The sequence below is a fragment of the Aedes aegypti genome, chromosome 1, assembly GCF_002204515.2.
Source record: "Aedes aegypti strain LVP_AGWG chromosome 1, AaegL5.0 Primary Assembly, whole genome shotgun sequence".
Lineage (NCBI taxonomy): Eukaryota > Metazoa > Arthropoda > Insecta > Diptera > Culicidae > Aedes > Aedes aegypti.
Window position 1 is genome coordinate 189,055,323 of NC_035107.1, and position 72,089 is coordinate 189,127,411.

Here is a 72,089-nt window from a genome sequence, read left to right on the forward strand (position 1 = left end):
ACTCCACGAAAAACATCCCCGGACCATCACATTTCATCACATCACACCTCCATGCGTCATCGTTTCTTGGATGTAGCGCTCCTGAAGCTCGAGCTGTTTAACCGAAAGCGGCGGGCTCGTGTGTGGTGCAGAGCGCCACATCCAAGGAACGGTGAAGCATGGAGGAGGAAATGTGATGGTCTGGGGGTGTTTTTCATGGAGTGGAGTAGGAAGCCTCGTGAAAATCGACGGAATAATGACGGCAGATTCCTACATCAACATCTTGCGGGAAAATCTGGAGATTTCGCTAATCCAGACGGGCCTTGAAGAGAAATTCATATTTCTCTAGAACAACGACCCGAAGCATACTGCCAAGAAGACCAAGTCTTTCTTACGATCTTGTTGGATTAAACCGCTGGAATGGCCTCCACAAAGCCCAGACCTCAACCCCATCGAGAATTTGTGGGCGATTCTCGATGCCAGGGTTGACAAAACTGGTGTTACCAACAAAAATAATTATTTTGAAGCCTTGGCGCGCGCCTGGGAAGAACTAGAACCACAACACCTACAAAACCTGGTGAAAAACATGCCGAAGCGCCTCCAGCAAGTCCTTAAGGCCAAAGGAGGACACATTAACTATTAAATTGCTCTTTATTTTTCTTAAATCATCTTTTCTGGGGCCAAGAAGGAAGTGGGCACTTTATTTTGTCACTATTTTATTTTTATATAAATTGATTTTCTTTTTCTTTGAGTAAAATTCTTTTTTTTATCAAAATTTCGTAAGTGCAACTTTTTAAGAATATCAAAAATAAAATATCAAAAAAGATTTAAGTGTGTTAACTTTAATGTGAACCAAATCAATGAGAGAAATTCGAAAACTGGTGAGGTGGGCACTTTATTTTGCCTCTCAGTGTATGCTAAATCGAAGATGAAGTCTAACAATTTTCCATCTTAAATGACATAGGATGATAGCGCAGCTGATAATCCAGATGGTATGTGCAATCTTTTTGCTACTTTTTTCCAAGAGACTTTTACTAACTTTTCGGATAAAGATCGTGACTTTGAATATTTTTCTAGTTTTCCTGATTTTAGAAGCGATATCGGTGTAAGTCAAATACTTTTACAGGACATTTTAATAGGACTGAAGAATTTAGATTCCACCAAAGCATCAGGGCCAGATGGAATCCCACCTATTTTACTGAAAAACTTAGCTAATGAATTTACAGCACCATTATTTTGGCTATTCAACAAGTCACTTGAAATGAGCAGATTTCCAAAAGAATGGAAAAGATCGTATCTCATACCCATTTACAAGTCTGGCAGAAAATCTGATGTTCGAAATTATCGTGGAATTGCTATTATTTCATCCATTCCAAAACTATTTGAATCAATTATAAATAAAAATGTGTTCAGCCAAATAAAACATAGAATAACGAATACAAAACACGGTTTCTATAAAGGTCGTTCTACTACAACAAACCTTTTGGAATTTGTAAATTACACTTTGAATGCAATGGATAGAGGTAACCACGTCGAAGCACTTTACACTGATTTTAGTAAGGCATTTGACAGACTAGACATTCCTATGTTGATTTTCAAGCTCAATAAAATGGGAATTGCGATGAGACTCCTCAACTGGATTGAATCTTATTTAACAGATCGCCAATAAATAGTTAGATTTGAGGGAAAAATGTCTAAACCTGTTCACGTTACATCAGGAGTTCCCCAAGGTTCGCATTTAGGTCCATTGTTATTTATATTATTTGTTAACGATATTTCATATGTGCTTAAACATCTTAAAATTCTGATTTATGCCGACGATATGAAACTTTATATGGAAATCAATAGCAACAAAGATAGCGACATTTATCTGAATGAAATAAGTATATTTGATAAATGGTGTAGCAAAAGCTTACTTCAATTAAACGTCAAAAAATGTAATTTAATCACATATAGCAGAAAACTGAATACACCACAGATTACTGTCTCTTTAGGAAATCAAATTGTTCAAAAGTGCGATAAGATTAGAGATTAAGGAGTCATATTAGATTCTAAACTTACCTTTACTGATCATTATAATACGATTATCCATAAAGCAATCAATATGTTGAGCTTTATTAAGCGTTTTAGCTACAATTTTCGGGATCCATATACGATAAAACCTTGTACATTGCTTATGTAAGATTAGTTCTAGAATATTGTAGTATTGTGTGGTCTCCGCATATAAAAATACATAGTGATAGAATCGAATCAGTACAGTAGCAATTTCTTTTATATGCCTTACGCAAATTAGGCTGGACAACGTTTCCACTGCCATCATATGAGGCTCGATGCATGCTTATCGATATTCAAACCTTAAATGAGCGTCGCGAAATAGCCATGATTTCATTTATCAATGATATTGTATCGCAGCGTATTGATTCCACCAATCTTTTATCATGTTTGAATTTCTACACGCCCGCTAGACAGTTAAGAAATCGGAATTTGTTTGCATCAAATAATCATCGAACTAACTATGCAAAATTCGGCCCAATGAATCGAATGATGTCTCTTTATAATCAGCATTGCACAGAAATTGATCTGACCATGTCGCGAACAAAGCTAAGACAATATTTTAATTCCTTAAGATATAATACAACATAGAATTAAGCAAATGTGTAGTCTACTATTGATTGACGAAATAAATAAATAAATAAATTATAACAGACATACTTTATACCAGCCAAAAACTTATGTTTACAGAAAAATACACACTTAATTTTTCAAAAAAAAAATGGCCCAAAATAGTGTTTATTGTAAGATACCAAAAAATAGCAATTTTCGCAAAACTGAGAGAAAATGTAAAATTTTGGTGACCTTTTTCGCACGATCAGGCAAATTTCGCTTAACTTGAAGATATTATGTGGATTTTAGGCTATATGCAAATTTTTTCATAAGTTTATACATGGGTCGAACTTTTGCCTCACTATGAGCCAAAAATTGCTTCCAAGCATTTATGCAAAAACTAATACACCTAAAAGCATCCTTATGAAAGGCCAAGAAAGGCCCTTACATAAAATATTGAAAAGGATTTTATATTTATTAGGTTCCATGCAACGAAAGTTTGACCAAAAATAACAAAATTTACGTCAAAAACAACAAATAGTCATAACTTTTTTAAATCCTTATCGATTTTTATGATATTTGGAGTAAAAGTCCCTTACTTGAATAGCATTTAAACCACCATGACATTTATTAGTTTTGTTTTGAAATGAGCTAGAAATCTTAAAAAGAAACTTTTGCTCCACTCGAACTTTTGCCCCACTTTACTCTAATGTAACGTCTTTCAATTACAAAAAATACAATAATTCAGATATATTAGAAATATAAACACATCTCTGAACAGAGCTGATGTGGAGACGGACCTGGTGTAGCGGTTAGATCACACGCCGAGGACCAGGGACCGAATCCCATCCCCGAAATAGTCACTTATGGCTTAAAAAGTTATAGTGGCGGAAGGGAAGAAGAGCCATTGATCCCGGGATGAACTAACCTAGGGTTAAAAATCTCGTTTACAAAAGCAAAAATAATGTAAATACAATAGTGTAATTTTAATATTACCTCAGTTAGACGCCAAACTATTTTGCGTAATAAAAATTAATAAGAATAAGCGCTTAAAGAAGAATTATAAGCGTGTCTAAAAAAATCTTCAGTATGAACAAGGTTACTAGCTCGTCCAGAAACAAATAGTTACATGGTCTAAATATCTTATCAATCTAAAAATTCCAGAAAATTTTTGTCAATATATCATTGAATTATTCAATATAACACGCCGCTATTGTACTATGCATAAAATGAATTCAATATTCACAGCTTTGCTGTCACATTTGAATGCAACTGCTTTACTGTCGTCTGCTAACCAGCAGCTTATATCTGTTCCCGACGTCTCAGAGACAAATTTATCGAATAGCTCATAAATTTGAATATAAAATATTTGAAAGATCGCGAAGAACGCATGCAAAATAAACTTTGCTTGCTGCATCATCGTTTAATTTTGAGAAATATTTTTTGTGAAACTTTACCATAATTCTCATACTCAAACATTTCCCAGTAACAACGATTTGTTCTAGATAATGGATCACAAAATATGGCACCTTGCTTAAAAATTTGAAGAGACTTAGGTTTTCTAATTAAAAATGGAAACAGATCAAACCAATTTTGCTAATTCTAAAATGGGAAAGAGCAAAAAGGAAACAGTATGGCAGTAATGGGTCGTTTTAAAACTACATATTGCTATTGCCTGTCAAACAATGATCATCCAGTAATTTCTTTTCCATTTTTTTTTGGGGGGAAGACGGGGGGCAAGCGTTGTTCAATATTGCGCTTGAAGGTGTCATGCGGAGAGCCGAACTTAACAGTCGAGGCACGATTTTCACGAGATCCAGACAATTTGTTTGCTTCACGGACGACATGGATATTATTGGGTGAAAATTTGAAACGGTGGCAGATTTGTTCACCCGCCTGAAACGCGAAGCAACCAGAGTCGGGCTAATGGTGAATGCGTCAAAAACAAAGTACATGCTGGTTGGCGGAACAGAGCGCGACAGGGCCCGCCTAGGAAGCATTGTTACGATAGACGGGGATACCTTCGAGGTGGTGGACGAGTTCTTCTACCTCGGATCCTTGTTGACGGCTGACAACAATGTTAGTCGGGAAATGCGAAGGCGCATCATCAGCGGAAGTCGTGCCTACTATGGGCTCCAGAAGAAACTGCGGTCAAGAAAGATTCACCCCTGCACCAAATGCACGATGTACAAAACGCTCATAAGACCGGTAATCCTCTATGGGCATGAGGCGTGGACTATGCTCGAGGAGGACTTGCAAGCTCTTGGGGTTTTCAAACGCCGAGTGCTAAGGACGCTCTTCGGCGGCGTGCAAGAGAACGGTGTGTGGCGACGAAGGATGAACCACGAGCTCGCTCAACTCTACGGCGAATCCAGTATCGTGAAGATAGCTAAAGCTGGAAGGATACGCTGGGCAGGGCATGTTGCAAGAATGCCGGACAACAACCCTGTAAAGATGGTGTTCGCTACGAACCTGGTCGGAACAAGAAGGCGTGGGGCGCAGCGAGCTAGGTGGATTGACCAGGTGCACCAGGACCTGGAGAGCGTGGGTCACAGTCGAGGATGGAGAGAAGCGGCCATGAACCGAGTGAATTGGCGAATTATTGTTGGCGAGGCTTTATCAAGATGATTGATGTAAAGCCAAATAAGTAAGTAAGTAAGTAAGTAAGTAAGTAGGGGGGGGGGAGCCCATGATTCAGAGGGCCATGCCTCCTCTGGCTCCCACCTATTTACGCTAATGTCGATCACCTGCAGGGAGGACCCGTTCCTATCGTTTAGGGCCACGATGGCGGCCACGACTATCTCATTCTCCTGTGGACTGCTTCGTCTTCTTCTTCTTGGCGGTGGCAGCAGTGATGGCTTTGGCTTCAGAGAGATCTTCTCTCGGTCGGTCGACGGTCAGTTTGATTTGAGTGAAGCAAGACAAACGGGGGGTCCTTCGCTATTGATGTATGTGCCTGAGAAGCACGCCCGGTCAGAGCAAGCCGATCTGTTCCCTTCTGAGATGCGATCCAAGCGGAGAGTGAAAAGCGAATGACGTCAACTTTTCTCTAGCACCCTTATTTATAGATTTGCTTGAAATCAACGTTCTCTTTTAAAATAGTTATTAAACTATTTGGACAGGTATTTGGGACGCAGTAATTAAACGACATAAACTTTTGATGCCTTGTTTTTCAATTGAGGCGCTGATCAAGGAATTTCGTTAAGCCAGCAAAAAGTTATAAACGTTTAAAATATTTCATGCCAACCTTACGCTCTTGCTTTTAGAAATTCCAATCTCACTCCTGTATAGACAAGAAAGACATAGTCCTACGTCGAAAATGTTTATATTGCAATAGTTTGTAGCAAAACAGCCATAAGAAGCCACTAGGGTACCGTATGCTAAGGGTGCACCCATCCTAGACACTTTCAACTTATCCGCATGACAACGCGCATTCCTTGAACAAAAAACACATCTCTTCGGAAGTGATATCGGTGCAAGCCAAAAGTTTGTAACCAAAGTTCCACACGCCAAATGGGATATCTTTCAAATGACGTCCCTCAAGTCATTTTAAAATGTTGAGATTTAATGATTACCTATAACAAATCACTGTCGCGTGATAAAGATTTTACGATTTATCATATTTCAGTTCATTTGAGAAAAACGTACCCTTTGACTGCCAACCGGATGCAACAGCTGCTTTTCGCGAATGTGTCAATTTTTCAAACCTACCATGCGCATCGTTTGCAAAGGCAATCAAGTAGGAGACTTCAACGACATTAAGCATTTACTAGTAGGGAAATTTAATATCGAAGTGCCTCATATGCGCGGTGTCGATGCAGGAAGCCACCATCATTTGTAACTCCATTATTTCGCGATAAATTAACATAATGCTTCAATAAATATTAACTTTCCGTTACTGGAGCATTTCGACACTCACCCTCTGTCCCTTTTCCCGACCAACTGCGGCACGGTATATGACAGTTTGCGTCACATCATATTTTTAATCTCCGGCTTTACCCGTACCACCACCCCCTCGCTTTTTTGCCATAGAATAGATGAATTGGAACGGTCCTGATTTACTCCGAAGCGGGTGACCTAATTTCCATATCAATTGGTTCCCAATAAAATATTCATTAATTTCCCATCATCGTCACGACTGATGCGTACTGCGTGCGTGTTCTGACTTTTACTGACAAAGGCGGAAGCTAATCTAGGCGAATGCTTAATTTGCATTTCTGTATGCAGCAGGTGGTATCAACTGTCAAAAACGCAAAGAGCCACTTCATCAGTGGCAGCCTGGTGGAAGTAATTCGATCCATGCAAATCGTCGTAAGGGAAACTATCCAGAAACTTTGAATATCGCATTGGGTGGTTATCAGTTGAGATATATACAAGATAATAAGAAAAGATTCATATAGCACAGGCATTGCAGAATTCGCTCTCATTTGAGTATGAAGAATAATCAAAGCAAGCAAAGAAAAACATCCCATCTGTTGCGGTCCACTATCGTCATTATATCGCAAGGTATAACAAATCTGATAAATGGAAGCAGCGAGCGAGAGCCCCAAAGAGAGAGCGATGATAAAATCCATTTTTCTCGATAAACAATCAACAAACTTCCAATAGCAATAGTGTCCCCCAGACTTGGAGCATGTTTAGAGGGGTTTTATCATGCACTACTATCCCCCCAATCTGATCAAAGTTGCAGCAGTATACAATAAACAGTCTCTCATAATGTGCAGCATGTTATGATAGTTACAGAGAGCGATACGTGAGAGATTCTCTCAATTTTCTCAGGATTCAATCCCTTATATAGCATTTTTGAATCTATAGACAAGCATAGAGTCAGAGTACTTTTAAATATTGTAATTTATTCATCTATTTGACATTCTTTAAAACTTTGACAGTAAAACCTTTTTATAAGTAATTCTTTATTAGTATCATTCCAAACATTATATTCGTTTCTTATATCTAGGTGTTCTGTGTTATAAAACACTATCATACTAATTTGGTAAAACTAAATTAAGCGTTTAATTTTGTTAACAACATATTACATTTAATTTGACGTAGCAGTTAAGAGTTTTTACTGGTGAGTTGATTTCACTTGCGTTTGAGAGAAAATACACGCTTTCAATTCACTTAACCTAACTTAACCAAGATATATAACGCATTTATCGTGACAATGGAAGATTGCAAAGATTTTGTTCTTAAATCATTAATAATTTTATTCGACATTTGTTCCAATGTTTCAACATTGGATGTTCTATGTGATAGTAAAACCTTGTTTTTCCAATTTTTTAGGTGAGTTTAAATTACTTACGTTGAAGGTGCCCGAATTCATCAATTTAGATTATTCAAATCAATCAGCCTTATAATGATCCCTGTAAAGCCTATACATTTTGTACATTCCGTGAAGATTTTTGGAGAAATGAACTCTATGAAGTGGTGCATCTAGTAGTAGTTCTGAGCACCCTAGAACTTTTTTTAAATAATGGTCTAGCTATCTACAAGTGTATTCTAGATATATTTTAAATTGCGATCTTTATTCGGGATATTCATCCAGTTCAGTGAAAAATTCCCGAAAATCCTGGGCTTTCAAAAAGTTCCAGGGATATATATCTTTAAATCTACGAGCATAACATGGCATTCGTCGACTCCAAGCATATTGTCATTTGTTTCATCTATTTCCAGCACAGCCTTTTGTATTGATACACTTGCAGATCACCACAGAAGCCCTCGCGAGGGCCTGTTCCTGGCGGTATAGGCTAACGAATACTGACTTGCCCACTGTGTGCCTCAATTTTGGCAAAGGGACTGGAATATGTGGACTCCGAAGTTCGACAAGAGTGTGAAGGAGCGGTGCGATGCCAAAGCTAATCTTACTGCATAAGTCAGCTAGGATGGGTGCGTCGACCGCTATGGTAGAGTGGTTGGAATCATATCTCTGTGACAGGAAGATTGCGTTAAGATTGAATCGTATACTTTTACTCGGTTTAAAAACACCTCAGACGTACCGCAAGGGAGTAACCCTGGACCGCTACTCTTCGTATTCTACTTAAAAAGATGTCAAGACTTTACTGGTGGTTGGTGTCGGGTGTAAGTTGATATATGCCGATGACCTGAAAATATATGGCGTCGTTGGAAACCTAGCAGACTGCGAACGGCTGCAGTCGTCCGTTGGTGTGGATTCTACCCCATAACCCAGAATGTCATCACCTCGAATATTATTAACCCTAATGTACTAGCCAAGTCACCATAAGCACTAATAATAAGCCCTTAATCAGCATCATAGATGCGTACATGCATTATAATAGCACTACAAATGCTTACAACCTTATAACAGCACTTCCGCTGCATAGAAACCCTATTACTGCATCATTAATGCTTCTAAGCCTGATGCATACAGGCATTAAATAAACACTATATTGGCTTTATATTCGCATACAGGACATGTTTAAATGCCATCCAGTGTTTTAACAGATATACCACGTGCTTCATGCTTGCATATAGTAGTAGGAGGGAGTCAAACATAATCTTCAATTGCAGGTTTTATGACGGAGAAAAGTGATGGTTTAAATTGGTCACTTTTCTTTCCAATGCTATTCATCTTATGTGGCCGAAAGAGCAAAAGAGCAGGACTTCAACAACTCAACAATACGGGTGTCGCAGGTTCGAGACGCAAAATGAGGAATTTCATCATCATAACACGAGGATCAAAATGTGGCAATTGCAAGTCCTCAAAAGGATGAAAACCACCAAACTGAATAAGTCTGATATGGAGAAGTACTATCTGAATCATTTTATTACATTTTTGCATACTATTCGAGGTTTCCGTTTTTATTCTTTCATTTGTTTACCTCGTGTACCAGTTGCTTGGCCGCATACGAGAAAGCCTTCTGGCTGCGCACGCGAAAGCACAAAATATTCTCCCTAAAAACCTGGCGAAAACAACTGAGGTTTCTCACGTGGTCTTATATCAGCATTAGTGGTGCAGAGAAGCACGGTCATATCTTTGCACTATAATGGCACGCTATTTCGTCTTTTCTGGCATTATAATAACATTACATGCGTATATAAAACTGACATGCATCAAATTATTACCCCATATGCGCATATAATGCTGTTACCGTGCCGCATTATAGTGCTTACTGGTTACTTGGGTATTATCCCGAATTCAATTACCCCCAATGCCATTTCACAGAATTTACAATTATCTTGACATGATGATATTGATGACATTTCCTCATGATATTGGAATTCGGGGTAATGCATCGATCGAGAAGTTGGAATTCGGAGTAGTGGCGTTCGGGTTAATGGCATTCGGGTAATGGTTTAGAATCCTTTGTATAGACTACACAATTGGCGATACAACAATTCAGCGTGTAAGTCACCTAACAGATTTGGGTGTATTACTCGACTCTAGACTCACCTTCAATGATCATTGTTCGGAAATCATTGATCGAGCAAATCGACAGCTGGAGTTTGTTATGCAGACAATCAAAAAATTTATTAATGTCCATTGCTTGAAAGCACCTACACCTCGCTTGTTCGTTCAATTTGGAATCCTCTTCGTTTGTGCGCTATGCTCTAGGGATTGTTCCAAGATTCCACCATATGCTGACGATTGTTGCTCGTTTGTTATGGAAATAGAGTTTCCAGTTTTCCCGAGAGTTGACTTCTCAAGAGACGGGAAATAAAGTTGAAAAAGAAACCCGAAGTTCGTAGACACAAAAATCAATTTGGACAAATTGATATGTAATATTGTGAAAACAATGAAATCGTGTTGGGCTTCGATCGCACGATACGCCAGACAGAGCGCGTTAACCAAACACGCCACAAAACGAGTAACGATTTTGCAGCGCCGTCGGCCAACCTGGAACCAAAGGACGTCATGAGCCGAAGGTGGATGTGCATCACAACTCTACATCTCCTTCGGCTCTCTAACAGAGCCACATAAGAGTATTTTAATCAAAGACCTGGCCAAAATTCAAAAACAAAAATTTAGATTAACATTGTGCTTTTTGTCATTTTTGCATCCTCTGATACCCATGCCATCATGTGTCGGCTATTTTGAAAACATCCGTAGTGTTGACAAATAACCTAAGCTGTCAAAAGTTGCTATAATTGTCAAAGCGCATCTCGTTGCAAGTAGTTCGATAAACAAGTGACACTCTTGGCTGTGTTCTTGTTGCGTTATACAGATTTATACAAGCGAAATCGATATGGGTGACTACGATAAAGGTATGTAGATTGTTCCAAGCATATGTTTACACGGATGTACTTGAAAAAATATTCCATACGCGAGATATATATGAAAGCCTAATTTTTTTTTTTTTTCTGAGAACTGTGTTAACAAAAAAGGCAATTTTGTTTATGTTCCAAACCACGCAAAGCAAAACTGTTTTCATCATTTGAAAGGTTAGATGATTCTGAACAATGCCCATAAAGAAAATCTCCCGCATCCTCCCGCTATCGCGATTGCGGACTTGTTCTTTTTTATCAATTTAATGATTGTCATCAGGCTTGCTGCCACTCACATCCGCTCATTCGCGTCGATTCACCATTCGTTTGCAAGTAGCTTTTTTCGGAGGCTGTGTTTCGAAATGTGACGTATGGTGAACTTGTAGCTCTTCAGTTTTTCTACAACTTTGTTTAACATTGCATTGCTCTAGCTATTGTGTTCACGGCGTGAGAGCGTTACATTCACTAACCACTCGCCGCGAGTATAACGAATTGGCGAATGTAACGCTCTCACGCCGTGAACGTGAGTGTTAGAGCAATGTAGTGTTAAACAGGGTTGTAGAGCAGTTCAAGAGCTACAAGTTCACCATGCGTCGTATTTCGAAGTACAGCTTCCGATACCTATAGGACAGCTCTCAGAAGAAGCTGCTGAGGCTCGTAATAAACACTTCCGTTATTACAGACTGAACTTTGCTAGAAAGTTCTCAAGGCAGCAGTGTAACCGAGACATCATTAACCGACTTTTGTTGAGCTCCGATCCATTGTTGAGTAGTTCACGCCCAATATCACGAAAAACGAGTAAGCTATTTTCAACGGAAGCACTTCAACTACTTGTACCAGACCAACCAAATATGGAACCTGCAGGATATAATGATCAATCTAACGCGATATCAGATGAAGATGACAGCGGTCTGGACTCGTAACTCTTCCTTGTCAAGGATTCATTTTCTGAATTTATGGGATAATTTAAAATTCTTGGTTTTCATAATCTTTAATACTCATTTGAAAAGGGAATTACAAGTACTTCTTCACCTGATCTGCGATTCCTACGACAAAAATGAATGAATGCTCGAATCTTTTTAGATGTCAACCCGAATAATTTGGATGACAGGTATATAGAAACCAATGGCAAAAGCACTTTTATGCATTTTCAATACATAAGCTAACAAAAAATTAAAGAAAAAAAGTGTCTATCAGAAAGCCCTTATGTCACTGTTAGATGTAGACAAAACGTTGTTGACGAGTTTAAGTATGGAAAATAGGTAAATAAATAGTTATTTATACTTTCGGATGTGTTTACTGAATTTTAAGCCATAAAAATAGTTTTGGCCACGATTCTGCACTACGTACTCCTATGTGGAGTAGTGATCCTTTATAGATAGATAAGCGGAAGTAAAATTGAATGATTTGGCAACAGACCAGCAGTGCTGATTTTGCTCGGCGTCGAGAATAATATTGTAACACGGACATGACTTCCTCATTGCTATAAAGTGTATTTTGTTTCGTTATAGATCTTTGAGCTACATATCAAAACTAATAAACAGTCGAAAAAAATCAAAAACTCAAAATCACATTGACAAAAATTCAAAAAAGTAAAACATTTCATATTTTTGCTTCATGCAAAATTACTTTTACCGAAATAGTTTCAAGCGGATTACATTACTCCCCAAGAAAAGTTCAAAACAAACATAACGCATGTTAGTTTGGCTCACACTTTGACAGCTCTCGCTGCTCGATTGGCTCACAGTTTGACAGAAATGTCAGCTTCCGCGAATCTCTCTTATAAAGGATTTCTAATGTGGAGCGGTTAAAATTAGCCGAGGTTTGGCATTCTAAATTAAGTGTGTAACTGGTGATCTAGTGAGATCATTGGTTAAAATTATATGAAATGTAAATTGTGCGATGGTTTTTGTTTGAAAATAGCTGATCGGGAAATATGGAAAACCCCGGGAAATACGAATACTAAAGGCGCTAAAATGTTGGTTTCTCTCTTTTTTTTTTGGTTAGGTGCTAAAATGTTGGTTTAAATCTTTACTCTGCATGAGAAAGCTTAGAGACAACTGGAGAACGGACATAATAGTAATATTGGCGATAGATGGAGGAGCTTCGAAGCAAATTATTGCAGGAATGTTATTTATGCGACTGATGACGATGGTAGAACGAGCAAGAGGCACTGTTCTCTCCGGATACTGTTCGTCCTGTTCCGTTTTTTCACTATTAGAAACGAATGTTACTAGTTAATGGCTCAACGTTGTGTCTGAGTCTAAGCAAAGAAAATCTACCTACAAACTCATGACCGAATTCGAACTTTGAAGATCGTGAAAAACTATCCAGACACGGTCTTTTAAAAATGGCACATCAAACAACAGGCACATCAAACCATTTCTAAGATAATTCGATGAAAATATTAGAGCAAAATGTTAATCTTTGGTGATAATCTGGGAGATATTCCTGGAACCGTAAAGAAAGCAGTCACGCGGTCATCAACTCTGAATGCTTGGCTGACAAAAATGGAATAAAATGAAGTCAATGAAGTCAAACAAACAAACAAAAAGTCAAACATTGTTGGTGGGTAACTAGATTATTTCTTCTCACTTTTTACCCCCTCTAAGTCAGAATAGGAATATATCATTTGAAATATTTCTTCACTGATATCACAGTTTACGCAACTTTAAGTGAATACCCCTGTTGTATTTCCCGCTTTTGCAGCCTTCGATGACTCCTGAGAGAGAGGAGACAGCTCACTGACAGTTGGCATGTTTTTTTGACTTCTCTCTATAATTCTTGAGTTGTGCACAACGTTCTGATGATCTTATTTTGGTCAAAACCATATTCGCTTCTTGTTGTCCATTATGGAAATGATATGAATATAAAATAAGCAATACCACTTTGCTAACACAAAACTATATTTATGTATTCAACTTTTTAAAATGTGAAATGATCGAAAAACACCTATAAATTCAAATTTGACGGGTTTCTACGCTCTGTCCTTTGAACGTGCGGGTTTTCCAGTGACAGTTGATGACAGATAACATTGACTTTTGGGAGCTCGCAATCTAAGCCAGCTGTCTCTTCCCTCTTAGGATGACACTAGCTATTTTGAAAATGCAGGACCCAACATAAGCACTGTTCATTTCATAAAGTGGACACCTTGTGCATGCTGTATCTTTCTTATTAATCAATGAAATTTCAATCGGTTTTTTGCACATCGTTCGACTAGTATTGTACAATGTTGTGATAATAAAAATTCTCCAAAATAATTAAATTTTACACGAATATGGAACAACGATTAGATCGGTCGATTTTTTGAGGTTATCAAAATCAATAATTGTAAGAAATTGGCTGGAAAATTCGATAATTTATATTTTCTATTTTCAAAAAAGGCTTGTTCTTCGAAAGCATCATCAATCAGAAGCCTGATGGAAAAAATCAAGTTATTTTTGGAGCAACAATTTTACAGATATAATAAAATCAATTTTCCCGTATATTTTTAAAGAATTTTTTTTTAAATTTGATGGGAATTGATATGAGTAGAATTTTTTGTGTAAAAGTACGTTTTGACGGAAGTCCTAATATAGTATTAATATGAAAAATAACTTACGCCTTCATAGAGTTACTTAGTAAGTCCCCACGTCACATTCAAAGCACAACAGAAACACAATTGTTTTATTCTTAGAAGACCTATCAAAGTACATTGACAATCATCAAAATTGGCAACACTGCTGTAATAAAATCGATTTTATTTTCCACATATTATTTTCATAATATGTTATTCTGAGATTAGCAATTGAAAAATTCGGAGAAAACTGTTTACAATTTGCTGAAGATCGATAAATATGCGTACATGATTTTAAAAGTATGAGACTTTTTAGTAAAACTACCATAAACAGTAAAATGTATACTTAAGACTGTAGTTTAATCTCACGATTTAGCTTTCGTTTATACTAATATAGTTTCTTTAGTAATCCAAACTAGTTTTGAACACGCTTTTTACTTTTCTCTTTTGCTGGGAGTGAAAGGATGGTGTATCAGCAAATTTGGCCATAAATGGGTTAATCACTAAAGTTACCTAATGTCATAGAATGGTGGAATATAATTGATATTTTTAAAGCTTTACCTTTAGTTGAATAGTAAAGGATACAAACATACAATTTGTTCATAAAAATAAGGATTTTTGTTTTGCGAAAAATAATGTTAAACTTTGACGGACAGCTTTTTTAAAGAGTTTTTGGAAAAACTATTTAGCTCTTCAACCAAAAGCATTTTCAAAGATTTTATATTTTCATAGCATTTTAGAATAATAGGTCAACGATACACAGAAAACCGATTACGATTTTATCAATAAATAAAAAAGATATAGCTTTATAAAATGAACAGTCCTTAGGCTACTTGATGAGATTCACAATTTTTAACTACTGTCGTGAGAAGACCCAGACAACCAGAAGTCGCATAACAGTTTACGGAAAAAGTCGCTTATTTATACAAACTGCATCACACCCGCACTGCATGGTGAATAAAATCCTTTGATAGGTGAGTTTCCTCGCATAAAACGCTATTTTATGATGTCATATGTACATTTGGTTCCGTCCTGTATAATCGTACAAAGTAAGTCGGATCATTCCGTAGCAGCTATCAAATAAACTTTGATATCATAAATTGAGTCGCATAACAGTACATATTAGTTCGCAATGAAAGCTACGCTCTCGTAATGCATGCAGTTTTGCATCATATAATATATGCACGTATATCGCCTCCACTCTTGTACGGATAAGGCCTTTTCGCGACATCTTATACGCGAAACTTAAAAGGTATAAGACATCTTATACGCATAACGCAAAAAGTTATTTAGTTATAGGTACATTCTGGTTGTCTGGGGAGCCACGTGAGGTTCGCGAAATTCAAGCCTACTACTATTACCATACCCTGCCCTGCCAAATACTTCTGTTTGTCCAACGATTTTTTTTTAAAGCTCCGCATCTCCATATCGAAGGGACCACGATAAAAATAAACAAGGTATTCCGAAAAATGACATTTGGTAGTGACGTCATTCCTATCGCAATCTCGAACGAGTACAAGAGATAGCAAAGCCTGCATTTTTATACTATCCTTCTAGTCCCATGCTAGGCGATAGGAATGACGACACATGTTTTTATTGAAAATCGTTGTTTACACGTGGGAATAGCAAACCTTGTTGTGTATACCGTGGAAGGGACCATCGAGATAGAGAGAGATCAAAACAAAGAACATATGTTTAATGAATACTAGATTGAAAACCTCTACGTTGTAAGGAAAATAAGGAAAATAATAAAGAATCAAAAGTCATTTCGTGTTCCTACATAATTCAGAATCACGAAAATGGAATGAAAATCACATCGTGATGTGGAGATATCGAGATAAAGAGGATACCCAGATATGGGGAGGGAAATTGTATGCAGAATGAAGGGGCTGAAGGAAATCATGGACATAAGGAGATAAAGAACATCTAGAAATGGAAAATCGACTGTATATCAATAGACGTTTATAAGGGCTTTATTAAAAGTTATCAAAATTTAAGCTCTCAATATGCTTTTAAAGATTGCGGCTCACAACAGCGTCTGTTCCCCATGTCAGGGGCGGCTGATCATAGTCAGAGTGCCAGAAAAAGACTCTAAGCTAAACTGCGCACTATAGAAGTGTGCATGGTCACGAAAATTTCTCCTTCTCTGTCCGTCTCACACTCAATTGACTGTTCTGCTCTTTGATTCACTGCTGGAATTGTTGACATTTTTTTATATGAAGTTTCGAGGTTATGTCAGGCGTGCAACGATCTATGGTCCTCTGGAAATCTAGGGGGTTGGTGTCTGCAAGCCAGCCGTAAAACATAAACGCACAGGAGCGAGAACGAGTTAATACGAATCAGAACAATCGTCGAAAACAACAGCGACGTAAAAGGACTTGCGATTGGAAACTCGGGACGTGGAACTGCAGATCTGTCAACTTCATTGGGAGCACACGATTGCTCTACGATGTACTGAAGTCTGAAGATCCGCGGGCTTAGCGATCCACGGGTAGCGCTACAGGAGGTGTCCTACAGCGGAGAAAATGACTACGTCAGCACTACAGATCAAGGAAACTAACCTGTTCCCTCATTGAGGGAAGTTAAGGATGCTATCAACCAGCTCAAGAACAACAAGGCGGATGGTAAGGTAGATATTGAAGCTAAACTCATCAAAATGAGCCCGGAGGCCGCCTGTCTGCACCGCTGATTATCAGAATCTGGGAAACGGAAAATCTACCGGAGGAGTGGAAACAAGGGGTCATATGCCCCATCTACAAAAAGGGCGACAAACTGGAATGTCTCGAATACGCTTTCCCGGACAAACTGATAAGATTGAACAAGGCAACGATGGAACGAGTGATGTACCAGGGATTGAGTACAAGGGACACTCTCGAGTCCCTTCGAATCTCGCAGAGGGTTACGGCAAGGTAATGGCCTTTCGTGTTTACTGCTCAACATAGCGTTAGAGGGTGTAATAAGAAGAGCGGGAATAGAAACGAGTGGCACGATCTTCTGAAACTCCGTTGAGCTACTTGGTTTCGCCGACGACATTTATATTGTTGCACGCAACTTTGAGACGATGGCGGATAGGTACATCCGACTAAAGGCTGAAGCTAAACGAATCGGACTGAACATCAATGAGTCGAAAACGAAATACATGATAGCGAGGGGCTCAAGAGAAGATACGGCACGCCCCCCACTTCGAGTTCATATTTCCGGTGATGAAATCGAGTTTGTCGAAGAATTCATGTACTCGGGCTCACTGGTGACCGCCGGTAACGACACCAGCAGAGAATTCCAGAGACGCATCGTTGCTGGAAATCGTGCCTACTTTGGACTCCACAGAACTCTTCGATCGAGCAAAGTTCGCCATCGCACGGAGTTAACCATCTACAACCTAAATGTACGTATAACGAAATCATCTGGAGGCTATGCATGTGCAAAATTTCACTTACAAGGTGTCCGCATATTACCCGTACAAACTTTGAAGGTATGCCTCTATACAACCAAGATAAATAAAATGAGCATTTCTACAAAGTTCAATATCTTAACCTATTTTGTTCATAACGAATAAGTTTGACACATTTCTGATGTCAACTTTTTGTAAAACTTCGCCATATGTGTTAGGTGGTATCAGCGACCGCCGTTTCTCGAGCTTAAAAACGGATGAGAAATGACCATCGATCTCAAAGGATTTGAACCGAATAATTTTCTACTTCCAGCCTATCTTGAAGGCAAGATCCTGTACATTATCTCATACGATAATTGGAATTTTCGAATCATCTCTTTTAGAATTTAAACTCTGATTCGCTGTTGACAAGTAATTTTTCAGCCTATCTTGATGCATGGTCCAAGTAAAAATGGTGCAAAAGTCAACACTGAAAGCACTGAAAAAGCAGTTTTTTCTTCTTAAATAGACAAATCGAAGAAAATAAAACACACAGCTCTTTTATTTTCTAAATAAAAAGGCTGTGTGTTTTTATTTTCATCAATTTGTTGTTTGGAAAGGAGAAAACTGCTTTTTCAGTTTTGACTTTTGTGCCATTTTCTCTTGCTCCTTAAGGAGAGAAAATCTTTAAAATGAGTAGCGGCCCTCAGGAATAACCTCTCCGTTAACTTTAAAGTTGATATGGCTATTGTGCGGATGATATGGCTATTGCCTGCATAACATTTGGAATGGTTGCAGATCTGTACAACTGCCTGGAACATGACGTGACAAAAGTTGGTTTGGTGCTAAATGCGTCTAAAACAAAGTACATGCTGATAGGCGGAACTGAGCGCGACAGAGTCTGCTTAGGAAGCAGTGTTACGATAGACGGGGATATTTTCGAGGTGGTTGATGAGTTCATCTACCTCGGATCCTTGTTAACGGCTGATAATAACGTTAGTCGTGAAATACGGAGACGCATCATCAGTGGAAGTCGTTATAAATACGCCAAGTAAATACATAAATGATCATCTAAACATGTATACTCTGAGCGTCCAATTCACACAAGAAAAGTCTCAATTACTTTACAGCCCATAAGGGTCTCCAGAGTCATAATGTCCAATAAAAAAGACAAACTTCTTTGCAAATTATTTGCTTCCTAGATAAACTTCGCCAGCCGTCTACCCAGCAACTGGGATACTCCCGACAAGGGAAAAGCCACAAACCACACTTGTTTGCTGATGTGGACCAATTTTCATCTCCGACCGGAGAAATAAAAAACCCTGACTCAGATGTAAATCGATCCCAGCGCTGCGTTGAGCCGCAAAGGGCGACACAACCACCACCCATGGTGGTTAGACCTGTTCATTTTTTCAAAGTACTCTTGTCACATCAAATTCTGAAACAAGTAATATGTAATAAATTTGGTGAACTTTTAGAAATGTATCAAATCGATTATGTAAAATCTTGTGCTTTTCCACCGAATTTTCCTCAGGGAAATTAAATGCCTACTTAAAATTAATGTATGAACGATAGGTTAATATTTTCGAATAATTTTCAATGTAGTTTTGAGCTTTCAGGCATTTTATTTGAAAGGTCCAAATAGTTAAATATCGATTTGATTCATTTTTCAAACTTTACCAAATCCCCTTATTTTTTGGATAGATTAATTTGACTTGATGAATAAGTTCAGAATCTGATATGGCACGAAGAATCTGTGAATATTGCTTAGGAACAGGTCTAATGGTTGTGTTGTGTCACATATGTTTCCGTCCGCTTAGGTGGCAATACATGCTTCGATTCCGATGCCCGACCGTAATCGGGTAACCGGGAGAGCGGAAATTTATTGATATGTCTTTGTTCCAAGCGCTGCACTTTCACTTTCCATCCTGTGCTCCTTGGACGCCCGTAAACACACATTAGATGCCAATAAATAATGCCAAATTTGATTATGTGCCAAAGGAGGAAAAAAGAGTACCCAATATCTCTCAGGAAGCCACATGAGGAATGTTCGATTATTTGCTGATGTCACTCAGAACCTCACAGAAAGAATGTGAAACCTGGACAATGTAGAATGGCATCCGAGGACGATTTGGTCGATCGAAAAAGATGTTCGTTTGGTCCTGGGCAGAAGAAGTGCTACATTATTATTTATTTTTATGGGCTGGCGAAAAGATTTATTGGTACAATTTCACTAATAGATTTTCCATTATTAGTTGGCGGCTAGTGGGTATCGTTCTCCTACTGACTAGGTGCTGGCAGGAAATGGCATTTAACTCGTGATCTCTCGTTTGGGTTAGAAGGGGAGTGTTGCCGACGAAAGTTGCTGATTGCAGTTGTTTTATTGTCCTGTCGGGGGACGATGTCTTTATCTTAATGGATTTCGAAGATGAACATGCGTTTACCGTTGATTGTGGGAATGATTTGTTAATGCTGTTCAGTAAGTGTTACTTATGTTCAGTTGATTTTTTAACTCGTTTTGTAGAAAAAGTGAACACATGATCACATGTTAAAATTGTGTTATGTTTAAACACTGCGTAATAATAATAAAATTTAATGTGTTGCTTAACCTTCCTGTTCCAACCATTCCAACCTTGTTCCAACAATTCACCTTAAAATTTGATGTAATTCTAATTACTCTTTACCACTATAAATTACTCCAAATCACTCTAGAAATTGAAATATTCAAAAATTTGACTCAAACTTTGACCACATGTTCAGAATACATAACACCATTGCAAGTTTAATTGGTTTAAATACGAAAAATGTCAGAATTTGATAAGATATCTTATTAAGATTTTTTTTAAGTATACCGACAATAACGTTGATATATTTTGAATTCAAAAGCCCTTATTTCAGTAGCATAAGCCGGGGGAAAAACGATAACTGTTTTACATTTTTTTTGTTTATTAGTTATCCTTTAGAATTCTAATTTTATTCAAATCAAATTTCGCCAAAATCGGTACCGTAAAACATAGTAACTTTGTTAGTTTTTTTTCGAAGAAAATCTGATTATTTCTGCATTTTGTTCTAAGTTTTTATTTTGAATTTTTAAAACAAGTAGTCTTTACAAGCTTAACAATTCTGAATGTTCTCAGTTACTGTGTGAAAAACTAACCTAATCAGTTAAGACGTAAACTGAAATTTAAATTGTTTTCGAGTCATACAGTCAAGAAAATAGCTCTTTTGAATTCATGTGGATTTGCACATACATTGCTCACATTTCCAAAATCATTAGTTTTAGTTGTGCAAACTACTCACTATGATAGTATTAAATACCTTTAATTTGCAGCACATATACGTCGTTTTAAACATATTCAAAGTATATGCAATGTATACATTCTTTTGATGCACTGCTGCAAAAATATGGCATCCGAAAAAGGTGTCGCAGGTAGTGATCTTGAAAAGCTGCATTTGTCCATCGATATTTCAATCGATAATTATGGCTAAAAATCAACACTATGATTGTTTTAACTTAAATTACTTCTAAGCAGAGGTAGAAATCGAATTTCATCAGACGAATGATACAACAATAAATGATATCAATAGAAATATAAGTAGTAGAACGCTAGAAGCGCTGTTCTCACAAAACTGATTTTAATTATTATTACCTTTAATTATGGTTTTTCTTTGTATGTTCAATACCCGTCGTTGTTTTGGTTTTTATAACTAATTTAACATTTTGATACCCGGTACTCACGCTGTCAGTTTGTGGCAAACTAGATGTTGGTAACAAGAACAGTAGCGACATTAGTATTCTTAGGTTAATGCTTCTACTTGAACTACCCACATTGCTGCCCACAGAGATGTAACGTAGAAAAAAGACCAATACGAGTAGCCTCAAAAAGATGGTAATTTTTGGTTCGTCTGCTTCTACCTTTTATTATAATTAATTGTTTTATCATACCACATATTTTTTAAGGTGTTTCAATTTGTCTATCAATCTATATAATAAACTTTTCTTCCTTATTTTCAAGTTCGACTGATTGCCGTGTCGGTTCCCGTTAAACTAACCTGAGCAGGATTGCCACATTTAAATCTGTATTTTCTCCTTATACACGGATAAAACTCTGATCCCCAAAACATAATTTACAAATCATGAAATTCATAAATAGGTTATTAGGTCATAATATCAGGATCACAAATCATGGTTTTTGGAGTCATAATCATGATTCCTCATAAGCGTAACATCCAGTGTGAAAACACTAAGCGGCGCACTTTGCTCCAGCTCATTCGTATCGATCACTCTCAATTCAAGATGACGAAGTGGCTCAGTGGTAAAGTACGTGGCTTACAATCGGAAGGTTGTTGACTCGAATCTCAGTGTATGCCATTTTTACCTTTTTTTTTATTTTGTCAATCATAAACGGATGCGCGACTCAGCATTTTTGGCATTTGAATCATGATTCCGAGCAATCAGCAACAAAAACCTAACGCGTGTGTTGCGTTACGGCAATCTGACGCATGATATCATGAGTCCAAATCATAGTGTATTTTCATAAGATGAAAACCCACTGGAATCATGATATCATGAGTCATAATCTTGTTTTTGGATTCTGATTTCTACCCGTGTATTATCTGTATCATGGAGCAAAATATCTGTTTTCTTAAATCTGCATCCATCCAGTCTTTTGTAATATTCTCGGACATCAGCAGATAAATTCCATGTTTGTCTGTTTACATTTCTGTGATGCTCAATTCTCTATCGATTCACACCGACAGACTTGTCAAAATGCTTTTGGAAACGTTTTTACAACGCTGCGAACATCTCTTGTCAGTATGACTATTGTCGGCAGCCTCATTCTGTTCGGCAGCTTTCCCATAAGAACTGCTGATGAATCTCTTCGGCAGCTCTAAATCAGTCCCATTTTGAGGCGTTTTCATTTGAATTGATGATATCTCTGGCGTTATTGTTTGTTCAGCCTCGGAAATCTCGTCAGTGGGAAGCGGACAGAACAAAGGATCATCTGAATGTTTTCATTGATGTATTTTGATAGAATAATACTGTAAATTTGGCATTTAAAATTTAGTTGCCAATAATAGTCGAATGGTGCGAAGCCGTTAGTCTCCCTATATGATTTTGACAGGAATCTGTATACAGCATCTTTATATCTGTTTTTTTTTTCGAAAAATCTGTAGTCTGTATATACAGATTCTTGGTCACAAGAAATTCGAGTTAATCTGTATTATAAGGTAAATCTGTATATGCGGCAACCCTGAACCCAAGTGTCGTGCATTATATTCGTCCATTCGTTCTTACACTCACACACACAATGTAGTATCGATTCAAGCACGGATCGAGGAACAGGAGCCATATCAATGCTACGGTAGCAGATTTGATTTTAACAATTAGACTGCGTTCGAATAGTGTGGCCGTTCTCTTTGGAATCCTAAAACAGATATTACAATTTTAAATAAGCTACTTTCACATTAAGGTGATTATAAAACAAAGACAAACTTTGAATTTTCAAGTGCACAAGACGAGAGAATCTGACAACAGTTCGCGATGAAAACCAATCAAATTGCTTGCTTGCTGGTGGTGACCAATGGGATAGATTTTCAACGTGGAGCGCTGTTTGGTTCTTAAGTCTTGTGCTCTTGAAAATTTTAGGTGTGGCTTCGTTCTATAATCACCTTAAGCAGCGTCCATAAATGACGAAGCATATTTTGGGCCCTTCGTGGTTCACTGATATTCCTTTCCTCTTCGCTTAATTCATGCTACAGCCTTTTAGTTGACGATCGTCCTTATGGACTGTTCATTTTATAAAGGGCACACCTTGTTTATGCTATATCTTTTTTATTTGTTGCTAAATTCAAAAACTTCAAAGTTAGGCTTTATTTTTCGCGTCAAAGAAATCCTCATTTTTATGAACATGAATTGTATGTTGGTATCCTTCACTAAAATTCGACTAAAGATAGAGCTTAAAAATATCAATAATACTCCAAAATTCTCTAAGGGCCGATTTCTTCACCTTCGCTTAAGCCGTAAACCACGTTTACCCATACGATTAAACCAGGTTTAAGGCCTAAGCGGTGGTGAAGAAACCGCTTATAAGTCACTTTAGTCACTTTAGTGATATATTCTTTGTGGCCAAATTTGCTGATACACCATTCTTTTACTCTCAACAAAAAGGTGAAGTAAAAAGCGTGTAAACATTGATTTAGATCACTAAAGAAACTTGTATAAAAGAGAGTAAAATATTGAGTTCTAACCGCATTCTTGGGTACAAATTTCGCTCGTTATGTTCGTTTTATTGAAAAATCCTGCACTTTTAAAAACATGTAGGGTCGATGTACCAATAGCCGCATAGCTAAGAACAAAAATTCGTATAAAATCGAAAAATAACGATAGCGTCATTATTTTTACATCATCTGAAAGCTTTTTATCTTGGTTTTGTGGGAAAAATATGAAAACTACGAAAACTCAAATGTTTGTATTTATTATCGCGTGTGCCAGGAATACATGTGCCTATAGTAGCACTGTTTCTAATTTATGTTCCTATAGTAGCACTAGCATCACGGCGTTGGCAAAATACCTATCAAAATCTTAATTTTACAAAATTTTTATATTTTTCCTACAAAGTGTGGATCAAAAGCTTCCGTTTGCTGTAAAAAAGTTCTTATTTCATCAATTATTTCGTATAATAAAAAATAGTTTCTCTCAGTAGTGCTACTACAGGAACAATAGGTTTACTATAGGCGCAAGGGAACTCAAATTTTAATCAAAACTAATTATTTCGATCATTTTTTGAACAAAATAAAGCTGTGTATGAATGGTATAAATATTAATAGCTCCTGACCTTCATGTTCAAAAATTTTTTGAAAAGATTTATAGAAAACGGCCGTAAAAAGCCACTAGTGCGACATCGACCCTATGCATTTTTTTCAATCTAGAGCAAGTTGTAAGCGTTTTCGATTACATTACAGCAGTGTTCCCAATATTGATAATTGTCATTGTGCTTTGAGAGGTCGTCTGAAAATAAAGCATTTATTTTTCTATTGTGCTTAAAATATTACGTGGAGACTAAATTAGCAACTATATGTAGGCGTAGGTTATTTTCATATTAACCCCTCTACCGGCAGCTTCATTTTTTACCGTCAACAAAATATTCAAATTGCGATAACTTTTTTGTTTCTCGATATTTTTGCACCATTTTTTCACAAGGTCTCAAAAAACTCTTCTAGTTTTAGAATCGGTGTCAAAATTGATCATTGGTCATCTGTATCCGGAGATATTCCAAAATTTCTTGGGGGACTGACGCGTTAACCAGAACCCACGTTAATTTCTCAGGCTACAGAATTTTAATCGTATTCGGATATTCACTCCTTGGAATGAAACATTAATGCGAGTATGTTGTGAAAAAACGAAGCAATTTGGTGCAGCCGTCTTTGAGTAATGAGCATTTATGTTTCGGGTGCCACGCTGGACAAATAAAGATCTTGAGAACTCTAAAAAACCTCATATCGTAAATTTCAGATTCCTCCAAGAATACTGAACCGATTTGTATGATTTTTTCAGAGTAGCTCCTTATTACCTGGCATTGTATAGTTTACACATTTTATTTTTTTTTATTAATTGATCAAAAACAAAATTGCCGTCAAAGACATTTTATATGGAGAATGTCGGTCCCTCAAGCAACATCGGAATATCTTCAAAACTAGATCACCAATTATTGATACTGACACGGATTCACAAACTAGAAGAGGTTTTGAGATCTTGTGAAAAAATGGTGCAAAAATATCGAGAAACAAAAAAGTTATTGCGATTAGAATACTTTTTTAGCGGTAAAAAATGAAGCTGCCGGTAGAGGGGTTAATACTATATTTTTACTTCCGTTAGGTCGTACTTTAAACCTTAAAATTTTACTCATATCAGTTTCATTTAAATTTGAAATATTTTTCTCAAAAAAATATCATCGAAATTTTGTTGTATGATACCTGGAAAATTGTTGCTAAAAAAACTTGGTATTTTAAGCAGGCTTCTAATTGATGATGCTTTTGAAGAATAAGCCTTTTTTGAAAATATAAAATATACATTGTCGAATTTTACAGCCAATTTCTAATAATCATTGATATTGATAACCTCCAAAACTCTACCGTTCTAAACGTTGTGCCTGATTAGTGTGAAATTTAATTATTTTAATGTCTTTTTTATTACTACAACATTGTGCAATATCAGTCGAACGACGTACAGAAAATCGATTGCGATTTCATTGATAAATTAAAAGGATATTGCATGCACAAGGTAATAAACAGTCCTTACACGGGGAAAAAAAATCTGTGGTGAGAATTACTATTATAGCTGACTACGCCCATTCTTGAAAGTATCACGTAATTTCATAACAATTTACAATGTTTATAGTACATCCCACCAATTTGACAGATATCGTTTTCACCAATCCGAGTTCGACTAGAAACATGGTAAAATCAAGCGCATTTCTGGTCTGCTGAAAATTGCTGGTGCGAGCGCTTAAGTTAACTCCCTAAAATGAAAGTTTGCATATCACCCGTCACTATGAAAGCTGTTCCCAGCTCGCGTGTGTTGCCGCAGCTCAGGTAGATGGTATGATTACCTCTAAACGTTCACACCATTGCTCCTGTCCAGCACACCTCCTGCAGTGCTACGATACCGAAACCATGGGTCTTCAGTACATCGGAGAGTATGCGAGTACTTCCAATGAAGATGAGAGATTTGCAGTTCCACGTACCACGTAGTTTCCAATCGCTAGTCCATTTTCGTCGCTGTGGTCTTTGCCGATTGTTCCGGTCCGTATTTGCTCATTGACGGTCCTGTGCTGATGTGTTTTTTACGGTTGGCTTGCAGGGCCTGACACCAACCTCCTAGATTTCCGGAGGACCATTCCCCTAAAATGTTCGGAGGACCATAGTGCGCAGTATAGCTTAGAGTCCTTCTGTGGCACTCGGACGATGTTCAGCCGCTCCTGACATGGGGAACAGACGCTGTTGTGAGCCGCTCCTAACATGGAGTACAGACGCTCAAGGTTTGCAGAAGCAACAGCAAACGCAAACCCCCGCTTCCCTGTCAACATACGACCAAAGTTCCCATCGGGGGTTGGATACCCGATCTTCCTCAAAATTACTCGTACTCCGGTACTAGCCGGAGATAGGGAGATAGGGATAGGAGTAGCTGGGCAAGAGGCTAAGGACCGCACAAAAGGGTACGCTATGCCCAGCCATTTACCGTGCTACCGTATCGCTACCGTAATCTCTAAGATTTTTTCTATATTTTTCCACAAATTTCACCGGAGATTTCTCTAGAGATTACACTAGATTTTTTTCCAATAGGTTCCTCCAGAGTTTGCTCCAGGGATTAAAAAAAGCTTTTTCAGCAAAGCAGTTCCAAGAAGAATCTATAAACAAATAGCGGTGGAAACCCTGTAGGACTTCCTTTATTTCAAGCATGAGCATGAAAATTGGTGATGTTCTGGGTTAATTTCCGTAGGAATTTATACAGGAATCCTCAGAGAAACCCCCGGAGGATTTTTGGAGGCCAAGAACGAATCTCTGGAGATATTTCAGGAAGGAATACCTGGAAAAAATCACTAGAATAATTCATGTAGCGGTTTTTTCAGGGAGAATTCCTGAAGGAAACTTTTTATAATAACTAAAGGAATTTATAAAGTCATTTCTTGTAGAATCGCTTGATAAATTTTCGTTGGAATCTCCGGAAGAACTCCCGGAGATAATCACAGGAATAATTCAAAAAAGAATCTCGAAAGGTCTACCTCAAAAATTTCTGTAACAATATCTGAAGTAATCCTTTAAGAAATTGTCGTAGTGTAACCTGGAGAAAGCATTGAAGACATCTCTGCAAAAATCTCAATAAAGATTTTTGTAGAAGAATCCTGAAGGAATTTCTGGAGCGCTATCGGAATTGGTTAAGAGAATCTGGTAGTGAACAGATGTTCTTTCTGGAGAAATCTCTGACAAAACCACCTGCCCTTCAGAAATTGCTGAAGGGATTGCAATAGAGATTATTTTAGAGGAATATCTGGTAAAATCCCTGGAGAAGTCTTAGAAAGAGTTCCTGGAGAAATCTCTAGAAGAGTCTCTGCAGCTATTTCTAGAGGAATTTTTGAAGGAATCTCTGGAAGATTTCCTGAAGAATCCTGGAGCCCTATTCGAACTGGTCCAAAATTGTTTAATTTTCTTACAGCTAATAACATACATATGCAAATATTACTGAAACTTATTTGAAACCTAGATCCAAACGCAAAAGAGATCCAAACTTTTTTGTTTATCGTAATGATCGACTTGATATGGCATGTGGGGGAGTTTCAATCATCATTCATAAGCGTTTTAAACATCAACTTTTTTCATCATTTGAAACCTAAGTTTCTGATAATTTAGGTGTTTCTGTAGAAAAACAGCTTGGTAAATATACTTTCATAGCTGCCTGTTTGCCTTTTTAATGCACTGGGCAGCAAGTTAATTTGCTTCAAAATGACTCGCAGTAAGTTTTTTTTTTGTCATTGTTGACTTTAATGCCAAACATCGCTCATGGAATAATTTGCAAAGTTATACCAAAGGCAGAATATTATTTGACGAGTGCTCTTCAGGATATTTCTCAATTCAATGCCCTGATAGCCCTATTTATTTTTCCTCTTCTAGAAATCCTCCTATGTACAATGGATTTGATATTAACCGACTTTAGTCACCTTTGTAGCCAACTGGTTACTCATGCTGATTTTGATTCTGATCATGTCTCTGTTACATTTCAAATATCCCAAGAAGCGAATATTAATACTATCACCTCCAAATTCAATTATTTGAAACACAAATTGATAGTAATCTTGATGTTAGCATTTTTTTGCAAACAAAACTTGATATTAACAATGCTCTCGAAATTTTAACTAATTCCATTTTTAAAGCAAAGGGCGTTGTAATACCTAAATGTGAAATTATTCGAATCCGTGGCAATTTCAACGCACTCGCGATCCTGCTATAAAAATGATTTGGCAGGAACAGTAGAAGGAAATAAAAAAAAAAAATCAATTAAGCAACAACATTTTCATAAATAACATATCCCAATTAGACCCTGGCTCTAACCCTTTTTATGAAACTATCTAAAATTAAAAAAAAACTCACTAGCCAGTTCTGACAATGAAAGAGGAAAACAAATTACTACTAACTAATTGCGAAAAAGCTCAAAAACTTGCTATGCAGTTTGAAAGCACTCACAATATTAATTTAGGACTTACTTGTACATTATAAAATAAAGTAACTATGGACTTCAAAAAAATTCTCAATCAAGTGAACGTTTTTGAAAATTCCTGGGATACTGATTTGGAAGAAGTGAGCACTATTATTGAAAAAATCAAAATTATGAAAGCCCCTAAACATGATGGAATTTCTTACATCCTCATCAAGAAACTACAGGAAGGTAGCTGATATATTTAACAAATGTTTTTAGTTGGCATATTTTTCCGACAAATGAAAAAAAATACCAAAGTTGTACCAATTTTAAAACCCGACAAAATCCTACAGAAGCTTCTAGCTATCGTCCAATCAGTTTGCTTTCTTTCATTAGTAAACTTTTTGAAAAGGTCAGTTCGAACAGAATGATAGTCCACTATAATTGTTCGGGCTAGTGATTTTCGAAACCAACCATAATTTTCACAGCAGCGATTCTCGTAGCGAAGCTTGAAACTATAATTTTATTATTATTATTTTTCCCCTTAATTTAGTTATATTCCTTGCTTACATGTTATGGTTTCTTTACCAAATCTAATTATTTTCGTCTTTTTCTTGGCATCGGTGACAGGCGCTGCCAACGAAGCACTCACCAACTGTTTCTTAATCACTATATCGAACTTATATACTTTTTACCCTCAACTATTTCCACGCACTTTTTATCTGCATCTTTAAACTAAATCAATTTGTTGTTTTCGTTTGTTTACAGAGCTTTGCCTTTTTATGTTTACTTTGCCCACCGGGATAATTCAACTACCAAATTTTCACCTACTTCATCTCCAATTCCACCAACCAATAGTCATTGTCTAATACACACCAGCAGGTGCAAGAACGTAGGGTTTTCAATGTTTGGTGGTGCGTACATACTCCCTCCCCGTAATTCTAGCTGGGATTCATCCCTGTCGCCAGAGTTACAATTATTGAACGCAAGCACCACCAACTTCTACACCAGACCTATCAGCTTTGTACTTGCCTTCTTCTTTACAGATTTTAAGTTCACATGTCTTAACCAGTTTCCACTGTGTTCGTTTTTTGCATTGAACACGTAATTACTTCACAATATTTTCACAATGATAATATTCATTCACTCCTTGATTACCTCGCTAACAGGCCCATAAATCGACCACCCTAGCTTTGATCTCACGGCGATCGGTTCATCTGGTTTACCGATTTTTGATTCGAGTGGCGCACAAAGGTGAACGTCCTTCAGTCCTATCAGAATTTGAGGAACACCCTGCTCGTATTCTGCTTCTTGCAGTTCGCGCAGATGAGAATACTTATTGATGACCTTACGTATTTCTACAGTTTCTTTTGGTAGCTTTAAACTATCTACAGTATGAGCGGCCTTAATATGAAAACGCTTCGACGACCCTCTTGCCGAAATCCACAACTCCACATTTCTCGAATCTTTCTCCAACCTGGTCACGCCAGCAGTCCAAGTTACCCGTAGCTGTTGCGGAGTGCCTTTGGCCTGTAACTCGTCTGCTAATGACTTTTCCACCAGGGTATGCGACGACCCTTCGTCCAGAAAAGCAATAGTATCTACGGTGCGTTTCCCGTTGTACAATCTGACTGGCATCGTGCGAAAAACTACCGACGTGCTGTGAGGGGCACTCTCGTTGCAATCCGTGAAACCTGTCTGCTCGATATGCAATAGTGTATTGTGGCCTTCATCACATCGATCTATATTACATTGAAAGTTCAACTTGCATGGGACACTTCCATGTTCATTCAGGCACGAATAGCAAAGCCGCCACTTTCGAACCATTTCCCACCTTTCCGTCAAATTGAGTTTTTTAAAGGTTTCGCAATTCCGAATACGATGATCATAGCGGCCACAAATCCTGCAAGCTGTCTTCTTCCTGTATGACTGTTGTTCCTTCGTTCTATTGTCTTCAGCTATGTGCGTGTGCAGGAATCCTTCTCGAAGTCCTTCTTGCTCTTTTCTCTCATATTTACGGAAATCTTCTTCTTCTTCTTCGCTAAGTGTTGCTTCACCTTGAGCCTCACAGTATGAAGTAATTTCGCTGGCATCGTTAACGAGTCTGGATAGAAATTTGGACAGAGTTCGGAGAGTTACGCTTTGAGCCTTTCTACGATACCGGACCCACTCTAGCTGCAAGTTGACTGGCAGCTTTTCCGTCAGTTCTTGAATCAGCATCGGATTCACCAGATGCGCTGTCAAACCGGTTGCCTCCAAATGATCCGTAAGTTCTTGAACAACTAGACCGTACTGGATGTACGATGATAACTTGTGCGCTCTCGGAGATGGTGCCTTCCTTACTTTTGATAACAGCATGCGCATCAACTGTTCCGGCCTACCGTACAGCATCCGTAAAGTTTCGATGATTTGCGGCACTGCACTCGGAAGAAGTAGTCTGCTTCTCACTGTTTCCAGTGCTTGGCCCTTCAAGCACTCCTGAAGTCGAGCGAGATTCTCGACGTTTGAAAACCCACAAGCTGTGTTGGACGTCTCGTAGGAACTTATAAACATAGGCCAATCTTCAAGTCGTCCAGAAAAAGTAGGAAGCTTTTTTGAGAGAAACTGCCGTGCAGACAGTTAAGCTTTTGTTGGATTACGCATGGTGGTTTTGGTACTCTTTCGGCTCTCTAGTGACGAGCTTTCGTCTTGCAAAAATCTTTCTGCATTTGACGAACTTTCGTCTTCCGAATCATCGGAGTTTTCCTCATATTTGCCTTCGTTTGATGCATTTGTTGAATCACTGTCTTCGGAACCCATGTACGGTTGTTTCTTCTGTCGATACGAATTTCTTTGCGATCGTTTTTTGCCGCTGACGACTCTACGAGATTCTCCATCAATTGTTTTCCGGCCTGAATGGCATGATTTTTGCTTTCTTCCATCCGGCTTTTTCGTCCCCGGTTCGATTTGCTCGAATTTCCTGCCTTCTATTCTCATTCCACTTCTCAATCCGAATGCTTCTTTATCTATAGTCCTTGCTACTAGCTCCAACTGTTCCGAATCACGTTTAACCTTTTCAAATTTCTCCTGAAGCTGCTTCAATGCTTCTTCGCGTTTTTTCTGATGCGCTTCTTCGTCGGCAACGAGCTGCTTCATTTGCTCCATTTCGTACGCTAACTCCATATCACGTTTTTCATTCTCGACCTGCTGCCGCAACAAAAACAGCTTATTTTTGTGCTCTAACCTTTTCCTGTGTAAGATTTTTTGAGTTTCTAGAGCCCTTATCTCCTTCTCCATCTCTCGCTCAAGGTTTCCCAACTCTAATACTAGACCAGGTGACTCCTCTTTGTCGGCACGACGGCGCAGACACTCTTCACAGGACCAGGAAACATCCCTCTCATTGGCTGACAAACCAACACATCGCAAATGGTACCACTGTTGGCAATGGTCACAAAATACCATATCTTTTTCGTCATCATCCGGATGGTGACATCCCGCGCAGCTGTAAACCGTCCTTTAAGTATCCTGACTCGGTGTCGACATCATAATATTTTCAAGAATGTTCGGGCTAGTGATTTTCGAAATCAACCATAATTTTCACAGCAGCGATTCTCGTAGCGAAGCTTGAAACTATAATTTTATTATTATTATTTTTCCCCTTAAATGTTGCGATGAATTTGTAGTGAAACTGGCAACATTGATGGATGTAGAATTATAGAACTGTATTGAAGTAGATTAGTTGTTGATAGAGGTTAATAGGATAAGGATGGTTGGTGAATTTGTTGCTCTGGTAAAGCTGAAGTGTAAAACTAGAATGTAAGTAATGTAATTAGTATTTTAAGTATTTTGTAATGTGAATTCATTAATAAATTTTAGCTTTGAAGCTGTGTAATTTGAACACTGCTCTCGAGAGGTTTTTCATTCAAACCAGGGGTAACGGCCCCCCAACATTCTTCAAAGATTCTAAGGGCAACTCAAATGAATTCGCCATGGGAGATTTAAAGCAGAAGATCGCATTGCTAGAAGAGCGATATAAATCATGGCGAATCCAACAGCAACTAAATGAAAAGCAAATGCAGCAGAATTACGAACGAAGTTTAGTGAAATTGGATGAGTATTACAAGGCTGCGGAAAGGCAAATTGATTTAGAGTTCAGCGCAAAAAAGGAGCTATTGTTAGAGAAATACCGTGTAAAAGTTGACTACAAAGCATCGGTGGGTCAAGTAAATAGAGTTCCAGATAGTGATGAAACTAAAACGCAGAACAGTACCGACAAGGATCCTCATATGATGGTATCAGCTTCTCTGCATCGTTCAGCATCTCCAACGGAATCGTCGCTACCGACGCTTACACGTATTACACATACTGATGCCAAGCGGATTGATCTTCGAGCTGGGCTTTTGCGCACCGAGAGCATCATAGAGCAGAAAACCACTGTGAAGCCTACTTCGAAGAGTGAAACAACCGTCATGATGTTGCGTAGCTATTCTGTTGGATCCACAATAGAGCCCAAACTTTCAGATGACCGATCCAACACGAGTGTATTTATCATGGTGGAAACATTCGCACCAAATCAGAAGGACATATATGTTGTTGTAATGAATGAATGCAATCGCATCGGATTGTTTCCGTCGCCTGAACTACAAAAACAATTCTCGAAAAGGTGTGATCGGCGATCAACAGAAACAACAGTTTTTGATCCTGGTGGGCCTCACAGAGCGTACGCATTGTTTAACTACTGTTGTTTAGGGAGGAGGAAACCTACATGCAGAGGTTTCCAAATCAAATTAAACTGCTGATCCAAATTCATTGATTACCAGTTTCACGGGTGGGAGAATGTTGCGATGAATTTGTAGTGAAACTGGCAACATTGATGGATGTAGAATTATAGAACTGTATTGAAGTAGATTAGTTGTTGATAGAGGTTAATAGGATAAGGATGGTTGGTGAATTTGTTGCTCTGGTAAAGCTGAAGTGTAAAACTAGAATGTAAGTAATGTAATTAGTATTTTAAGTATTTTGTAATGTGAATTCATTAATAAATTTTAGCTTTGAAGCTGTGTTATTTGAACACTGCTCTCGAGAAGTTTTAATTCTACCAGAGGTAATGGCTCCCAACAATAATGTAAATTAAATTTTTGCCAATGAACAGTTCGGATTCCGCCATGGGAATTCGACCACTAACCATATATAACGTGTAACAAATGTGATAAGTTCCACCAAATATGAAGGCTAAATGTTCTATTGGTCTTATAGACATAGAACAAGCATTCGACAGTGTTTGACATGATGGCTTAGTTGTAAAATTATACCACTTTAATTTTCCATCATATATTGTTAGAATAATCCAAATATATTTACCAAATCGTACATTTCAGGTTAATTATCAGAACTTCAAGACTGAAAGACTTCATGTAAGAGCTGGTGTTTTTCAAGGCAGCATTTGGGGCCAGTATAGCAGAATATTTTTACAAATATTTTACCTGAATCAAAAATATATGTTCACTGATGACACAGGACTCTCTGCACTCTGCCATAGGACGAAGCCTGCGTGTCATCTGTAGTAAATAGCAAAACAGTTTGGATATTCAAGCTTTTGATCATCAAACAAATATTTAGTCCAGTCAGGTAGTATGGTGTACCAATATGGACTAGATGTTGTACTTACAGGGAAAAAGGTCTGCAGAAGATAAAATAAAAATTTTAAAATGATGCTGAAGCTCTCTCCCTGGTCCTACTGAGTTACTGAAAAACTTGAACAAATGTTGAATAAAATTATTAATAATTTTAGACAAAAATCGTTGCAATCTTTGATTGTCGCGATTAATGCATGTAGGTTAAGTTAATTTTAGGGTAAATCGCCGAATGTTGAACGGTTAAGATAGACGTTTTTTTGTTATTTGATTTTCATGGAAATTTTGATAGAAAGGTTGCTAAAAAAGCATTCAACACCGTAGACGATTGTTTAACATTATTTCTGTAACATTTTTAGCATGGTAATGTCCATTTTTAATTGAAAAAATATATATTTAAAAAGATAGTTCTATACCCAATTGTTGAACACATACATAACCCATCTTATCCTAATATTGAACGATTGTCGCTAAATGTTGGAGTAAAACACTCCCGCATTCATTCAACTTGCAAGTTCGCGCTCCTCGTCGGTTGTGAGGCCAGGGTTAGGTCCGCGAAGCACTTTCCCTGACCACTCTGGGCTGAAACGGAAGTGAATCGTCCCCTACGACACTCCATAGACTTTAGCGGCTTCTCCTAATGTACATTATTTTCGACATTACAGCATCAATCGCGAGATTGAGGTTATACTCCGGATAAATCGGCTGCCGATGTGTAATTTCAATCATGGCGTAAACAAACAAACGGTGATGGCATTGATGCCATAGTGAAGATAGTGAAATTCGAAAAAAAAGAATCAGAATGGCTATGGGAATGGGATGCAATTAATTATACTTTTCTGAATCGCGTTTTTCACCATTGCAACATACACCATTATAGGATTTTTTATAATAATTATTCAACAGATATTTAAAATAAAAAACAATACTATATTGTGTAATGCAATATTCCATTGCAATATAGGTGTTTGGTACGAAAATAAAAAATCTAGCAATACTGTTGATGAAACAAAGCCTTTTATGTTATGCTAGTGTTCAACAAATGGAAAATGTACGTGAAACGAAAGTTCAATTGAAAATGATTTTATGTAATTAATAGATACGAGTAAAATCGCCTTAGCTAAATTCGACAAACTTGGCTTGAATAATACTTTACTCACTTGGCTTCGATCCTATTTAACTGGTCGTAGCATGTCGGTAAAAATTGCAGATCATGTTTCGTTGCCCTTTCCTGCTTGGTCCGGCGTTCCACAAGGCAGTCACCTTGGCCCATTCTTGTTCCTTTTGTATATGAACGATGTCAATTTCGTCCTCAAATGTTTGAAGTTGTCATATGCTGATGATGTAAAACTTTACTACACGATAAAGCAGCCACAAGATACTGTATTCCTGCAACAACAACTCGAAACATTTGCTGAATGGTGCCGCTTAAATCGAATGTTGCTGAACACTTCGAAATGTTCGGTAATTTCATTTGGGCGCAAACAATCTATGATCCCGTTTGCCTACGCCTTGTCAGGTGAGCAACTGCAACGCGAATCGACTATCAAGGATTTGGGAATTATGATAGATTCCAAGCTGACTTTTAAGGACCATGTTTCATACATTGTGTCGAAGGCTTCTGCACAGCTAGGTTTCGTGTTTCGATTCGCCAAAAAAATCAAGGATATCTACTGTCTGAAATCATTATATTGCTCAATAGTACGCCCTATTTTAGAGTATTCTTCGGTTGTCTGGTCACCGTATTATCAAAATGAAATTCAGCGCATCGAAACTGTTCAACGAAAATTCATCCGTTTCGCTTTACGTCATCTCAGATGGAGGGACCCGTTGAACCTGCCTAGTTATAGCAGCCGCTGTCAATTGATTAACCTCGACTCTCTCGAAGCAAGGCGCAACGTTGCCAAGGCCTGTTTTATTGGCGATCTTCTGCAAGGCAACATGGATTGCCCTGCGTTGCTCAACTTGCTAGACATCAATACACGGCGCCGCAATCTCCGAACGCACTCGTTTTTCAACCTTTCTGTCACTCGTACTAATTATAGCCTTCACGAACCAGTCCGAAGCATGTCGCGTTTATTCAATCAGTGTTATTTTGTATTTGACTTTAATGTATCGCGTGAAAGAAATAAGTGTAATTTTAGACGTGTCTTATGTTAGTAAAAATTTGACCACTTTATGTCTTAGTTTTAAGAATTTTGTCATTGGGGTGACCATTTTACCTGTTGACTAATAATAAATAAATATATAAATAAAAAAAAAAAAATTGTACGGATGTTTAGAAAATAACTAAAGTACACTTTACTGATATCGTGAATAGGTGCTTAACCCAATATACGTAGTATGTTTTACCACACAGCATATTTCATAGCAGCCCCAGCTTAGGATATTTTTTAAGAGAAGTGAAATTTTCGTTCCACCTACCGATAAAAATTTTCAATAAATATTTCGTTTCAGAAGTTGATGTGCTAATTAAACTTATTGTGTCCAATAGTACAGCTAACTTACAAAATAATCTGTATAATTTATTGAAACTGTTTGAAAATTGTTCAATTTCCTGTTTTAATATGATTTGTACAGATCGTTCAACATTTGGGTAGCGTTCAACAATTAGCGAATTACCCTAAACGTTTTTTCTCTTATAAGCAGGTGAAATAGAATTCATTCGTAAACATTCTGAACTGCTACAAATAAAATGTAATTTTTTGTTAACAAAATGGTAATAAAAGCTTAGTTTATTTTAACTAGATTAAGATGATATTGTTGCCTGACACAGAAACTTGAGCATAAGTAAAGAATAGAATGTTTGAATTGATATTGATGAAGTAATAAAATAAACAAATTCATAAGCTACAGCAGATCTAGAGGTGTCTTACGTATTCTCAAGAAATTTACGGAATATGGATGCAACACGGTGAAATTCACAACTTAATTGTTAGCGACTGCTGTGTCTACAAAAGGGACAAAATCTCATCTCCATCAACATTCCGAACAATGTCACCCCTTGTTTACAACACGTGTGCGTATTTCATCCAACCTCCCTTTTGTCCTGTTTTGTGATTCTTCGTTCAGGACAATCACCATTCTGTTCACCTTCGATGCGTGTTACTTCCGCTCGCGCTCTCGTCCAGTGTCCACTTGAGCGCAACACTCACACTGTACCGAGGACGACAATCTCAAGAATCTCTTTTATCTTAAATTATGATTATGTCGTTTCGTGTGTAATTCTCTGCGTCTTGAAATGTGAATGAGGCAGAAAAAAGAAGAAACCACTCGAGAGCCTTGCTCAGAAAAGTCCTCTAAGCATGAAAGTGGACCACCAGAGCCTCTAACGTTTCTTACCAGATCCTATGAAGTGTGTACCACCAGCTGCTACTACAAGATCTTATTTAGCACTTTTCTGTTCGGAGGAAAAAGTGGTGCTGTAGACGATGATGGGACTTGCACTACCGTCAAACGGTGTAACTTGTAACAAGGGCGAAACTTGCAACAGATCTGAAAACCAAATTTAGTTTTTTTTTTGTGACAATAATAAGAATTTGTTATATTTATCACATCGGTTATCGACCTTTGTAATAAAACAGTGATTATGATACCAGATTGTTTTTAGTTATCTGAATTCTTCAATTTTCATCCATATGACTTTGAAGTTGAGAAGTGTTACCCCGTTTGACGATACCCCCCCAGTACAGTCTTGAAGAGCTGCTTTTAAGCGAAATTGAAAACCCGAACATCGTCTCGCACTGCACTGGGGAACATAAATTGATCTGTAATTGTCTTCTTTACGACCTTGTTCCTGTTTCGGACAATCTATTTCGGGGGGGGGACAAGTAGGGTGTGCCTTGAAGCATCTTTGAGTTATGATTATTCGTAGCCGACACGACATAACGAAATTTCTGGATTGCGGTGCCAGCTTCAATCAAGAATTAGGCGAATGGCTCTCCCTTTTCGTTTGATTTTGCTATTGGAAAAAATGTGGACTGTCGGTTGGAACATCAATCTGATTAAGTTTGTTTATTTTCAAACACTGTTTTTCACTGTTCTTCCTTTATAAGCGAATAGGTGTGATGCGGCTGATCCTTTACAGTGTTGTAAGACTTGTCACATCATATCTAAAAGAATACATTACCCTAGCAAAGCTTGAGATCATATTGAAAACTGATTTTGATGTTGTGAAGTTACGGGATTTGATAACTCAGTTTGTTGTCATTTTGGTCGTTTTAACGAATGTTTCCAAAAACCGAATGGAAAACTATTTTTGCTACCAGTGAAAGCAAATTAAAAATTGTTACTGCTATTATTAAGAGCAAATTGAGAACTTAACGAGATATTCATTTATTTGTTTGATATCGAAACAGACCTGCAGAGTATGATATCGAATATAATAATGATAAATAAATATAAAATTATGATGTCAACTTGATGCTGAAAATGGGATATGGTTTTGACTTTTTTTTGTATATAGGCACTCCGTGCTCGTGGCCACTACTGTGCCGGACTCAGTTGATCTGTAGCTTCTTTATCGATACAGATCTATTTTCAACTTATCTATATTTACATCTAGTTTCACTCTCTCCTACTCTTTTACTCTCACACCGAGCAGGTAGGAGAGAGCTCTGCTATTAGTGAGGCTAGCTGCCTGCGAAGAGGGTCTGTTTGTCTCAGTCACCGTCTGATACTGACGGAGGATGGATGTGCTCCCCAAAGCACGGTCCTCCGTGAGTCGTCTTCTGGTGGCTGTACGGGTTTTTTTAAGAGGGGCAGGGAATCGAACACATGACCATCCGCTTATGAAGCGAAAGCGTAACCTCAAGGCTACAAACCCCCCTGTGGTTTTGACTTGTTGTTTCTGAATTTATCGCCGTTTTCAAAAATGTCATAACACGTCTCGTTTTACAGATATTATTGATAAAAAAATCCATTATTTATCGAATTAGATCAACTTGCATGGCCAGCTTTTATGCAGATTTATGTGCTAAATTGACAAAATTAACGTATATCAAGTTTTAAGAACACGTATCAACGGAGTTTGTAAATGCAGAGGACTTTTCGATTTCTTTGAAGCAAGTAACACGTCAATATTTTCCTCTAAACCCCAAATTGACCTGCATTCTAACGCAGCCGTCATTGTTTGTTATAATAGGTCAATTATATTCATGTCCAGTGTCGGATTTGGGTCTCGTTGGGCCCAGGTCACAACTTTTGAGGGGGCCCCTTGGTACAAAATGATTGTAAAATGCTATGTATTAGGGAAATTCACTTCGTGAATGTTACGTAAAATAAATCATAGGTATGTTTAAATTACTCGAAAAGTATTACATAATAGATGTTAAGATTGAATTTTAACTGAATCGTTTTCAATTAAGTGCTCCTGTTGAAATCAAGACAATATGGTTGTTGAGATTAGGATAACAATAAAAAATTGAATTAAATATTTTTTTTTAAATTAATTGCGATGAACTTTATGACATTCGTTATTGAAGCAATAAACAAAACGGTTAGCTATGTTGTTATATCGAGGATAAATTTCTTATTTCCTACCTTTATTACTAGAAAAAAAAATACCCTATCGTGACTGGATTCAACAGTAATCTTTTAAACGCTCAATTTGTTTTGCGTAACGTTTAAGCAATCGTTCGTTCAACTAGCTTCGCTTCAATCAGATATTCAACTTATATTTAAGGACAAGGGGCAATTGCTATCAGTAAAGCACATAAGTTTCACACTAGGTTAACCAACAACTTCCAGAAGTAGCTATAAGAGCTTTTCCCAAGGCTCTCTTAGTCCCTTACTTTATATTTACTGCTCAAGATAGTGACAACAGTTTGGACGAGCTATGCACGCTTAGACAACTTGCAGATGGTACTACAGTCTCGGTAAATAGCCCTCGAGCATAAATTTTGCAAAGACCACAGCAAAATTACCTTGATAGTTAATCTACTTTGGCTTGTAATTTGGGTATCGGGTAAAATATAATTATATTTGAATTTTGTCAAAACTTTGGTAAATTTTGAGCTTTTAGTAAAAATTGCAATATATGAACAAAACCATGAAAATAATAATACAAAATTAAAAAAATCTGGCACAAATGGAAAATAAGTAACAGTAGAATATGGGAATTTCAAATTTCTGGTAGAATTTCAGATGTATTTGATAAAATAGTAATTACAGTACTCTGATAGTAAAATCAAGAGAATGTATGAATTACTGAGTATCTTCGATTTTACAAGATCAATCCAGAACAAAGAGCACTGTAATTTTTAAGAGTTTAAAATTTTTTATCTTACTTTGATGGTTTCATTGGGTCAAGGTTTTTCCCCAACCTTGTTCCTGAAAGCCGTCTGGATGAGATTATCAAACAAAACATTAATGCTGCTGTTATCCAATCTAGGAAGTACAGTACTGGACAGAATAAAGCACGCATTGGTCGTTTTCCCATACAAAATGGTCAAGTTTGGAGATCTGAATCTCAGCTTTTAGTGTTCCGATTGATCTGAAATTTTCACCACAGCCTAGATATAACATAGATTTTACTCAATTAAAATATCACTGCATTTGAAACACAATCTTTTAAATTATTAAAAATCTCTCAATTTGCAAAAAATTGCAAAATTTAATTTTGAAAATATTTTGAAAACAATCAGTTTTACCGAAAAATGATGTTGTGCAAACTTGTGTGTCTTATCAAATTGTACATTTTTGCAGAAGAACATATTGCTCTAAATATTTTCATTTAAAAATTATTTTTACTTTAAAATTTTGTCATTTTTATCAAAATTTGAGATATGCGATAACTTAAAAGTTCGTAAAAGCAAAACTATGAATTTTTAGCCTAGCAAATTTGAGGTTACTTTCAAGCTGCGGTGAAAATTTCAGGTCAATCGGACAACTAGAAATCGAGATATAAGATTCCAAACTTGATTATTCTGTCCAGTACTGTATACCGTAACTACTCTAAAGCTAACTTGGATGTTTTTTTTTAGCGAATCGAAGGATTTTCATTAAAACTGAAAATACAGATGAAAATCATTGGAAATGTACTACTAGTTATAAATCGTTATATCCCATGCATTTTAAATTGAAAATCTTTAATGCAAAAAATAATTCATCAAACTGTGTTTCACTTTTTTTCACTTCTCGGGGTGCCCCCTTCACCGGGGGGCCTGGTGCATTTGGCATCCCCCCCACCCCCAAATCCGGGCCTGTTCATGTCTGATTAAAATGGTAGAGATTGGGTAAATGGATTCTTTGTAACTTTTTCAGAAGGTAAGTTTTGTTCAGCGATATTTAATATTCACGTTTATTTTAAAACTAGTGGTCCCGAAAAACTTCGTCTTGCCATCAAGTAGGCTGTTGCAAAATGCTCTTGATCGTCCCATATAAAATGACAGTTTCGTTCGCGCTCGTTTTTTCAACTTTCCCGGTGAACATCCTGAAACTTTTATACACACAAACACGTCGGAACCCTTGACGAACAAAATGGGGGAAGAATTATCCAAATCCGTTGCCCCGTTCGTGAGCCATTTCGTGACATACAAACATTATTCCATTTTTATTTATATAGATAGATTAATATTTTTCACTAATGTCATTAATGTCATTATTGTCTATTTGGTAGCAACTGAATGGTAAAATGCTTACAACTACAACTAATAACTTTCTAACTGAGAACGTATCCATCACAATGAAAGAAAAATACCGAACGACAAGACACCAAAACGATTGAACAACCATCAATTGTCACGCTATTTTTCCGATTTTTTCCTTGTCAAATCCAAGAGGGATCCAACCATTTTACGACGTCTCACAATTGTCAATCTTCGGTTATTCTTCCGTTCGCTCGCCACTCTTGTTCCCGGCTCGTTATCCGAACAAAAGTTTCACTGTCTATCATCGTTTCTTGTCATCTCGCGATGGGTATGATGGAAGGGCATTCAATTAATAACAATAAGACGACCAGGGAAGAAAATCCAACGATGGCAGTGACTCGATCGTAAAAATTATAACCTCATCTCTAGAGAATGCGCTATGATTCCGCTATTACATTTTGGCCTGTCATTTCGGATGGTGATATAAATTATGATTTTTGCGCCGTTACTTATTAGTATGACGATTGGGCTATAAATTTCCCCACCAAAGTACGTTCTGGTTGGATTTTAATGAGTTAACTTTTTTGTCAGCATTGTGGAAGATTTATTACAGAACTATCATTTTGCAAGGCATGGAATTTGTTCATTTTATAACATCGTGAAATATATGGCTCGTTGAATTTTTCACCCAGTGAATGTCAATCCCACGGTTCGCATCCCCAAAGAAAAAAAGTTAAAGGATAATTATCAACCATCCGTTGAGTGTCACCATGGGACAAACAAAAACATATCATTTGCCAAGCCACTTCCTGGGAGTGATCCTTATAATTCAATCATCGCATGACGAACTGTCATTCAACCGCTATGTAGAAAAAAAAAGCGTTTAGAATATCCCAAACCGAACATTGTCTCTAACACTGTTGCTGCAATCGACTGCCATCCACACCGTCAACGTCGTCACGTCACGCATGTTTGAATATGTAAATTTCTTCTAATTACTTCGGCATATCCTTGCGGGATTGGTTTACCACCAAATCCGCTCCTCTTTTTTTGTGCCGCATAATTGTCGTCACTCGAGCATCAAATCTGATCAATCGGCAGTCTCACATGCGGCTCATCCCTTTTTGTGCCCTAATATCAACGTAAAAGCGTTAGGTTTACGTACTGTTCAGATGGGAAAAAGGGCAGGGAGGGCACGGGTGAAAACTGTTCGAATATTTTGGTGTACTGCATTATAAAGTCGTTCAATTTACCACAGACACTTACGTTTGAATTAACTTGAATTGTAAAATGTGAAGATGCAATTCAGATTCGAGCAATGTTTGAAGCTGAAAATGCCCTAGGAGTGAAAGAATCAACTGTGCCCTAGCACATTAATTACACAAAGCGAGTCACGTTTCATTCTCATATTACACTCCGTGGCACACCATGGAACACTTTTGACAACTTGTACAGCTTTTGCTGGCATCCCTGCTAGAATTTTTTGTTATTGATGAAAATATCACATATTTCGACTTTTTTTTAATTAAAACTGCAATTTTTCTCTGAACTTTTGGTCAAAATGATCATTACTATGGATGAAGTAAGCAATTAAAGTTATAATTCATTTCATGGTATCACCTTTTTAAATTGTTGAAAGAATATTTCTGGAGCAAATTGGAGGCAGAGTATGGTACAATAAACATTCTTATCCCGAACATCCTAAAACGACTAAATCTCCGCAGTCAATCCATGGCTCAGCAGCTGAACGACGAGGCCATTCGACAAATAGAAACAAACATGATAATAATAACAGAGAGCTGGTGGAATTTGCTTCATCACATTTATAGACAAACTTTCGCAAATCATCCCAAACATTTCCGGTTCCTTCGCGAAGAGGTAATACTTCTATGCAATTTGACTGATCTTATGTAAGAGAAAGGCATAAAGTACTTGATGGACACAGTAAACATAGAGTTCTATGACAAAACTGCCGAACAACAGTCTTCAACATAACATGAAGAAAAAATGCAGTATTTCATGTCACAGTACATTATTCTTTGAAGGGTAGGCTAATGATTTCTATAATATGTAGCAACACTGTAATTAGAACTTATTTGTTAATCTTTATTAAATTATTGAATGTACCCCATTAAATATTCACTTAAGTATTGTTTTAACCATTTTGTGAACAATACCAGATTTGACAATTTTTTTATATCATCCGGCAAATTATTATATAGAGTTATTCCAGCATACGTTCTTTTCCTTCCATATTCTGTTCTAATTATATGCCTTTGGAAGTCGTTAGATTGCCTAGTATAATGATTACACGACTAGAGGCATATAACAAAAATATAATAAAATTTTATCAGAATATGAAATACATATCTTATTATGATATAATTTTGTTAGACACTGTTATCCACAGAAAATATCGGCACGAAATAATTGAATTTAGAGCTGATAGTATTAAGAATCGCTTCGTGGGATATTTGAAATGTAACAGAGACATGATCAGAATCAAAATCAGCATGAGTAACCAGATGGCTACAAAGGTGACTAGAGTCGGTTAATACCAAATCCATTGTACATAGAAGGATTTCCAGAAGAGGAAAAATAAATAGGGCTATCAGGGCATTGAATTGAGAAATATCCAGAAGAGCACCCGTCAAATAATATTCTGCCGTTGGAATAACTTTGCAAATTATTCCATGAACGATGTTTGGCATTAAAGTCAACAATGACAAAAAAAAACTTACTGCGAGTCATTTTGAAGCAAATTAACTTGCTGCCCAGTGCATTGAAAAGGCAAACAGGCAGCTCTGAAAGTATATTTACCAAGCTGTTTTTATACAGAAACATCTAAATTATCAAAAACCTTGGTTTCAAATGATAAAAAAGTTGATGTTTTAAACGCTTATGAATGATGATTGAAACTCCCCCACATGCCATATCAAGTCGATCATTACGATAAACAAAAAAGTTTGGATCTAGGTTTCAAATAAGTTTCAGTAATATTTGCTTATGTATGTTATTAGCTATAAGAAAATAAAACAGCTCGCCGTCTTTACCGTTCACAACAGTCATAATTAATTTATTTTTATCTATAAGTTGAATGACATTTTATTGCTGACGAATTATTACTTTTGACGTAAATCGAAATTTTGGGACCAGTTCGACTAGGGCTCCAGGATTCTTCAGGAAATCTTCCAGAGATTCCTCCAAAAATTCATCTAGAAATATCTGCAGAGACTCTTCTAGAGATTTCTCCAGGATCTCTTTCTAAGATTTCTCCAGGAATTTTCCTAGATGTTCCTCTAAAATAATCTCTATTGCAATCCCTTCAGTGATTTCTGAAGGGCAGATGGTTTTGTCAGAAATTTCTCCAGGAAGAACATCTGTTCACTACCAGATTCTCTAAACCAATTCCGAAAGTGCTCCAGAAATTCCTTCAGCAATTTGTTTTGAAATTGCACCAGGACTTTCTCCTGGAATTCTTGCAGGGATATCTCTATAACGATTTCGCCAAGAATTTCGGAAGGAGTTTCTAAAGGAGTTTCTGCCGAAATGCCTCCAGTGATTCCACCAGTGAAATCTTTGCTTTATTTAACCAGGAATTTCTCCAAGGATTGCTCAAGAAATTTTTCCAGGAATTGAAGTAGAGATTACTTCAAGGTAGCACGGTAAATGGCCCAGCAACTCCTATCCCTATCTCCTCGTGGTACTAGCCGGAGTACGAGTAACCTTGAGGAAGATCGGGTATCCAACCCCCGATGGGAACTTTGGTCGCATGTTGACAGGGAAGCGGGGGTTTACTTTGGGGCCGTCCATAAATGACGTAGCATTTTTTCACTGATTTTTTACACCCCCTCCCCCCTCGTAGCTTTTCGTCACAAATGCTGGTACTCCCCCCTGGAATACGTAGCATATCGAGAACCCCCCCCTATATTTGTTATTTGTTTTCCTTTGTGACTGGGTTGAATTAAAAAATTGGAATTGAGAAGTTCAATACAAAGTTTGATATTAATAACTGACTGAAATGAAAGGATAATCTATTCTAATAGTTTGACATACAGTAGCGCTCAAAAGTAATTTGGAAAAGTTTTAAATAAACATTTTCCTTGGTTTTGGTTTCCAGTTTCTTATAGACTAAATTATATTACTATTGCTGTTCTTACCATAAAAAAAAACAAGTTTACTATAACAAATGTGAAAAAAATGATTGGATTGATGAAGATCGTTACTGTCGAGTTATGGTCCAATATATTTTATAATATATTGAACAAAAATTTCGTTATATTAGAGGATTGTTTTTTTTTTTAATTATTCGTTGTTAAGAAATAGATTTCAATGAAGATGATCAAGAAAATAGATTAATTTGAAATGAATCATCGTTAATATTATTAAGTTTCAAATCATCGATGAAATGAATCATCGTTAATATTATTAAGTTTCAAATCATTTTAGCAAACAGTGTCCAGATACATAAAAGATTACACTTGAAATATTTGGAATGTTTGGAAAATTATACAAATACAATAACCTCTATTAATATTTCAGTTGATTTTCATTATCGTTTCCATACTGAAATAATCTTACACAACCTATAATGAAACCGTTAAATAATAAAAATTCTTCAAATTACCGAGTTATTAACAAAATTTAATGATAGGGCAATTCTGTTAACACTCGAATCTATTATCCTCATTAATATTCAGGCTATTCCATCAAGAGCATTGATATATCAAAACAAATGATAAGTTGATTGGGTGGAGATCTCCTGTAACATTGAAGGCATAATTCACGGAATAAATATCTTGCTATAAATGTAATATTTGCTAAGAAGAGCATATTTCATTTTCTTGAAGAAATAAAGCCCCAACAGAAAATATGGATAAAACTAAAACGGCTGACTTTATGTCATGTTAACAAATGGCAAAAAAAAATGTACTCCAAGTAGTTAGAGCATTGATTTTTATTCAATTCATTAAACTTATTTTGTTTATTTATAAATTTATTAATTTGGACGCAAATATAATATAATATTCACATAATTATTTAAAGCTTCATATATCAAATATCAAACTTTGTATTGAACTTCTCAATTCCAATTTTTTGTTTCAACCCAGTCACAAAGGAAAACAAATAAAAAATATAGGGGGGGGGGGTGCTCGATATGCTACGTATTTTCCAGGGGGGAGTACCAGCATTTGTGACGAGGGGGAGGGGGTGTAAAAAATCAGTGAAAAAATGCTACGTCATTTATGGACGGCCCCAAAGTGGAGCTCAAATCTCTCATCTGAATTGGAAGTACTCGCATACTCTCCGATGTACTGAAGACCCGTGGTTTCGGTATCGTAGCGCTGCAGGAGGTGTGCTGGACAGGAGCAATGATGTGAACGTTAGGAGGTAATCATACCATCTACCAGAGCTGCGGAAACACACGCGAGCTGGGAACAGCTTTCATAGTGACCGGTGATATGCAAAGGCGCGTGAGCAGGTGGTGGCCGATCAATGAACGAAAGCGCAAGTTAATAATTGAAGGCCGATTCTTTAACTTCAGCATAATCAACGTGCATAGCCCACACTCCGGAAGCACTGATGATGACAAGGACGCATTTTACGCGCAGCTCGAACGCGAGTACGACCGCTGCCCAAGCCACAACGTCAAGATCATCATAGGAGATTTGAACGCTCAGGTTGGCCAGGAGGAGGAGTTCAGACCGACGATTGGAAAGTTCAACGCCCACCGGCTGACGAACGAGAACGGCCTACGTCTGATAGATTTTGCCGCCTCCAAGAATATGGCCATTCGTAGCACCTATTCCCAGCACCGCCTCCCGTATCGGTACACCTGGAGATCACCTCAGCAGACAGAATGGTGGCGCTAACGTTGACTCCGACCACTACCTGGTGATGGAGAAACTGCGCCCAAAACTATCTGCCATCAACGATGTACGGTACCGACGCTCGCCTCGGTACAATCTAGCGCGACTGAAATAACCGGATGTCGCCAATGCGTACGCGCAGCATCTTGAGGCAGCGTTGCCAGATGAGGGCGAGCTCGATAGGAGCCCTCTTGAGGACTGCTGGAGGATAGTCAAAGCAGCCATTAACGACGCTGCCGAAAGCATTGTCGGATATGTGGAATGGAGTTTAAGAAAAAAAAAATGGTTTGACGAAGAGTGCCAGGAGGTTTCAGATGAGAAAAACGCAGCGCGGGCTGCAATGCTGCGGCATGGTAGGCGACAAAACGTGAAACGATACAGACTGAAGCATGTTGAATCATACGATGAACATCTGAATGGCGCAGAGAACACAGGCACAGAAGGTCAGGACAACGAAGGCGATGGCTACGTCAGCACAGCGGACAGTGGAAACCAACCAGCTTCCACGATGGGGGAAGTTAAGGATGCCATTCAACATTTCAAGAACAACAAGGCCACTGGCAAAGATGGTATCGGAGCCGAACTCATCAAGATGAGCCCGCTTGTCTGCATCGGCTGATAGTCAGAATTTGGGAAACGGAACAGCTACCGGAGGACTGGAAGCAAGGCGTTATATGCCCCATCTACAAAAAGGGCGACAAACTGGAGTGTGAAAATTATCGTGCAATCACCATCCTAAACGCCGCCTACAAAGTGCTATCCCAGATTCTCTTCCGTCGTCTATCACCTATAGCAAACGAGTTCGGGGGAAGTTATCAAGCAGGTTTCATCGACGGCCGCTCGACAACGGACCAGATCTTTTCCGTGCGGCAAATCCTCCAATAATGCCGTGAGTACCAGGTCCCTACGCACCAATTGTCCATCGTTTTCAAGGTGGCATACCACAGTATCGACCGTGCAGAACTATGAAAAATCATGGACGAGAACAGCTTTTCCGGGAAGCTCACAAGATTAATCAGAGCAACAATGGACGGTGTGCAAAACTGCGTGAAGATCTCGGGCGAACACTCCAGTTAGTTCGAGTCTCGGCGGGGACTACGACAGGGCGACGGACTTTCGTGCCTGTTGTTTAATATTGCACTTGAAGGTGTCATGCGGAGAGCCGGACTTAACAGTCGAGGCACGATTTTCACGAGATCCGTGTTTTCTTCGCGGACGACATGGATATTACGATAGACGGGGATACCTTCGAGGTGGTGGCAAGTTCGTCTACCTCGGATCCTTGTTGATGGCTGACAACAATGTTAGTCGGGAAATGCGAAGGCGCATCATCAGCGGAATTCGTGCCTACTATGGGCTCCAGAAAAAAACTGCGGTCAAGAAAGATTCACACCCGCACCAAATGCACGATGTACAAAACACTTATTAGACCGGTAGACCTCTATGGGCATGAGGCGTGGACTATGCTCGAAGAGGGTTTGCAATCTCTTGGGGTTTTCGAACGCCGAGTGCTAAGGCGGCATCCACAAATTACGTAACGAAAATTCTAGAAAATTCGAAAAAAAAAAATACCAAGTTGGTTTGTCACATTGGTAATTATAACCGCATAACAGTCACATTGAGATTATAAATGGACCTCGTAATGTGATAGCAATGAAATTTCTATCAGCATTATTTTCTGACAAATCGTATGTATGCGATATGAGTTGTACAAAATATTAGCCTCAAATAAGCACTTTTGAGTTCCTGGTAATTTTTAGAAATTTTAGTTTCCTCCCATACTGCCATTAAATGCACACTTGGTATTCCATTTACTCAATGCCTACTTTTGTCGAATGTTACAAATATGCGGTTATGGGCAGCAAATAAATAAATAAAATATCTGAAAAGCGCCTCCGTGTAACATTGATCAATTTCTAACTGTTTTCTCTAGTCCCCATGTTTCCAGCTCCAACTCTGCTATATTCTTTGCGATAGGGGGAGATCCCCCAGTACCGGACACTTAAGCCACTAAATTCATAATTCGAAAAATATTGATTTTATGTGCTCGTGTTACCCATTTATGATAAATATTATCATTTTTATAGTGTACAAAAATAAATTTAAAAATATAAATATGAATTTTGATATTGCATTTTGATGATGAGTTTTAGTACCAAATTGATCGATCTCGATGGGTGGCACCCAATACCGGACAAGATCTGGAAATGCCTCGAATTCTGTAAATTTGAACATCATCGAATGTGTACACTATAGGAATAGTTTATAATTACCAATTCAATGCAATTGCTACATTTACAAGAATAATTTGAGTTTTTCTTAGTTTGCAAAATGCCTATCAAAAACCTCTTTCATATATGATGAAAAATAGCACATTTTACGATGTTGTTCTGAATGTTCATTATTCTTAATTTTATTGCATATCTGATACCATGATCGACGGAACCCATGAAAAATGAAAGTGAATGGTGGCTATCTTCAAGATGATACTGCTCATAAAAAATTCGAAAAATATTCATAAAAATGCTATACTACGGGTTAATAATGGCATCACGAAATTTATTACCCCAATTTTTAAATTTTTCATTTTCCAGGCTTTCTTTTCATTTTCCAGAAACTTCAAATTTGCCAGGCTTTTAGAATAAAATTTTTGTTTTCTGTTGTTTTAATGAATTTGATAGATTCATTTCGAAACTTATCGATCCATAACTGTGGGATCATGGTATACAACATGTGACTGATGGAGCTTACGAGATCTTCTAATGAAAAAACACTGGAATTAAAATACGACTGAGCGTCAATTTGTTAAAACATGTGCTAAATTACGTTCACCTGAATATTTGTTCAAATTGATTTAATCTTATTACATCTCAAAGCATTTGTTTTCGATGTTCAATAGTTCTATCAATTGTGCGTTTGCATTTTGAACGATTTACTAAAGATCAGTCCCAATATTGCCTCATTTTCAAGACTTACCCTCATTCAGCAGAATGTTAATTGTCCGTAGGCGGCTGGACTCTTTTCAGAATCTCTCTTCAACCACTTAGCCGGAAGCCGCTAAATGGCTGTCATGTAGCTTTCTACCCAAGTACCATCAATAACACTCCCTGCCAGGAAATTTCACCGCGTTTCACACGTTTATGAAGAGTAATGATCTTTCCTCCCAACCTTTCAACTCAGCTCCGGTGGTGTCGTCATCCATCCCAATCCCCGTTCCCGAAAGCACCATTAATGTGCAACACGTTCATCAGGATCAGGAGGGTTGAAACAAATTTACTCGTCAACAAAAGGAGTCCTCGATTATTTTTCATGTTTTCTTCAGCGTTTCTCACCCCTCCCTGCTGAAATGACTGTCAGCCAAGCACAATCGAACAAATCAAAGGCCCATCGTATCCCAATCGAGAGGACAGATTCCCTTCCATTTGCTTACACTGCCGATGATTAATTGATTTGTCGCGTTCGATTGGTAAGTACAAACAGCCTAAAGGCATCAGAGAAAGAAATCCTGTAGAGCATAGGTTCCACACCTTTTAAGAATGGCGTTCCACCCAACCATAGACGTAATAGTTGCGGCTCACAAAAGAAAGTTGGTATGAAATAGGTTTGCTTTCGAGATTTTTATAGTTTTGGTATGTTACGGTAGGTACTCATTTCGTTTCAACCACTTGGGTTTTATTGAATTCAAAAAAGTGATGATTCGGCGCAAAATAGTGTTTTGAGTTGAGTATTCATGAGTTGTGATCTTCACCTGCTCATTTTATCAAAATATTCTTCAATAAATACTAATCATGAATTGGTAAACTTTCTCGAATCCCGTAATATCGAGTAACGACTCCCTTGGTGGACACGACCCAAAGTTTGGGAAACTATGCAACAGAGGAATCCGTTGACTCCCTTTCTATCAGCATACCGGAAGCGCAAAATACAGATATGCAAAATTGAATTTCTTCCTTTGTCTAGGCACACGTAACATGCGCTAAAATTCATTTTTCATCTCATCCGTATCAATATTTGGATCCTGTCGAAACATTCTGAAGCAATTTATATTGCAAGCTTCGCCTGTGTGTGAAACGATGCCACGCGTTTCCGATGTGGATCGGTGATGTGAAATTGATGGGAATTCTTTGTCTGTGAACTCTGCTACCAGGGGTAAAGGTTTTTAATATCGATGGTGATAATAATTTCATCAGGAACGATTATCACCGGTGCGCGACGACTTTTGGCTTCGTTGAAATGATAGACAGTTGCCATAACAGAGTGGAATGTTTAAAGCTATTATTTTTTTGGAACCATTGCAATCGTTTTTCTGTAATGTTACTGCGAAATAAATTTGAAAACAAAATTCTCCTGTGAAAGCACGACAACAAAAAAAAGGCATACAATCAGGTATCTTATAATGGTACATAGTAAGCTAACACCACCAGATTCTCAACAGCTGAAAATTTTCCAGTACCGGTAAGGTACATTTTTATAAGTTTCGGTATAAAACTCAATGAAATTTGTAATTTTAGCGAACTACTTCAATTACGAATGTTGAACTGTAAATCTATTGAAACCAAAGTAGCGATCTAATTTGTTTGTCTTAACAATCAAAGCGTTGTTACTCTCTGAGACATTTTAACAAAATTTAAAATCGTGTTATTATATGACGAATCTTGCCGGGGATTTGCACAGCTTTTGGTGTGATACTACGTTTTAGGGCCAGGGCTAGAATCACGCCCTGCACCACATCTACTGGTATCCTTTTAACTTTGTGCTCTTCTGGTAGATCAGTTGGATACCTAGGACGATCCAACTTTTTCGGTTGGGGGTTACTTCTGATTCACTGGCTCCCCGTCAACCCAAAACTGGTAAGTCGCTATGATTTGTGCTACTCGACCAACTCTACTCTTTGGGCGGTAGAGTGTCAAAGTCGTTTCAGCGGTTCCGAGTGAAGCATGCTTCCGGTTCACTGATGTTTTGACGACGCAAGATGGTGGAATAGTCCCCGGCGGAAAATTTATTCAACTCCGAAGGAGATTTCGTCGACGATGGAAGATCTCCTGAACTGTTGATACCTGCGCAGATGCCGGGTCAGTCCTCTGGTTCCAGTGGAGGGAATCATCTGGTTCACAGGCGCCCAGACAACCATTTGGGAGCGTAGCCTCTCGAGCTACTCAACTAGATCCCGGTGGTGAGCTCAGCTTACCCCGAAACTGGCCAGAGTGGATGACCTTCGGTTCTCAGGTGCCACGATGCATTACCGATAATTCGTTTCCCGGATTAGTCCCTGGCATTGATCTAGGCTACTCTGATCGTGGTTTGGTACTCCCTGGTTTTATGTCCTTAGCCAGAGTGATGCAGATGGGAATCATCCCGGCGATAACGTATACTGCCTTCGACGATATAATTCGGTACAGTCACCCCACAGTTATGGATCAACTAAGGGCCATTTTTTACAACATTTTTTTTTCTGTGTACCTACTTTCCAGCCATTTTAGATGCTGCTTGGTTCTTAACGCTGAAGTCCAGGACGGAATTACTAATCTAAACATTGCAACGATACCGTCACCAGAAAACGAGCTCATGCTGCTTCTTGATTCCCCATCGTTTTGCATGATCCTAGCTACTGTATTAGCTGCTTTCGCTGACTTTCCACATCAATAGTCGACGTGACTATGAGGCATTGTTTTGATTTTGCATGGGATTTTGACTTTTACTGGCCTTGTTGCTTACAAATTTTATGGTAGAGTGAAAGAGAGAGTAAGATTTTTGTGCAGAGCCCCATTGACGTGCTTCAGAATACGCTTCGATGAGATTACGTGTTTTCCAATGGTGACCTCAATCAACTGAACCGCTATACACTGCACGCTGACAAGCACTACCACCGTTTTATTTTGAACCAACTACAGCTTGAATCCAACCATCCATGATATCAGAGGACTTCGTCGTCAGCATCACCACCTCTTCCGCAGTCTCTCCAATCATCGCAAGAACGGATTCCTCCGTGAATCCGACAATATCGACTTCATTTGGTAGTTTCAGAGTTAACACTCCATCGTACATCATTCTCCATAGTATTAAACCATATATGGATCCCTGTGGAACTCCTGTAGTAACACTGGTTGTCATCTCTATAGATAGTACTAAGGAAGCCCCTATTCTTCTCATTGCAGTCGAGCATATCCAGCCATCGACCTGCAATCGTCCCGGTCCTGCGCTGCCGATAAAGGCATAACTGTCCCATATTGAATTAGTAGGCATTGAGAAAATAGCGCTCAAAGTTTGAGTTTTTTTCTTTTAATACAAATGTTTATAATTTTCTAGTGCATTTCTACATATAATATTCATTTAATACAATCTCACAGATAACTCATTTTGCTTATATTGATCAGCAAAGAATATAAACTTGAACACAATTTACGTTTTGCAGTTGCTATTTGAGTAAAAAGTTTATATGGAGACTGTTATGCCTTTATTTTTCAATATGGGACTGCACCAACTTCATATTTTTCCACAAAATTTTCAAACAAAGTGTGTTAATTTTCATATGCATAGTTAAGTATATATTAAAATATGGATGTTGTGACGAAAAAAGGTTCTTCTTCTTTCTGGCGTTACGTCCCCACTGGGACAGAGCCTGCTTCTCAGCTTAGTGTTCTTATGAGCACTGGTGTTGGTTCGAAAATCCATATGGGACAGTTATGCTTTTATGGGCAGTGTGTATGAGTAGGAAGACGGGGTCTTCCGAATCTCCACTACAGGGATATACGCTATTCAATCGAACTGTTTTTGTTAACTAGTATTGAGAAAGCCCTTTTCCCTCTTAATCCAGTCGAGCCATTCCCGCCAGTGCACATTGGGGAATTCAGAACCCAAAGGTGGAAAAAATTGATTAATTTCACAATAAAAAGATAAAAAACAAGTTTTATAGCTCATTTGAAAGGAAATTTTCTCAGAAAACGATGGTTTCATGAATGTTGGGCCACTCTGGGCTAAGCTATATGCCCGTTTTGCCCCAATTCCTTGAAAATTTTATATTTTCATGTTGTTTTGAGTAAACCTATTTTATTGTGGAGATTATTTCCCATGAAATCCATCATTTCTAGTCCATTCAACAATGTTTCACAGAGAAAGTTATAAAAAGATGGAAATTTAGGGGATTATGGGGCCAAATGTACAATGAAATATTTTTGAAGAGGAATTTTTGTTTTAAATTTTTTCAACGTGTTTTTTATTGAAATAAATTTTAAAATAGTCAAATAATCATGAATATAGCTTGCAGAAATAAGTTGTAGTAAATTTTGTAGAATGTGTATGATAATTATGTATGCTCTATGCAACATATTGTGAATAATTTACCTTCTTATATCACAAATTCCAAACATTTCCAAACGATGTGCGATAGTTTGGGTAAACGATGTTGATCTAAATGATAGGAGATAGTGGGAGCATATAGTTTTTTGGCTATTTTTGCCACAATTCCCCTAAACACGATTTCTTTCGTAATTAATTCAACTTTTTTCCCAAATCAAATTTATTATGTACTGAATTGTTTATTCTGTATCTAATACAATATTTAAATCATAAAACATAGGAGATTTTGGGGATCTTTTATACATAAACAAAAAATTACCAAATAAAAAAATCAAAAATGAATCTATCAAGAAATCATCAGCCATTTTTTCTGATTGCAATAAATTACTCAGGATCAGGTTAGTAATTCAATCATTACTGTAGCAATTTCGTGAGAGTCAAATGGCATTTTACAAGAAATTATTCGGGAAATAATTTTGTCTTTTTATGAATTTTTGGTATTCATTATTCCAATTGGCATCATACACTACAGAAAAAGTTATCATAAAAGTGATAATGCAGTTGTTAATAATGCTCAATTATAGATTTTTCCAAAATCGATCATTCATTTCATTAGTATAATTTATAGTTACTATGTTTGTTATGTTGCCTCTACATTTGTTGTTAACAGATTGATTGTTGGTTGACATCAATGTTCCTCATGGTGAACCATACTTTGTTAATATTGTAAACAGTAATTATGGTTACATCTGTTTGACTGAATTTGTAGCATGTTCAAGAGCCTTCTAAAATGAATAACATGAAGAAATTTAAATTAATTAACTCATTAAGCGTGGTAAAGATGGACAAATTATGGGTAGAAATATGAAAAAATCCCAGCCGAGCACGTGGATTTTTTTCATAATTTCACCCATGATTTGTCCATCTTTACCACGTGTAATGAGTTAATTAATTTAAAAACCATGCGGATTGGATTACCGAACAGCTCAATATAAGCGTCAATTTATTTTGAATTAATCATTATTAACTTCTACATCTTCAATCAAAATGAGCCATATTGAAATATATGGAAGACTTTGTTTGTTTATGATCACTTTTTCAGTAGTAGGGTGCAGGCAGAGCTACTTGGACACTTCCATGCAATTTTATTCTTATGAAATTTCTTCAGGTATGATTGTGTAACTAATTTAATTCTGAGTGATTTGTTTCAATCAGAAAAAAAAACTACAGATGGTTACTTAATGGATCCATTTTTGAGTGTTTTTATTTGTTTTTTTTTTATTTATGTGTAAAAGATCCCCATAATTTCCTATGTCTTAGGATTTAAATACTGTATCAACTACTGAATAAACAATTTAGTACATAATAAATTTAATTCGGAGATATCTGTTGAATTAATTACGAAAGAAATCGTGTTTAGGGGAATTGGGGCAAACATAGCCAAAAAACTATATGCTCCCACTATCTCCTATCACTAAGGCTAACGGCAATCGATCATTTAGATCAATATCGTTTACCCAAACTATCGCACATCGTTTGGAAATGTTTAGAATTTGTGATATAAGAAGGTAAATTATTCACAATATTTTGCATAGAGCATAAATAATGATCATACATATTCTAAAAGTTTTAATACAACTTATTTCTGCAAGCTGTATTCATGATTATCAGACTATTTTAAAATTTATTTCAATAAAAAACACGTTGAAAAAATTTAAAACAAAAATTCCTCTTCGAAAATATTTCATTGTACATTTGGCCCCACAATCCCCTAAATTTCCATCTGTTTATAAAATTCTCTGTGAATCATTGTTGAATGGACTAGAAATGATGGATTTCATGGGAAATAATCTCCACAATAAAACAGTTTTACTCAAAACAACATAAAAATCTATTATTTTCAAGGAATCGGGGCAAAACGGGCACCATAGCTTATCCCAGAGTGGCCCCACATTCATGAAACCATCATCAATCGATTCCTGAGAAAATTTCCTTTCGAATTAGCTATAAAACTTATTTTTTAACTTTCTATTGTGGAAGTTATCAATTTTTTCGACCTTTGGGTTCGGATTTCCCCAATGTGCAGTGATTAACAGTCGTCCCGGTCCTGTGGCATCTACATACCTCCTGATCGAACTCGGGATATTGAGCTCGTTTACACGCACTGTCGCTCGGTCCCATGCATTTCACAAAACATAGAGGACACATAGTGGATTCTTCTGTCCCGTCATGAAGCTTTTTTGTTAACATTATTAACTAGATTTTAACCATAGGCTAGTCACGGTGCCCCGACAGACCGTTATTATGTAAAAAAATTGTCCATCAAATCTGAGCACAAGGCTCGATTTCTGAGGTCATTCTGCACCTCTGGGCCAATGTAAAAAAAATCCCTAGGAGGAATCTCAAGAAATCTTGATTTGAAGTTTTTTACTTAAAAATTATATATAATCCATATTAAAATTTTGCAATAGCACTGAAAAAAAACTTACAAAAACGCACAAAAATTGGCCAAACTGCTCTCAACCAGTATACAATTATTACCGTTGTTAAAATTAGAAACATTTACAACTGGCGTAACTTAATCCACTCCTTAAACGGATGTTTGGTTTTCCAGATTCGTGATCATGAAAATTTGATGTTTGGCTTCGATTTAACTTTTTTTTATAGTTTACTGGTTTAAATTCCATTGATTGTTGTTTTCCATGTTAAACCGATTGAAAAGTAAACCAAATAAATCAATAATTAACAATGTTTTTATTTAAAAAAAGGATCTGAGAACAAATGTAGCACAATAATAGTTGGCAGATGTGTCATGTGAATACTTTTATAGTCAATTAGATTAGTATTACCGATTGTTTCAAATTTTGAATGTTATGGTAACTCTGGTACGCTCAAGTCAATGACAGAATAATCATACGCCGAAGTCTTCCACGAGGTCGCTGAGCTTCACATGATTGATGCAACTTTTTCTTCCAGCATTCCCACTAAATGACCAGCTCACTGAAGTTTGCCTATTTTATTCACACAATAGATCTCGCTCCTGTTCTCAAGTGAATGTTCTAAGGGAACTAAGAATAAGCGTTTTATACATGGCAAATTAACTGTGATGTTTCTTTTAGGCATACTTGCATTCATCGTTTCTCTCTTTGCATTATTATTGAAAACTGATTTGGTTTTCGAAACACTAGTCAGTGTTGTACAATAAAGGATCGCGAGGTGTTTTGGCGAAAAACAATAAAAAATAACTCTTTCAAAAGAAAAAAAATCCGCCTGGAGGATATGGGACAGCTGTGCCAGTCTAAAAAAAAACAGGCAAGTTCTATAAGAAGCTCAACGCCTCCCGCAACGGCTTCGTGCCGCGAGCTGAGATGTGCAGGTATAAGGATGGGAGCATCTTGACGGATGAGCGTGAGGTGATCGAAAGGTGGAAGCAGCACTTCGACGAACACCTGAATGGCGCTGAAAGCACAGGCAACGAATGTCGAGACAATGGAAGCAATGCCTTCGTCAGTACTACACTTTAAAAAAGGTTAAACCCCACTTTAAAAAAGGTTAAGAATGGCATTCACCAGCTCCAGAATAATTAAGCAGCTTGTAAGGATGGTATCGGAGCTGAACTAATAAGATGGGTCCGGAAAGGCTGGTCATTTGTCTGCAACGGCTGATAGGCACAATCTGAAAAACAGAACAGCTACCGGAGGAGTGGAAGGAAGGGGTAATGTGCCCTATCTACCAGAAAAGTGAATAGTAATATTGTGAGAACTTTTGAGCGATCACCTTTCTAAATGCGGTCTACAAAGTATTATCCCAGATCATCTTCCGTCGTCTGTCACCTGTAGTAAACGAGTTCGTGGGATTTATCAAGCCGGCTTCGTGGACGGCTGATCGACAACGAATCAGATCTGTACTGTACGGCAAATTCTCCAAAAATATCGTGAATACCATGTCCCAACGCATCACCTTTTCATCGATTTCAAGGCGCCATACGATAGTATCGACCGCGTATAGCTATGGAAGGTCATGGACGAGAACAGCTTTCCCGGGAAGCTCACGAGACTGATAAGAGCAACGATGGAAGGTGTGCAAAATTGTGTGAAGGTTACAGGCGAACCTTCCAGTTCGTTTGGATCCCAACGGAGACTACGGCAAGCTGATGAACTTTCGTACCTGTTGTTCAATATTGCGCTAGAAGGTGTTATGCGGAGAGCTACGCTCAATAGCTGGGGCACAATTTTTATGAGATAAAGTCAATTTGTTTGCTTCGCGAACGATATGGACTTTGTTGGCCAAACATTTGAAAATGTGGCCTGACCTGTACACTCGTCTGAAACGCGAGGTAGTAAAAGTTGAAATGGTGGTGAATGCGATCAATACAAAGTACATGCTAGCTGGTGGAGCCGAGCGCGACAGGGCTCGCCTAGGGAGCAGTGTTACGATAGACGGGATACGTTCGAGGTAGTCGACAAGTTCGTCTACCTTGGATTCTTGCTGACAGCTGATAATAACGTTTGCCGTGAAACTCGGAGGGGCATCACCAGTGGAAGGCCCGACTACTATCGCCTCCACGAAAGCTGCGGTCAAAATAGATTCACCCCCGCACCAAATGTACCATGTATAAAACACTCCTAAGGCTGGTAGTCCTCTATGGGCATGAAACATGGACTGCAGTCTTCGAACGCCGGGTGCTTAGGACGATGTTTGCGGTGTACAAAACAACGGTGTGTGACAGTGAAGGATGATCTACGAGCTCGCCCAACTCTACGGTGAACCCAGTATCCAGAAGGCGGCCAATGCTGGAAGAATTAGATGTGCAGGGCATGTTGCAAGAATGCCGGATATCAATTTTACAAAGATGGCGTTCGCTTCAGATACGGCTGATATAAGAAAGCGTGGAGCGCAGAGAGCTAGGTGGGTGGATCAACTTCGCATCGATTTGGCGAGCGTGGGGCAGAGCTGAGGATGGAGAGATGCGGCCACGAACCGAGTATTGTGACGTGAAATTATTCATTCAGTGTTATCTGTTTAGATTTTAACGGAATAAATGAAATGAATGAGGTTTATTTTTGAAATAATTGATATTTTTACATTGCTATTCGTATGAGTTCTTTGTTCAATTAATAAATGTATCGCCCGAAATTTTTTGAAAAATCACATTTTGTACATTTTAAATCTGATCTTTATAGGGTGCTTAGGCACTTCCATGACTCATAAAATATTATTATTAATCCTTTTATCAATAAGTTGTAGTAGAGAGTTTAATATGCCTTTTTTACATATCGAGCTAATTCGTGTGAATCTTTCTGTGAAGTCACTGTTGATCAGACAAACCATGAATATTTAAAAAGCCACATGTCGGCGCCCTTAGTAGACTGGTCACATTGAGTGACATCTATAGAAAAGGTCGAAATACAAAATCATGTGTACTGAAATTTTTGATCGGCAGTCGATTGAAAAATGATTAAATGGTTAGATTTAATTTTATGTCAATTATTGCGATTGGATTTTGCGGTTTTTCGTTTCGAATGGTATTTAATGGAATCATTCGAAAGGCCGCTTTTCCTTAAGGATGAAACATCTCGGAATCCAAAGATGGTCGTTACAATGGCCGACTTGTGCCCCTACTCACGTTTTCAAAGGCACAAAACTGGAGAAATAGTTGGTAAACGTTTCTGATCTTCTTATTTTAAGCTTTCTGCTAGTGCACAAAGCCAAAATAAAAAGTTCACCGATATTGAATGCTTCTTTCGCGTGATTTGTGCCTTTGAAGTTTCAGTGCAATCTTAGAAATTTATTCCAAACTGTTTCACCATAAAAGTTTCTCTCAACGTTCATACTTAGTTATATCTATATATATGGGGCCCAAATAGCCGTAGCGGTAAACGCGCAGCTATTCAGCATGACCAAGCTGAGGGTCGTGGGTTCGAATCCCACCGGTCGAGGATCTTTTCGGGTTGGAAATTTTCTCGACTTCCCAGGGCATAGAGTATCTTCGTACCTGCCACACGATATACACATGCAAAAATGGTCATTGGCATAGTAAGCTCTCAGTTAATAACTGTGGAAGTGCTCATAAGAACACTAAGCTGAGAAGCAGGCTCTGTCCTAGTGGGGACGTAACGCCAGAAAGAAGAAGATCTATATATATATATCGCTTGATGTTCCTAATGAATAAATATTTCGAGGATTGCTGCATATCGATAATTTATGGCAACTGATTCATTATTTATTACCAGCAACAAACATCACGCAGAGGAATCGATTCTAAAAAACACTCGAAGCTTGAAGTGGAAGTTTTCAGATGTGCCCAATGAAATCGAAGTCGAAATGGAAGGAGTTCACTGAAATGAAAAATGAAAAGTTGTTGATGCAGTTCCACCACAATTATAAGTCAGCTAGGAGTAGGGTCTTTTCAAATGATACAAAATGTGTTTTGTTCCTTCTTACCAATTTACTTACCACGCGGTATATCTGTCAAAATACTGGATATCATTAAACGATGCCATTTATGCGAATATAGTGCTAATTTAAAGCCGCACGGGACGTCATTATAATCACCCTATCCATTTGAAGAAGCAAATCCCAAGAACCACTCCATATATCGACGTGAAAAATGTATCACTATGATTCTATATATGTAATGCACAACCCAATAAATATTCAGCTCCATCGGTTCACTAAAACTCGAGATTTGCTTCCACAAAGTTTCGATGATAATTGTTAGAGTGAGACAAAAGATAGGGAAAATAACACGGTCTCCCGTGTCACCTTACTGCCTATATGCATCAGGCTTAGAAGCGTTAATGATGCAGTAATAGAGTTTCTCTGCAATTATAATGTTATTATTGATTATATCTGAATTTATAGTTCTGTTTTAATGCCCATAAGCAATTCTGATGCTGATTTGGGGCTTATTATTGGTTCTTATGATTACTTGAGAAATTAAGTGAAAAGGAAGTATACCCATGTTCTTTTTCTTTACGGGAAGGCCTATAATAAGATTCAGACAGAAACCCACAACGGCACTGATCTATATTTGAGGGATCACTGTTTTGCATCCGATACAATCAGTAGAGCACGTTTCTGCTCATAAATCAATCGCTGTTCGACTGCATTACAGCGTCAACCGCACCGCATCTTGACGTAGTGCTTTTGTGCTCGTTTGTGCGACGGTCTGAATTCAATAAAAAGTCAAAACCAGCCGCTGTGCAAAGAAACGCGAAAAGTTCAATAGAAAGCATTTCCACTTGAATGTTCGTCGTCATCTTCTACTTCTTCTTATTTTACCCGTCTAGGGAAATGAGAAAGCAGCCTCTCAATTTGAATGCCGATAATAATATATTTCAATTCAATAAAGCGTAAAGCCAAAACGCTTTCCCGAAAAATATAGCCTTCGTCTTGCTCGTTCTCTGACGTTTCATAGCTTGGTTGAATGGGAAAAGGGTTGACTTAGGTGGTGAAAGAATAAATTTCTTCGCCGCAACTTTTTGCCTAAGATCCCTACCCTGCAGAGATACGTACACCACTATTCAATAATTTATAGATTTGATTTATACATTTGCATGAGGATTCCGACAGTGTTTTTGCTCGGTTAGGGAGGTCTGGCAGCTGTTGATGGAAGAAATGCGATATCTATGGGTTTCAACCTATTCAATGGAATAGGGGTTCTTTTGCCACTACTATGCGGCACGGACTTGCGGCTTTGAATCCTGCTTAATTGGAAGAGTCGAAAAGGATGACAATATCTTAAGTATTAAAATTGTAGTATCTTCAGCAAATTTAACGTTTCTTAACGTGCCATTTCGTCAATGGAAATAGACAAATGGAAATTTGTTTTTTTTTTGTTTAAGCCGATCTCAGTTAACTTTAAAAAGGTACCAGTTATTTGACATAAATGAACAATACTGAATCTGGAACCATGCCGGAGATATTCCGGGTTGTACTGAGGTCACGAGTGTGTCAAATTTGGGGAATGATATTTTTACAACACTGAAGGTAAAACGTAAAATAATAATCGATTGTCATCATTATAACATAATTTGAATGAGCGGACCGTTCCGGAACACCGTTTCCAGTTTCGCCAGGCTTATTTGGGGACATTTCAGTTTCATGTTCAAAATATGCCGTGCGACGTCTCAATCTTCATGAATTCGGGAGTTCAAATCAGTGAAAAAGGGCCTTCCTTAGCCGATTAGTTTGAGTCCGCGGCTACAAATCAAAGCCATGCTGAAGGTGTCTGGGTTCGATTCTCGGTCGGTCTAGTATCTTTTCGTAATGGAAATTTCCTTGACTTCCCTGGGCATAAAGTATCATCGTACCTGCCACACGCAAATGCAAATGCGCAAATAGCAACATTGGCAAAAAAAACTCTCACTTAATAACTGCGGAAGTGCTCATAAGAACACTAAGCTGAGAAGCAGGCTCTGTCCCAGTGAGGATATCAGTAAAAAAGAAAAAAAAATCGGTTAGAACAGATGTGACTAATAAAGAGCTCCTGGCACAGGTTCCACGAGGGTCTCTTTGGGTGACATTTCCGTTTCATGTCCAAAACATACCGTGCGACACCTTCGATAATTCAAAAGAACAAACCAATAAAAAAAGAATAAACTAAATATCACCATATTTTGCCACTCCAGAGCACTTTACATAGGATCCTCTTAGGGGACATTTCTTTTGTTTGTCCAATACCGGCCATGTGACGTCTCAATATTTGTCAATTCGAAAGAACATGTCAATAAAGGAAGAAACAACACGGTTTTACGAAAAATTTAGATTCTCGCTCCAGTCCACTTTTTGGATTGCATTTGGGTCCCATAACAACTGTGCAAAATTTCAGCTCGATCGGTGAAACTATAATTTAGCGTCAGCCCTTCAAAGTTTGTATGGGATTTATTATGGAAAAACTTACTTTTGCAAAGAAAAATCGCCAATTCTGAACACAGACATCGATAGGTATTGTCCCACACTAATGGCCACATCAGAGCCTCAATAAAAGGTTCCGTCAGGACCTCACTGGGGATATTTCTGTTTTATGTCCAAAACATACCGTGTGATGGATCGCAGCAAGACGTGTGCGTGGGCGGCTGCGTTTAGAATTTTGTATCCCGTTTACCTCGTTTCGCGTTTTATTTTTAATTCGGCTGGTAAAAATTAGATTCGGCGGATGGTGCTATGCCACGTGCAAATGTTCTGTAGAAACATCTTTTTCAAAATAAAAAAAATGCATTGGTTTTTTTTTCAGAGGTTGTACCTGAAGATGATTTGTCGAGTTTCGCGTCGAGTCTCTCGAGTCGAATTCGTTTCGCGACTCGTTTTTTATTCTGTGTTTGTTAACCCGTGTAGGTCTAAGTGAAAGCAAAAATACTAGAATCCTCACCGCTCAGCTAATACTAAACGGCATCAAATAATATTTTGTCCGTATACTCGCTCAAATGTCTAATTTATAAAAGTGGCCAGAGGATTTCGGAAATGTTCCTGTGGCCGGAGTTATTCCCGTGGGTCACTGGGTCAGGTCGGATGTATTGTCGCTCTAAATGGATTCCAAAACCAAATTTTCAATAAGTTTTTGACACCGGAGCTATTAAAAAAAAAATATCTAAAAAAATTGAACAACGATTTTAATCCAGACAAATTTTTTTTTATAAAATCTTTTTGTTTATTGTCATTTTGTTTGTAAATTACAGATTATCTACATAAATTTTATGTTCTTAAATACTTGGATCTTCTTGCGGGTGGTTGCGGATGGTTTGGTATAATAGTCGTTTGGCATAATGAGTCTGAAACCAAGAATTTCATAATATGATATTCGTTTTTACGATTCTATTGAATCTTTCTGATGATTTTTTTATCTAGCGTTACGTCCCCACTGGGACAGAGCCTGCTTCTCAGCTCACAGTTATTAACTGAGAGCTTACTATGCCAATGACCATTTTTGCATGTGTATATCGTGTGGCAGGTACGAAGATACTCTATGCCCTGGGAAGTCGAGAAAATTTCCAATCCGAAAAGATCCTCGACCGAGATTCGAACCCACGACCCTCAGCTTGGTCTTGCTGAATAGCTGCGCGTTTACCGCTACGGCTATCTGGGCCCTTCTGATGATATGAAGCTTGTTTTGGAGTCATTTGTTACAAAATGACATTTTATTCAACTTTTTTTTCCACTTTTTTTTTGGCAACACGGTTTGTGATGGCTTAGTCGGTTTCTTTTGTGCTCTAGAAAACTTGCTAAAAATAGTGAATAAACGAAGAAAAATGTTTTTTTCTTACAGTGATTAAGCCTAAGCAATTCGAGGTGTTAATTCTAAATAAAGGTTCTCGTTGAAAACGGGGTTTAAAGTGAAAACATCAGGTTTGGTTGAAGCTAATTTTACTGGCCCTTCGCTCATTACTTCATCTATTGTGAAGTGATACGTGTGGTTGTATTGCTATTGCTGCTGCTGTTGTTTGAACCTGTTTGCTTTTGTTGTTGCATCTAGATCTCTATCTTCCATTTGTTTATCGCGAGTATACGTACTCTGTTCCGTGGCTCGAACATCACAACAAGAATCTGCTCGAATTTTTCGTAGATCAAGTACGTTTCGATTGTACACATAAAAAATTGTGGTTCTGCTTTGCAGGCATGGACCAACTCTCAACGTATACCGCTGTGCTCAGACAGTTTGTATGTGATTGAGAAGGCTGAGGTCAGAATAAACATTTATTTTAGGTGTCATATATTCAGGTTATGTATATTAAAAAAAATCTCATAAGCAGATGCATTAAATTCATCTTTGGTAATACGTAAAGAGTGCACGCAGGTGATCGACATTTCTGAAATTATCAATTGTAAATGATGAAGAGTCCGGAAAGGGAAAGGGAGATGTATTTGAGAGGGAACGTGCTCTAAATATGAAGTACATGAAAATCCAATCAAATAAATCCAGATGGATTGCAAATATTTGTCTATCAATATTCGCGCGCCCAACGCGGTATCAGCAACTGATGTGCAGCAATCGCGCTCATGATTCACGCTATTCGTTGTTGTTAGAGCCGATTCTCTCCAAGGAATGATTGTTATGCTGCTCATGTTTACCGATGGGAATTTGTACTCACAAAGCAGGGCGATACTGCACTGCCTCAAGATGTAGTGATTGAATTTAACTTTATCCCTAATACCACGTCAAGTAACACAAGGTAGGTAGGAAACAAGGGATGAGTGGCAGCTGAACATAGTCTGTTTGTACCGAGAGTGTTTAAAATAGAATTAAGATGTACGCTTATTGGTTTTGTTCAGGATACCCATATGAAGTTCACTTTAAGTTTGAGAAAAAAATAAGTTGTTTATACACTCTTCTTTTTTTTGTAGATGTTTTCATCGGCTTTTTTCGGTGAAATTAAAGTTAAAATTCAGCATTTACCGAACGTTTCGAAAAAAAAAACAGAAGTAAACAGGTAGATGGTGGTATAGGATTTGCTCTATAGCATGTAAGTTTTTAAAAACGATTATTTTATAATTTGCTAAAGAAATAAATATTTAAGGAACCGCTGAGGATGACCGAATCCATAAGTAGGTCGAAACGTTCGGTAAATGCTAAATTTTAACTTTAATTTCACCGAAAAAAGCCGATGAAAACATCTACAAAATCTCAAAAGCGGTGATGAAACTGACGTAACAACTTATACACTCTTCTATTACTTAACAACAAAAATTTTCAACGCTTAATGACTAACTACTTTTTTAATAATAAACCATTGATTAGATGTTAAAGATGTTGTGAATTTTATAGAACATGTATTCAAGGAAAGATACGGACTTGCTGTTGCTATTAGAACACACTACTCTCATGACGAGGACCTGAGATCAAATCCCATCCACTGGATAGTCACTTATGACATTTGAAATTATAAAGATGACTTTAGTAAAGCCGTTAATCCTGATATGAACAAGCACAGAATCAAAAACCTCGTTAATAAAGATAAAAACAAAAACCCAAAACCAAGTACCTTACACAAACACATTAAGAACGTAGAGCACATCAAATAATGTGTCATAATTACTAATCAAACAAGCGTTATTTTGCTGGAAAGAGAGCAATTATCAACATATTTTGATTTCTGAGAAATCAGAGTATACGTGAGATAATCGCCACATCACTAGAAACTGATATCAAAAGATGATTCCTGAAAACAAGTACTCATATCATCATCTTCGTATCTCCCAAAGGACACTTCTAGCTCTGTTTCACATATCGATATCAATACCCGACAACAATTACGCGCGGAAATGAAAGGAAAAAAAACAGCGAACGCTTCTTTCCCCGATGGGATATTTAGAACTCCGTGGAAACTTCCTCCCCTTTTTCGAATTTGAAGCGAAATCGTCTTCTTGAATTTGGCTTTCAATGTGCAACAATGCAATATTACTCGTGGAAAAGGGGTCAAAAGAACCCCTCGTCTCAATAACAACAGGCAAATATCACACCGAACGGATGTGATTCCACACTAAAACCACGGCAGCGCAAGATAGATCGTAAAAAAAACTTTTCATTTTTTTCCTACTCATAACATTATCCGGCACTGATGAGACGCGAACCAAATCATCAGAATTGCTCTCACACGTGTTTCCCTTCCGTAAGTAGTTTGAAGGAATTCCGAAAGCATCATTTGGCTCAGCAACAACGGCGTTCCTTCGGGACATATTTCTTTATTTATGTTTCCGAAAATGATTTTCTCTGCGAGCCTGCCGAGCAATTTTTGCATCAATGAGAAGTCGTAAATGAGTGGCAGAAACCCTTTTGTCGGATGCCGGTAAGCGATGAGGCACTGTAAAAAAAATTTATTTTTTTTGCTAGATATTCACGCCGTACCTACTTGCTTATCACCTAGATAAACAGTTCTTGGTCCAAAATTTAGCTCGTAATCTTGTTTTATTTTATTTTGTTTCATTTGACGTAAAAGACCATTCTAACTGCATAATACTTCATAACCCACAAGGGCATACAGAAATAAAATATATTTAATTGAATGAATTATTTGGTTTTCCCATAGAAACTCTGAATGAAGGGCTTGTGCATTCTCAGTTTTCATCCAAATGAGCTCAAATTTCGGAGGGACACTCAAATTTTACCCTCTAATGAGCGGTATGGAGCAAAAACGATATTTGAACCACACGAGTAACCATACATATCATAGTCTAGAATATATGAAAAATTTACACTCGAACAAAACTCAATTGTCTCAAAAAACTTAACTTTCCTAAGCACATGAAATCGAGAAAGAGAGTGGGTGGGCCTGGAGTAGTGGTTAGAACGCACGCCTCTTACGCTGAGGACTAGGGATATAATCCCATCCCCGAGATAGTCACTTATGACGCAAAGATTATAGTGACGACTTCCTTCGAAAGGGAAGTTAACCCTCTAATACCCAAATTTTTATTTTCGATCTAAATATCATTTTTCGTTATCTAAAATCGTTCTAAACACGATTTTGGCAATGATTTATTTTTATTCGCAAATCTATGAATTTTGGTTTTTGATTTCTATAATTTTTATTTTTGAACATCCCTATCCTTTTTTTAATTTTTCTTGAAGCCTCTCCTGAGTACCTGGTACTGATTTTTGGCAATAATAAAAAATCACATTTTTACGGTACTTTTGAAAATATTAATTTTTTATTTTTTTTTTCTGAAGCATATTTTATTTTCTGTGTAACTAGCGGAAAAACAGATTTGAAATTATTTCAATACCATCAGGCTCTTCTTCTGTGATAGGTTGATTGTAGAAAAATATTAGAGATATGATTTTTTATATTATACGTTAAATTAACCCCAGTCATTTGTAGGTTATATAAGAATACAATTTTTCAAACATTTTTCAAAAATACAAAAAAGTTTCAAAAGTCATAAAGAACTTCCCTAATATGCGTGTTATGAGCCAAGCTTTAAGCCAAAAATAAAATCATTTTTATTTTCGAGCTACAAAAAAATACACAAATTTGCAAAGTATACCCCGTCTAAAGGCGGGGTTGGGTATTAGAGGGTTAAGCGGTAATCCCGAGAGTAACTAGGCTATGGTTGAAAATCACATTAATAAAGATAAAAAATATATGGGAAAAAGAAGCACAATCTATGTATTGAAAGTGTATCAACGAAAATAAGTACCGTAAAACGGGGTAACTTTGATAGTTTTTTCAAAGAAAACTTGAATATTTATGCATGCTGTTTCAAAGAATTATTATTTATATTTTTAAAACAAGCACTGGCATCTTACGTATCCATTGCTGTTGATAGATTACCAAAAGATTTATTTTGAATGGATATATAATTTTTCATATAATCGAAAGTCGGTTTTCTGTTTTGGGGTAACTTTGATAATGGAGTATGCATCGAACAAAATTGAATGAATTACGAACATTTGTAGGGCATTGCATACCTATAGGCGTTTAACGTTATATGGAAATTTCTGACTTAGATTACAAAAATAGTCCCAGTTTGTGAAAATGCTTTTCGCTAAGAGATTTGAGACCGTATTCAAGTTCTATGATAACTAGGCTGCCAAATATAAGTGGCCAACTATTCAAAAGTACATCAAATAGTGATTGTTTGTAAGCGTTTCAAAAATGCTAAAATTGTGTCAATTTTTAATATTCGTGTAAAAAGGCTCAAATGGTCGCGATTCAAATGAAAACAGCTTTTATATGGAGTGTCATACTAATATTGTTCAGTTTTGCATTCGTTTTGGCTAACCGATTAACAGAAATTATGATATTTCGTTTAGTATGTGGTGGGTTACGCACTATCAAAGTAACCCGCATTATCAAAGATACCCCGTTTTACGGTAATTCAAAGTTCTTTCACGGAAGAACATTTCGATCGAGGGTAACATTGATCAATGACACCTCGTTTTACGGTAAAAGGTTTTGGAAAATGCGCCCGCATTCACACGACATGCATGACTTTTATCGTTCGTGAAAGATGTATGTTTCCTCAGGGTGGCGGTTACCGGTACACCTGCTCTACCAGAGATGTGGAAATGATGTTTTATAGATTTAAAAAGAAGATTCCAAACAAAAAAAAAGTCAAATCAAAACAAGTAAGGATTTGGCAGAGATTCTTAAATAAAGCAATCATAATTTTTGGAGGAACTGAATACTATTAATATTCTGATTTCAACATAATTCCTGATAGAATTATAAACAGACTTCTATAAGAATTTCTGCTATTGTTCAACGCATTTTTTATTTAAAAATCCACAAGAATCCCTAAAAGGACCCTGAGTTGTTTTTAACAATTTCATTTCATATATTAGGTTAACATCTAAACAACAACATCACTGAATTAACAATTTCGCGCCATAATACTCGGTTCGTGGCCGCATCTCTCAATCCTCGGATCTGCCCACGCTCCCCAAAACGAAACTCACTTGATCCACCCACCTAGCTCGCTGCGCTCCACGCTTTCTAGCATCAACAGGATCCGAAGCGAACACCATCTTTGCAGGATTGCTGTCCGGCATTCTTGCAACATGTCCTGCCCATCGTATCCTTCCAGCATTGGCCACCTTCTGGATACTGGGTTCGCCGTAGAGTTGGGCGAGCTCGTGGTTCATCCTTCGCCGCCACACACCGTTTTCCTGTACACCGCCAAAGATCGTCCTAAGCACCCGACGTTCGAAGACTCCAAGTGCATCGTCCACGTTTCATGCCCGTAGAGGACTACCGACCTTATGAGCGTTTTGTACATGGTACATTTCGTGCGGGTGTGAATCATTTTTGACCGCTGTTTCTTGTGATGGCCATAGGAGGCGCGACTTCCACTGATGATGCACCTCCGTATTTCACGGCTAACGTTATTGTCAGCCGTCAACAAGGATCTAAGTTAGACGAACTCGTCTATTGTAACACTGGCACCTAGGTGAGCCCTGTTGCGCTCGGCCCCACCAGCTAGCATGAATTTTGTCTTGGCCGCATTCACCATCAGTCCAACTTTTGCTGCCTTGCGTTTCAGGCGGGTATACAGCCCGGTTCTCCGCAACTCCTAGCGCAATATTGAATAAAAGGCACGAGTGTCCATCACCTTGTCGAAGTCTCCAGCGGGGTCCAAACGAACTGAAGTGTTCGCCTGAAAATTTCACATAATTTTGCACACTTTTCATCGTCGCTCTTATCAGTCTCGTGATCTTCCCGCGAGAACTGTTCTCGTCCATGACTTTCCATAGCTCTAGGTGGTCGATTCTATCGTATGCCGCCTTGAAATCGATGAAAAGGTGATGCGTTGGGACCTGCTGTTCACGACATTTTTGGAGGATTTGCCGTATAGTAGAGATCAAGTCCGTTGTCGATCGGCCGTCAACGAAGCCGCCTTGATAACTTCCCACGAACTCGTTTACTACAGGTGACAGACAACGGAAGATGATCTGGGATAATAGGCCGAATTCAAGAATGGTGATCACTCGGAAGTACTCACAATCTAACTTGTCGCCCTTCTTGTTAATGGGGCCTCTTCCTTCCACTCCTCCGGTAGCTGTTCTGTTTCCCAGATTGTGCCTATCAGCCGTTAATAATAAATGGTCAGCCTCTCCGGGCCCATCTTTATGAGTTCAGCTCCGATACCATCCTAACCAGCAACTTTATTGTTTTTGAGCTGCTGAATGGCATACTTAACCTCCCTCAAAGTGGTGGCTGGTTGGTTTCCATCGCCTGCAGTACTGAAGAAGGCATTTCCTCCGTTGACCCGTCCTTCATTGCCTGTGCTCTCAGCGCCATTCAGATGTTCGTCGAAATGCTGCTTCCACCTTTCGATCACCTCACGCTCGTTCGTCA